Source organism: Amphiprion ocellaris, chromosome 19, assembly GCF_022539595.1.
Source record: "Amphiprion ocellaris isolate individual 3 ecotype Okinawa chromosome 19, ASM2253959v1, whole genome shotgun sequence".
Classification (NCBI taxonomy): domain Eukaryota; kingdom Metazoa; phylum Chordata; class Actinopteri; family Pomacentridae; genus Amphiprion; species Amphiprion ocellaris.
In genome coordinates, this window is record NC_072784.1 from 12,203,031 (window position 1) to 12,271,052 (window position 68,022).

Genomic DNA, 68,022 nt, shown 5'->3' on the forward strand with positions numbered 1-68,022 from the left:
CATAGTACCACTAATCAGGGCTGCAATGTACAATCTAGATAATAATAAAAAAAAAAAAAGGAATGCTTCACACTTATAGGAATTATAAATGAAAATCTGAGTTTTTGTGATAGCTCAGGCAATGTGAACAACAGTCAAGGTCAACCTCAAAAGATGGTATTTAAACTGTTTGGGAGAAAACTTCAAGAGGAAACTCAAAAAGAGCCCGATTAAACCGAACTGCCTGATTTGCTAAAGATCATGAAAAAACATGATGACATTTTTTGATCATTTTTTTGAGACCAAAATAAACTTGTTTGGCTTAGATGGCATCCGGAATGTTTGGTGTGAACCTTGCCAGCGCTACCACAGTGAATGCATAGTCCTGACAGTGAAGCACGGACGTGGTAGTGTGATGATTTGGGGCTACATAAGTGCAAAATAAAAAGCGCAAAAAAAATTCTCAACAAGAACAAACAAAAATGAAGAAAACTAGTACCAGACCAACAACCCTGGCTAACTAAATTCCAACTTTGCTAAATATGATGAAAAGAAGCCCGATGAGATCAAGATAAATTTGTTCATCTTAGGTGAGGTCTAGTACATTTGGTGTGAACCTGTCCAGGTTTGCCACAGTGAATGCATAGTCCTGACACTGAAGCATAGAGGTGGTAGTGTGACGATGAGGCCGCATGAGTGCAAGAAGTGTTGGGGAGATGACATTAATAGATGCACCATGAATTTGTCTGATGAGATGGCTTCCAGTCTGCAGAAGCTTGACAACTATCCAAAGCACAAAATCTCAAGCAGCAGCTTCTCAACCAGAAAATAAAACAAAAACAAAACGAGGACCAGACCGTATATATTGCCTGACTTCATTCCAACATTGCTAAATATGATGAAAAGAAGCCTGATGAGACTGAGATAAAATTCTTTATCTTAGGTGACGTCTATTAGATTTGATGTAACGCTGTCCTGGGCTACCACAGGGAATGCATAGTCCTGACAGTGAAGCACAGCAGTGGGAGTGACCAAAGGATGGAATCCAGCAATTTGGTATCTTCCATGCTTGCGGAGGGTTGAGTCTGATATTAAAATTGAAACAGTGGACACGCAAATCTTAGTTCTGACTTTATTGCCCTGCGTTCCTACTATTCTGCCTGTATTTTAATACAGTAAATCTAAACCGTTGGTTTCCAATTTGGCATTACAGCAAATTCCCTACTGTTCAACTTAGAGCCGCTGCAATTGCTGTAAGGTGACAATTTAGAATCATTTGACATTCAGATAATATTTCACAGGGATGTGCCCAATTTTTATACTGACAGAGGAAAAATGCTATTAATGATGACGATGATTATATTGGCAGCTTTTCCGTAAACTACAGTGAGGTCACACAAGGTCGTGACTCGCCCTCACCTAGCGTCTGCAGGTTATTATCAGAACATTTCAGGAAGCACATATGCATCGCTGATATATGTCAAATATAGATGAGATCCTGCAGCTTCCTGACACTTAAGCAGTCCCCTATAGGCTCTGTGCTCCTGAGGCATGATTTAATTATTTGCATCTCTCAGTAATATTTAATCACACACACACACACACACACACACACACACACACACACACACACACACACACACACACACACACACACACACACACACACACACAGGAGTGGCCAAAGGGTTTGCACTTTGCATTAGGGATCATTTATTCATCCACTGAGGCCATAGAGGCATAGAGGTGCACAGCAGCATCAAAGTTGGCAGAATTAACCACATTTGCAAGATGTTCTGCGCTAAAAGCAAACGGCGTCACATCACCGGAACTTTTCGTTATTAATTATCCCGCCTCGTGTTTGCCGCAGATGCCGTCAGTCAGCAGATGGTGACACAAAGATGGCAGATTTAGAAGTTAAAGCTCTTATCATTAGACCATAAGTCTGACTCACTTTCTCCCCCCTTCAGACACCCCTTCTTTTGCCCCTCACCCCCTGCGGCATCAGCTCAAGGAACATGGTCATTACCTTTTTTTTTTCTTCTTTTTTCTCCCCCCCCAGTTCCTATGGCAACACCACCCTGCAGCCCATATGTGGGGGTAGCAGCGTGTGCATTCGCCATCACGTGTGGGTGTGTGCCGAGGTTTGTTTAGATAATGTCACCGAGAGATCGATTTTTTTTTTTTTTTTTTTAGTTTGTTTTTTTTAGAAATGCTCACACATTTCAGCACACTTCAATTTTCTTGGAATCGATTTCTTTCTCAGGTTCATTAGTAAGTCTGATTAGGTGAAGTGGACATTCTGAGACGCCTAACATCGGGAAGTTTGAAGCCTTCACACTCTCTATATTCCGTGATGAGAAAAAAGAGATGAGCATGAGAGAGTGAAGGGGGATGTTATTCTGTCTTTGGTGGTCTGCTGTCTGGCATGTAGGGACTAGAGCCAGAGAAGCAATGTGAGATAAGGCTTTGAATATACCTCCTCCTCTTTTTTTTTTTTTTTTTACTCCTTAGGGAACAGAGCTGACTGACAGACCCTCCCCATCATCGCCTCCTCCTCCTCCACTGTGGGCAAAATTGTGCAGCGCCTACCACCAACTTGAGCCAATTAACACTTCTCTGTGCACACTCCGAGTTTATTAATACCTAAGTTAGCCTTGGACGCCAATTATCCTGCGTTTAAGAGGATGTGGTTGAGGGGGAGGGGGTTGTAATGATGCTGCGAAACTGTGCACGGGTTCACGGTCAATGCGAGTGATTTCCAGTGGAAATCGATGCCGCCGTCCCCGTGAAGAGGGTCATTAGGGAAAAGCATATTAAAGCTCCAGTTCCGTTGTTTTTCTTTTGTTTATTGCGCGCTTGATTAGCCCCGTGATGTTGCTCTCACTCACTGCGCTTCTCTTTCCGAACGCAGGCTTAATCAGAAGCAACCTGCTCCCTTCCTTTTCATTTTGATCCGGGCTCCCCTGTGCCCGGCTGCCTCCTTGCCTCCACTCCATGTGTCGCTGCACCCAGATGCAGGATTGACCTGAGAGTGATCCTTCCGTTAAACACAGAGATTCTCCGGCGGGACTCGACATCCCTCACGAGAATTAGATTTAACCTGAGCCGTATTACGCTCCATTTAAAACTTCGCTCATCGGAGGCTCATTAGATGATTTAATTTCGAATAGTTTATGATCTCCTTAATGCAGGCTCATTCTCTGTAACAGTGAGTCACTACCTGCTTTTTCTTTTTCTTCTCGGTGCATGAAAACTGCAGCACAGAATCCACCTGTTCTGCTAAAAGATCACGCTGCCGCCGCCTTTCTACCTGTTTTATTGCAGACATCTGTTCTTTCTGAATATGATTAAGCTCTTTGCACAAAACAGCACATGCAAAAGCAAAAACCTGTGAATACTAAGCATCAATTTACATATTGTTTGTAATGACTCATGCAAAAGGGACCCAGGTTTGAATTAAATAGTGCCACCTTTTTAACAAGTGTAAAACCACAACCTCCTTGAGATTAGGGTTGTTGTTAATATTCGGCTTTTAGCGGCACACAAATAAAAAACAAGTGTCCACGTCCATTACAAAGTGAATAGGAAGGAGGATAATTAATTTCTTTTAAGTCTGAAGCTTTGTTGTTCTCGGGCAAATTTCCTCCTTTTATGCACCACGTTTTTGCTCAAATCAAACATTAACACCTTCTTCTTGTTCTTTACTATCTCCTACAGAACATGGCAGAAGTGTGTAATATCCTGAAAATTCAATAATCTTACAGTAACTGCAGTAGTTCTAAGCTGAAAAGCAAGACATTTGCTCTTGTGTAGAATTAAAGACAGATTTGCTATATTAATAATCCCTCAGTAGAAACACCTTTCATTGCTGAGAATCTTGAATTTTTTCAATTCTTCATATGTCCACCTTTATTTTTCAATCCTCCTCAAACTCCTCTTTGCTAGAAGGGTTGTGTTGCTCTGCCTTTCTCTGCAAAATACCTCAAATTGATTGGATTCAAGTCAAGTGGCATTTTCACTTTTACAACTTTCTTTAGGAACTCTTTTGTGATTTTGGCAGCTGGACTATTCCTCTTCTTCAAGTTTTTGCAGACTGCAAGTCATCTTGTCAGACAGTATTTTGGTTTATCCATCTATAAATATCTTCCCAACACCTTTTGCACTCATGCAGCTCAATATCATCACATTCCCACCTCTGTGCTTCACTGTCAGGACTATGCATTCACTGTGGTAGTCCTTCAGGTTCACACCAAACATGCTGGACTGCATCTGAGCTGAATACGTTTATCTTTGTCTCACCTGACCTAGCAATGTGCTCGCAGCATTTCTCTGGCTTGTTTTCATGTACTTGAGCAAATTTTCATCTTGCAAGTTTGTGTGGAAGTGCACACATGGGATTCTTTTTTTCGAAATCGTCCAGTGCACTTGATGTGATGAAGTGTCCTTTCACTGTGTGAGCTTTACGGAAGCTCTGATTTCTGTTCATAATCCCTGTGCCAAATCTGAAGCCACTGCTGTCTGTTTATCAGAATTAAATTTTGAAAGTAGTTCATCGTCTGTGCAGTCATTTTAGGAGGCTGATTAGTGGTACTATAGCTCCTTGTGTGCCTCTTGATTACTGCTTGATCTGTGTTTCAACTGGTTTTGGTCGATCTTCCTGCATCCTTTTCCATCTTCATGAAGTCTCACCATCAGTTTTCTTCAGTTCCTCTGTCAATTCTTTTCCATGTGGAGCCGCGATGCAGACATGATGACAAACACATTCTATAGGTCCAAACCTGAGAAAGTTCTGCTCTTCACAGCTCATTTTACAACCATGTTCATGCAGTTAGGCTGATTGAAAATCACAGTTTTGTTTTAGCAATTACAGATTTCCTGTTTCAGTGATCACAGGTGTCCTTTTCCTTCATGTTGCATCGAGTTTCTATTTTGAAGCCTGATTTTTCAATATAGTCTTTCAAACGTATTTTCTTTTGTTTGTTCATACAAGAAAACACTTTACTTTTCAACTGCAACCATTGGGAGGTGATACAGTTTTAAATCATTTGACATTTAGGAGTCTTCTCACTACTTTTGCGGACTGTAATTGCATCCATTTTGACCTGACAGCGTGTGATTGTGTGAGTTAAATGGCACCGCTGGCTCATAGTGTCTGAGAAAGAGAAACTTCTGACAGCGCAGACAGATAAAAAGCCATCAGCAGAGGAAAAAGGACAGAACCGCTGGAGTGAGAACACGCTGACATCCTGACAGGCCGAGTTCAGGACCGGGCGGTAAAAGAGACACGGTGACACCTCACATCACCCCGAAACTGCAAAACGCCTCCAGGGTTATAGCTGACAGCGCAGTATTATTAAGAAACCCAACGGTGGTCACACTGATGGCTTATGCTCAAGCCGAGAATATGTGGAAAAGCATTTGCTAGTGTGAAATGATGGATGGTTTGAAACGCGTTAATTGAGTTAAGTGTTTATGTGTGGGTGGGAAACTTTTTTTGACTTCACAGCGTCGTGGGTAATGGAAAGAATGAGGCAATTTTGCCGGCTGTTGTTTATGTGCCAGCGCATAATGGTTTTATTTAATATTTAATGAGTTTGAGGACAGTTGGTTCACATTTATTATGGGGTGATGCGAGGAGAAGATGCTCCGAGTTTGTCCACCAGTTGCGATGGACCCTCGACGTGTTATCGTGCAGCATCTTCTGAAATGTTTGCCGCTTTCCATTGTGTGAGTGTGAGTGCACCGGAGGGAGAAAAGAGTGTTTACATCCACCTGTGTGAGATATGAGATGGCGTCTCCGTTGCTCAACTTCATTGTTATCGTCTCGTCCGTTGAATACAGCGCATCCTATTAGAAGCAGATTGAATGGGTCTCAGAAAGGCCACTTCATCCTTGAGGGACCTGCATAGAAAGCAGATCTTTTGTGTATCTTGCCCCCCTTCTTAATCGAAAATACTGAGGGAATTAAAACCGCCTGTCTCCTAGTGTGCACTATAAGAGACCTCGACGGTGATATTCTCTGTTTCCCCCCCTCAAAGCGGAGCCTCATAAGAGAGCTGTCTCGGCTGTGTTTAAGTGCTGAATGCCAGCGCTGGTTTAATCACCATTATTTCTGTCATGATTTCATGGCTGTTCATTATTTTCTGTGAGGACTCTGTTGTAAAAAGGTCGGCGCTGACGGCTCTCGAAAAGCAAATGTACAGTTATGGCAGAAAAGATGTGGGAACGCAGCCAACCTGCACAAGTGTACACATGTTGATTGGGGTGAAGGGTTTACATGCTAATGTGTTGTTCCTGCAGCATTAGCCTATTAATATCCTCTCCGTGCACTTGTTACAATTAACTACATCCCAACCTTTGCCGGTGCAGCCTTACTTGTAATAATTATGGTTCCTTGTCGTGGAGTCGAGGCCCACAGCCGTGCACGTCTTCCTTCTCCAGGATTACCGCGTGAAGATGCTTTTCGACGACAGATTGTGGACACATGGATTGTGCTCCATGCTAACTCTTTAGCATATGCCTCAGTGGCAGTGGGCGACTCGTGCTGCTCATAGTGTGACAACTTTAATTGGATCTCAGGCAAGAGGGTGAGTAATTTCAATTGACATGCAGCCAAGTCAAGAGAGGAGACGTTTCTGTGAGCGAAAGCAGCGAGACTGAACACAGGAGATTCAGATTAATATAATGTATTTGGAAGTGTTCAGTGCTTTTTTCAAATCCTGCAGTCTCCTGCATCATTCATATGTGGCAGCTCTGCATTAGCAGTGTACGTTCACATGCAAAAATCAGTGCAAATGTTGAGTTGTAGGCGTGTTATAGATATGCATATCAGTAATTTGCTTCAAAATAGCTGCAAGTGAATTTAAATGTCTTTCCCATGCACACAATTTAATCAATGGTAATCACTAATTACACATTGCACATGACATATTATTAGTCAGACAGACATTGTTTTATGAATTACAGTCCCTGTGTCGCCAAATATGAAATACTGTGCAAGTTTTGTTGATCAAAAAACAACTTGTGCTCCGTAGAGGCCCTTTATTATCGAAGTTATGATAACAAACATGCAATTCGAGCTATGGAAAGTTTAAAGTAACATCGATTAGACACAAAAAACAAACAGCTGTCTCTGATGATAACCAATGTTTTGTCAGTCCATCATCAACCCCAACCTCCTCCTATAAGAGGACTTTTTGGCTCTATTACTACATCATCTCACCTGCTAATTTGCTCCTGACATTATTCTTGTTATTTTGGCCACTAGGGGGCACTGACATAATGACCCTGAGTCAATAATGAACAGATTGCAGGAATCACCTGTGGGATTGGACCTCATTGCTCAAAATGTCATGCAGCCTTTTGCACCTCTGCAACTGCAGACAAACTTGGATGTTGCAGTCTGTTGTTTGACATTTGAGGCAGCGTGAACTGTATATAAAAGATGGACGTAGACACTGTGATGTCACCTTTTGGTTTGTGGACTATCATTGTGAAGCCTTGAGTTTGGCATTTTGGTCTTTAGAAGGTGGAAGTAAAAACTGGGAGTGGATCTGACATGTAAACCTGTAAAATAGTAATGACCTGTCATTTTCAAGATAGCCCCGTCCCGAAACTTAACGTGTTTTATTGTCTATTTTCATCTAAATTAGACCCTAATTCACTAAATTAACATCATGTTGTATTGAAAAAGTCTTGAAACTTGCAATTGAGACTATTGATTCATTACGAAAATGTTTACTGAGGTAGAAAACCAAGTGAGAAGTAGCTCATTTTCTCATAAACTTCTATACAATCGGATTTATTTTGCAACCAGAGGGTTTTCCCCCTGCTGGCTATTAGTTAAACTGCAGGCTTCACTTTACAGACTCTCCATCAGCTGTACTTCATTTAGAAAGTGTTGCCAATATCTTGATAAAATATCACCACTCGCTGTGATAACTTTTTTCTGATTTTGAAGCTTGCAGTTCAGTGTTTTTGCTCTATTTTCGAAATGAGCCTCTCAAGAAGTGAAACATCTTCAAGAACCCCCCAGAAAGTAGTTTTTTACCAAAATTCTAATGGTTACCATGACCTGAGAATATTCACAGAGTAGATATTGCATTTCCACGGACAGTTTTACTGTTTGGAGATTGTTTTAGGACTTTATAAAAAAATCTTCATACATCATTTATATGTTAAATAAACAGTGTAGAACGTACCTTGCCATTAGCTACCAGGTTCTAAGAGTTCCTCCCTCTACTCAGCCACACTTTCCATGTTTGGAAAGCTCTGGGCTTCAGCCTAGAAGTACACTGCTGACTTTGTTTTCTGTTGCTTTGTTTTGTTACTGTCATTTTTTGTGTTACTTTTGTCTCGCTGTCCCATGTATGTCAGAATCACAATCAGAAAAACCTTTATTACCAAGTGAGTACACACAAGAGGAACTTGACGGTGTACAGAGAGCAGCGCCTAGCAACAACAGACAGTAAAAGAATAAATAAACAAATCTAATTCTGAGAATTCTAAAAAAGAAATGCGGAAAGTATAAGAAGTACTGTGTAAAAGTAAGTGTAAACAAAGTACTGTGTAAAAAAAGATATAAAAATTCTTAAACCAGGGAAACATGTGACTACTTTTTTATGTTTCTTTTCTTGTTTGTGTCAATTTGTTGTTCAGTTCCCGCCATCACAGTATTAAAGTTGCATAATTTGACACAGAATTTTAGTTTTTAGCTGTATTTTGGACAAGCTGGACACTACAGTTAGAATTTTGCTCTATTTTTTACACAAATTTATCAGAGCTTAGTTGCTGTAAAACGTGTTTAAATACTGTATTTTTGAAACCTTTCACGTGTTGACTCTGCAATAGAGAGTAGAGCTGTTCTTCGCCGTTAGAGTCTAATTATCTAATGAGTTTTATTTATTCATGGTGTTTTTCTGAGACACTTTTGTGGGAATCCGCCGCTCTGCTGCACATCAGTGTCCGATGTGTGCTCTCTGAATGGGCACATGTGTGAATGCATGGGTGTGTTTGTAAGGATCCGTCCTCCTCGGCTCTCCTAACAAGCCCTGAAATAATAATGAGAACATCGGTTGCTCCTGAGTGGGAGACGAGGACGAGGAGCAGGGACGCCGACAGGAGGAACTGAAGGGAAACTGAACCAAAATGCAGAGCCGGACACAATGAAATCTAACATGTGAGACTTTCTCCAACTTTCGGCTCCGTTTCTGTCTGAAATAGAAAGAAAGGTGTTTTTTCTTTGCAATCTGGAGTCTTGCAAAGTGTCTCAGATCACAACAGCAGCTCTGCGTGTCCTCACATCCCCTTTTGTGTGAAATCCCTCCGGCTGCATTGTGCACAGGTTCTGTCAAGGTTGCATTTATGCTCCGCTTTAAACACTTTCTGAGGGAATGAAAGAACTTTTTCTGAATCTCTCCCTAAACTCTCTGCTAGTTAACAGAAGCGGTCGAGGTGAGCCTGAATGCTTTCTGATTACAGCTGAGGTCATGTTCTGTGTTTTAAAGCCAGAATGAGCTCAGCCTCTCTCATCTATATAAAGCCACAATAAATGCCAAGCTGTACTCTGTTAAATGTGACTGTGAGCTCAGCGCTGTGGAGGGTTTTTTTTGTCTCGTTTAACAGTTGGAAAAATGACCCTGTCAGTTACTAAACTCCTCCTGCTGTAGGTTTATTTAATGCTTTCATCTATAATCTTTCCTCAGAGATTGCTTCAGTTCTGAATTAATAACTGAGCTTTGAAACTGAAAGATTTGAAGGGAAACAACTCTGCAACCTTGATTTTTATGTCCCTTTTTTGTTATTTTGTTTCATTTTTGTCTTGTCGTTTTGTATCGTTTTCTTTCATTTTTGTTTTGTTTTTGCCGTTTTGTGTCTCGTTTATTCTTTTGAATCTTGCCCATGTCCATTTACATCTCATTTTTGTCGTTTTATCTCATTTTCATTCTTTTTTTTAATCGTTTCCATTGTCTTTTTTTGTCGTTTTGGGTCAGAGTTTAATGTTATATAATGCTTGTCATTTTTTGACATTTTGTATCTCTTTTCTTATTTTATGGCTTCTTTCTGTTGTTTTGTGTCTCGTTTAGTCTTTTGTTTCATGCTTGTGTCATTTTGTGTCTTTATTGTTTTGTGTCTTCCTTCTGTTTTGTTTTATTTTTGTCTCATTTGTGTTGTTTTATATCATGTTTTTATCCTTTTGCATCTTGAGTCGTTTTGTGCCCATTTTTGTCTCATTTAATGTCGTTTTTGTCTTTGTACGTTGTTTGTGTAGTTTTATATCTCGTTTTCATCCCCTTGTGTCTTTTTTCTGTTGTTTTGTGACTCATTTTATTCTTTGACATCCTTGCGTTTGTGATTCCTTTATGTTGTTTTATGTCTGTTTCATCCTTTTGTTTCTTCTTTTTGTCATTCTGTGTCTCATTTATTCTTTTGTATCTTGCTTGTGACATTTTGTGTCCCATTTCTGATTCGCTTGTGTCGTTTTATATCTTGTTTTAATCCTTTTGTGTCTTGTTTTTGTTATGTCTGTTTTTTTACCCTACTACTGTCATTTTGTGGCCTTTTTTGTGAATCATTTTGTGTCTCGTTTGTGTAGTTTTATATCTCCTTTTTATCCCTTTGCATCTTATTTTTGTTGTTTTGTGACTTGTATTTCTTTTCTATCCTGCTTGTGTGATTTTGTGGCCTTTTTGTGTCATTTTGTCTTGTTTTTGTCATTTTGTGGCTTGTTTTTTTGTATGTGTATTGTTTCTGCTGTCTTGTCTCCTTTGTCTTTTGTATCTCGCTTGTGTTATTTTGTGCCCTTTTTTGGTCATTTTGTGTCCTGTTTTTGTCTATTTGAGTCCCGATTGTGTGATGTTGTCTTTAATTTTTACTCTTTTGTGTCTTTTTTTTGTCTTTTTGTGTCTTGTTTCTGTTGTTTTAGGTCTCATTTTTCTTTGGTATCTTGCTTGTGTCATTTTGTGTCTATTTTTGTGTAGGTTGTGTCATTTTATAGCTTGTTTACATCCTGTTTTGTCTTGCTTGTCGTTTTGTGTCTAGTTTGTGTTATTTGGTGTACATTTTGTCTCTTTATTTTGTTTTGTCTCGTTTTTGTCGTTTTGTGACTTCTGTTTCCTTCTTTTGTATCTTGCTTGTATTATTTTGTGCCCTTTTTGTGATGTTTTGTGTCTTGTTTTTGTTGTTTTACATCAGATCTTTCTTTTCCATCTTGCTTACATAGTTTTGTCTTGTGTTTTGTTGTTTTGGTTAAAACTGCGCCTGCTTTTGTTTATTAACGTTTTAATGTAATGCTTCCATCTTGTGCATGAATGATGAGCAAATGTGATGAGAGAAAAGTTTGATTAGATTTCAGTTTAAAAATTAAAAAGTAAAGTTTCCTCAGAGATCAGTTCACTTCTGAATTAATAATTGAGTTAAACATAGGATTAGAAGAGAAAAACTCCAATAATCTGGATATCCTGAAACCGATTCTGTTCATTAAATACCAAAAGTGCTGAAATATGGGAGTTAATTAAGAGATGACAAAGTTAATATGCTCATTTCAATGTTTTAATTGCATGCTGCAATTTCAAGTATTTGGTACAAAATAATTCATGCAGCATCAGTGATTTCAAAAGTGCAAAACTCGTCCAAAAAATCACCTCACAGATCAAAGCATGCCAAACAGGAGAACCAGAACACTCCATAAAGCTGAGAAGGAGTTCTGTTGGGAAAAAGAACGTCAAGATTTCAGTATTTAGAGTGTATTTACCAAACAGGAAAAAATACTTTGTATAGAGAATACCCACATATCCATCACGTCCACGGAGAACACTGGCAGGCGTGCAGCTATAAGAATTCACAATCATGCTTTTGGAACTAATTTTTAAAACATTATCATTTACAAAAAGAAAACAAAAGCAACCCAAAAATGAGGTAACAGCTTGTAAACATTGTCAGCACTTTGTTCAAGTTGGCAATATGAAATTCACTCCAAAATATTCAACAGATCGGCCCACGTGTAAACAACTGCCCGGATTTTACGCACGAACTTTACGCACACACACTGGTCGCTGGACTACTCTCCTGCAGTCGTTTTTTTAATTTTTAATTTTTTTTTTTGGAAGGAAATGTGAAGTTTTTGCATATCTTTCCTCAGGAGGACACACACAGAGCGTCTTGGATGAGTACATGCAGGTGCAGCTCCTCGGTACCTGATCGCCGGTGCGCTAGCTGAGCCCGATCATGACCGTTTCCACGTCTTTGGAGGGTCTCCGGTCCTTCACCAGGAAGTTAATCATGCTCTCCGACTTGATCATCAGGTTGCAGCCGAGGAAAAATATCCCGAACATGACGGTGAGCGACAGCACGCACAACACCGCGATCTGCACCACCCGCATCAAGAACAGTTTGCGCTCGTCCTGCAGCAGCACCAGGGAGCCGCCGCCGTCGCCGGTCACCACGTTTTCGGTGCCGTTCCCGGTGGCCAGAGTCCCGGCGAGGCTCCCGTTAAACAGCGCGCCCTGCGTCACGTCGAAGAGAGAAACGTTCATGTTTGGTTTGCGGGTTAACAGAAGCAAAACTCCAGCTGGAAGGCGCAAAGTCTCTCCGCAAAACCTGGACTCCGAGCGAAACTTTACGTCATGTGACTGTTCAGTTAAAGAAACGACGAGATTGGAACAAAAACGCTTCTCAAATATACAACCAAACCTCGAGGTGTGCCACAGCTTTGGTGCGTAAAGACTCCATCCGCATCCCCGGAGCTGTAACCGAAGCGGTGCCAAACAAAAACTAAGTTTCTTCAACTCGAAGTCCACGTTTTTACCTGATTTATAGAGACTCTTCAAGGCGGTGCGTAAAAGTGCCAAACGCCGTTTCCCTCCGGTGTAATAAGAGACACTCCCCGTGCGCCTCTGCTCGCCTGCGAGCGCTTCTTTTGTGCCAAGTCTCTGGTGCGTTTTAAAGTGATGATGAGTTCCCCGTGGAGCTGCCACTCCCACCGGGGAGGCGGTCAGGTGGCCTCGGGTGAAGAGATGATGCATGTGGAGGAAAAAAATGAACCAGAAACAAGAAAACATCTGAAAATGAACAAGTCTTACTGTGGCATCAGTCCACTGACTGTCTTACAGTTAACTAAAGTGCAATGAGATCACTTTCTACTGCATTTTTATTCTCATTCTTTTCTCCCCCTTTTCAGGAAACAAGTTGGCTCCCAAAAATCTTTCAACGTGTACATTTCAGAATGCATTGTCATTCTACAATTGTGCTAAATAACACATTTCAATTGTGGCTGTTGGTACAGTTTGTTCCTGTTTTCTTATGGCTAGCATGTGAATTCATACTTTTTTTCAGTAATTTTTATTTGTTAACTAATTTAACAAAACAGGGAAACTTTGTAACATAATTTTAAAAAATTCTAAATTTTCAATCCATTAACAGACATAATTTTTCTTTGAAAAAATTGTAAAATGTTTGCAAAGTAAAAATATTTTTGCTAATTTTATTACAGTAAAAAAAGTAACTTCACAGTCAAATGTAATAAAAGACTAAAATACTATTGTTACTGATATTTTTGGCCAGATATTGGTATCGGAATGAAATATCGGTCAATATCATTATCGGGGTTTTTTTGCCTATCATGAAAACCAATAAAATAATGCCTGGATTTCGCCAGCATTTACCAGCGCGCAAATGATCACATCATCAAAATGCATCGTGAAGCGTCTAAACAAGTCGTGTGGCTGCAGGAACAACCTTGCTGTGCCTAACAATATATCTGTGGATTTGAATTATTTCCACGCCCACATATATCAGTATCGGTTGATATCGGAATCGGGAATTGTGAGTTGGACAATATCGACATATTGGCTATTGGCTCTATCTATCCGTCTCTGTCTGTCTGTCTAAGAAATGTAAAATCACTAAACTTTTATGATCATTATTACAAAAATCTGTAGTTAATTTTAGATCTGATTGTGTATTTTACACGTAACTTGATGTAAAAAATCATAATTTTCCTGTAATTTTACATTAGACGTGACTATGTGAAGTGCTTTGAGTTGATATATGCTGCAAATTGAATTGACATATAAATTCAGTCTATTTTTGGAATTTTATTTATATTTTTGTGCCACTAGTGCTCAAAAATCCTGTAAAATTACAGATTTGTTACAATGGTGTAAATATTCAAGTTGATTTCAACACAAAATTGCAGGAATCTAACTGCAATGTTTTCAAAAAGTAGAGCATGATGACTAGATATCTTCCAGACATGGAGAGATGTTTGATATTTCTGAAGCGTCTAGTTTCTTGTAATTAACTGTCACGAGATGCATTCTCCTTGTAATCCTTTTAAAATGTATCAGAAATGCTGCAGTGATTCTCCCGCTTTCTGCTGGTTCCCAATAATCCTCCAACATGCGAGTGTTTTTCAGAAAACTACTAATTCCTGAAAATGAGTTTTCAAGCATAAAAGCGGCTAAATGAGTCATGATATTTTGAAACCACTCATGTGCACATCAATAAAAGCCTGAAAGCCTCAATATTGATTCATTAATGCTGAAGGCTTCTTATGAAAGTGTTGCTGCAAACTCTCAGATTAATCAGGAGTTTAATGAGTTTTGGGTCGTCCTCTCCACTGAAAACAAACTTTAATGTTATCACAGAGGGAACCGTACCTCAGAAATGAAGACATGAATTAATAAAATATGACTGAACCAAAGCAAACAAGAATCAGAAATAGTTTTTGCGTCTCCAGGCTGCGGCTGAAATGAAGCAGCAGGCGGATCTCTGGTTTTATTGGAGTGTGTTGCTCAAAGATCACTTTGTCTTTCAGGCGTTAATTCTTTGCAGATGCCAGCTCACCGGGGTGGAAGCAAAACCCCCTGCAACCTGATCTGTAAAGAAAAATGAGCCTCTGGAGAGCTTCTGTGGAAATATTCCTGCTGAAGAATTCATTAGAAGATGCTTCTACATAGATGATACTGATGTCCTCCACCGCTCGAGCGTTCAAGCATTATGTCGGCTTTCATTTCTGAAGTGATGGGCTGCGTTTAAAGAGGAAATTAATACCCTACAATTAGCCTTAATTTTCCTATTTTTTGATTATTTCTTGAAATATTGTCGGTTCAAGAGTGTAGATCGACCAGAATCCTGAAGGAAAAGCACCTGCTGACATCAAAGAAACAGCAGCGAGTCTGAAATTCACTCAAAAAAGTTCTTTCTCTTCACATAAGAAGTGGCTGGTCATAAATAAATCCTTGTAATTTGGAATAACTCCTTTATTATGAGGCTACACCACAAATAAAAAGAAAAAAATGTAAAAAATTGGAAAATTCTAGCTTCCTGGGCCCAAAAACTAATGTCAAATAACAGTCAAATGTCAAAAGTCATAATAACCATTTCCCCACCAGCCTTTCACACTGTTGAGGGGTAATCTTGCCCCATTCTTCTTCTAAATTCTTTGGTTTACGCTTTGAAACAGACCTTTTGATAATCCACCACAGACTTTCAATGGGGCTCATGTCCATGGATTGAGCTGGCCACTCTAAGACCTGGATACTGAGCTGCCACATTCTACTGGCCCTGGATGTGTTCAAGGGGCATTATCTTGTTCAACCATCCAGTTTTGTCCTCGACGGAACAGTGCACATGCAGAAGGGAGCATGTGGGTTTGGAGAATGGCACAATACTGGGCAGAGTTCAATGTGCCAAAACAGACAGTGAATGACCAACACCAGCAGCATTCATGCATCCCCAAACCATGATACTGCCTCCACCATGCTTGACAGTAGGTACTGTTCATGCTGGAGATAATGCTTCTCCTGGCCTTCTGCATACCCTCACATTAGCAGGAGGAAGATAAAGCTGGAAACTGGACTCATCTGACCACAGAATCTTCTTCCAGCTACTGGCTGTCCAGTTCTTGTGCACTTGTGCCCAATGACGCCAGGCTAACCTCTGTCTCTCATTGGTCAGAGGCTTCTTGACAGCCTTGTAGGATCTTAACCCATGATCGAAAAGTTGGTCATGTACAGTGCAGGTGGAACACTGGACACCAGTTTGGTTTGACCACTGCTGTTGAAGCTCCTGTGATGTCATTCGGTGGTTTTCCTGCACACGAAGATCAGGATGCAGTCATTTCTTGCTGAAGAAAGATATGGTGGATGCCCAGATCATGGTTTGTCTTCCAAGCTGTTGGTTGGTCTGTATTTCTGCAGAATGTATCCAACTGCTGGAGGACTGCATCTGCACTTCCTGGCTATCTGGTGGCAGCTTTACCCTTCCTGGCTGATAATCTGTATCTTCAGACGTGTTTCCTGCATGAGGTTCCTTGTTTTAGGCATTTTTGTCTGACAAACTTCCAAATGTGCTGGCTTTATATAGACATGAAGCAAGGCAACAAAAATTGTGTCTTTTAATAAAAAACATGACCTTCATTAGTGGATCACTGGTACCAAAATAACCCAATACTCAAAATTTCTTTTGCATTTTTATGGACCCAATCAATTTTAAGCTTTTAATGGCTTTTTTTAGGATTTTTTTAGTATTTTGGCTGCAACTGTAATAAAAGAAATTGCACTTTAAGACATAAGAGTAATTCTTAATACAATATTTCAAAGTCCATCACTGTATGTTTACATTTAAAAAAATCAGGAAAACATAAAAAATTTAAATACTGCGGTAAAACCAATAATTCAGCACATGTTAAATGTAATATGGAATTTGCCATGTAAATTAACATTAAAATTTTGTATATTTGGTAGATTTCTGTTGTCAAAATGAATTAATGAATATGAAAAAAAAGTAAAGTCACAGAATATGAAATATGAAATGACCACGAAATATTCTTGAGTAGTGGTATAATACAAATAATTAGGCTTAATATTGTAGAAACATGAAAATTTTAGTTGAATTTTATTACATATTTTTGCATTTTAAAAATCTAGAATAGAATAGAATTATTGGTTTGAGACTTTTTACTATTTCTAGATTTTTAATGTTACAGGTAACTTTAGGTAAAATTTTAATTTATCTGTTATTTTACATTAGACATGACGGTAAAATCCCTTGAGATGACATATGTTGTGAACTCATGCTAAATTCAATGTGTTGTTGTACTTTCGTGCCAACAATGTGTAAATTAGTTATATTCCAGAAGCTGGAGCAACAAAGAGTACTGCAAAATAACCCAAAAAGTAACTGTCTCTTAAAAATACAGTAATATTCTATAAGTAAAATATATTTTCTAGCCTTAAATTTAACTATTGTGCACGTGTGGTTTATAAAGAAATTAAAGTAATTTTAGTGATATTTTTGTGTCAATAATTTGTAAAAAGTCAATAAACTAAAAATGTTGTGTGTAAATACTGAAGCATATTAAATTAATCTCTAAAACGAGGTAAAAATCCCAAATTAGGAACCAATAAAGTATCTCAGCTGATTGGGAGTTAATGTAATATTTATTATCTAATTACAAAATAGATGATTAAAATGATTTAGGCTGCTGTAGCTCCTTTAATTTAAGTATTTTACATGTAATTTTACTTGAAAATCTATTTTTTCTGTTACTTCACATTAGACATGACTGTGTAAAAAGCCTTTACTAAATTCAGTCTATTTTTGCACTTTTATTGATATTTTTGTGTTATTAATGTGTAAAAATTGGTAATATTCCAGCAGTTGAAGGAACAAAAACTACTGTAAAATAATACAAAATAACCATCTTTTAAAAATACAGCAATGTTCCATAGCTTAACTATAGTTTCTAGCCTTAATTTTAAATATTGTGCATTTATTTTTGGCTTTTTAAATTGTTTATAAAGGAGTTAAAGCAATTTTATTTATATTTTTGTCAATAATATGTAAAAAGTCAGTGAAATAAAAATGTAAAATTTCAGAGCAGTGTTTTTTACAGTGTAAATATTTAAGCATATTTCCCAGAATCACACAAAACTAATACGTAATAGGTTTTTTAGTTGTTGTTTTTTTTAATTATATGATAACTACATCTTTTATATATTATTATATTGGATGAATGGATGCTTCCTGAAACATATTTATGAAAATATAATAATGTATATAAAAATAATGCAGGTGTTTTTTGAGAAATTAACCTGAAAAGTGTTTAAAAAGAGGTAGAAATCCTGAATTAGAAACTAATAAAGTATCTCAGCTGACTGGGAGTTGATTTAATATTTATTATCTAATTACACCCCAGAGGATTAAAAGGATCAAAGCTGCTGCAGCTCCTTTAAACTGCTCATAAAAGCCAATTACATCTATAAACACAGTTGAATATGAGAGCAGAGACACAGCTTCTTCACTTATGTTAATGCCTCACATTTGCTTCCGCAGCAGGTTAATAAAAACCGTCTCTAACATTCTGAAACACTCTCCAAGACTTGGTGTTTGTGGGATTAATCTGCTGTTTGTCTAAAAAAAGACAAAGGCTGTGGAATTCAATTTCAGCCGCCTGCATGTGTACAAACACTGATTACTCCTCTCTGATCGTTTATTTGTGTCTGATAATGGAGCTTCCTGTGTACATGAAGATCAAATCATGTCATTAGCCTCCTGGTTTTATCTGCTGCCTGTAAATCAACGAGTTGATTCTGTTCCATAATTATGGAAAGCAGCTCGACGTTAATCTCTCTGTCAATATGTAAATCCTGGGCTACAGTCAAAGCTGAATGATGCTGGTGCTGCTTTGAGCTACAAAGAGTTTACAAATGAGGAAAAAGTCAAGTCCAACAAGAAGAAACTTCAATTAATATCTTAGTCTTCTGAACTGCTGCACAAAAAAGAGGAAAACTTGAAGCATTAATTGTAGAAAAAATACATCAAAAAACAAAACTACAAAAAATGTAATACAGCAGCAAATATCTGCATTTTTCAGTGGATTTAAATTCAGTAAAATACTTTAACTCTACAGTAACACTGTAAGAAACAAAAACAAGTGACTATTTGTAAAAATAATAATAATAATAATAATAATAATAATAATAATAATAATAATAATAAATAAATAAATAAATAAAAAGCAGAGTTTTATTTTTAAAAAGCCTGTTTATCGTTTTTACTTTCAACATGGAAATTAATACTTTTGTCTGTGATTTATTGATACTATCTGTAATTCAACAAAACGGAGGGGGAAATAATGCGTTTTTTAATCCTGAATATTCTTCTTTCTATAAAATTGCTGTGTGTATGTGTGTGTGTTTGTGTGTGTGTATATACATTATATATATATATATATATATATATATATATATATATATATATATATATATATATATATATATATATATATATATATATATATATATATATATATATATATATATATATATATATATAAATAAAAATATAAAATCTTTTGTTCAAAAAAATGAAAATTTCTGTAAAATAACTATTTTTTTCTGATGTGAATACAGTTTTGGACAGTTCTCTTCAAGTTAACATTTAAACTAATATTATTTTTTTTCTGTGATTTTGTAGTTTAACAAAATATGTAAACATCAAAACAAAACAGTACTATTTTTTAACATAAAAACAACACTGTATATATAATAGTACAGTAAAAAATGTAATTTTATGGTCAACCACTGTAACAGGACAAATTATCAACTTTTAAAAAAATTTTCTGTAATTTTACCAGTTATCTGTAATTTAATTAAACAGGTAAAATTCTCTGTAAAACATTTAAAAATGTTCTTCAATACGTGATAGACATGATCTTTCGTAGCAGAAAATGTATGCATTTTGTTGATTTAAAAGCAGTTTTTTAAAAAATCTGTGGAATTTTACAGTCAAACATGGCTACAGAGTGAATTTTCACTTGTGAAAATAGAGAGTAAATTAATGCATTTTTATGTAATTTTACAGAACGGGGGCAATTTGTACACAGAATTTTTTTTAGTCATGAATCGTTTTTCAAAAATTCTCTATAAAATATTTAAAAACATTCTTAATTTAAAGTGTGATGATCAAACCCTCTTGAAAAACCAGTTTTGCCCTTTTGAAGCTTCACAAACTGATGAACCTGTTGCTGATTTTTTAACTTTCAGTCTCAGTTCTGCACATTTTCACATCGTGTTGGTGGGTTATTGTTGGTCCTAACCACACGTGGAGACGTATTCATATGAGGATGCATACATGGATGCGAGTGTCTGACTTGTTACTAAGCAACAGTAGACCTGTGAGCCCAGTGACAGATGGTTGGTGAAGTTATTTTGGTTTGGAGGGAGGAAGATGGAGGGAGGTGGCGGCTGGTCGGAGGAGAGGAGGGGGAACGTTTCCACTTAACATGAGGGAATTGGCAGCCTAGCAACACAAACTAAGTGAAGACATCCCTAGCAACAAAGAACTGATGTTTGACCGCAATCCACCTCCCTGCTGCTCCCGAACATCAGCTCCGTTTTAAAGGCCCAGAGGAGCCGACATTCCTCAAAACATCCTTTTTTCTCAATTAACAGATTCCTCTAAGATGTCCAGTTATTAGCTGATCAAAGCTCCCAGGAGGCGGTGAGGTTTCCTGGGTGGGCTGCTGCAGAATCAGTGCAATTAAATACCAGGAAACTCCAGGGAGTGCATAAAATAAGTGCTGCAAAACTATTGTATTATATTTTATTATAATGATAAACAGCTAATAAATAAAGAAATGGTAATATTACATCTGCTGGAGCATCACAAACTACATTCCTTGAGATAAAATATGTTGTAAATTGGCACCATTTAAAAGAGTAGTTTTTTAAAATTTACTTCTGCAGAAATATGAAATCACCTATAAATATGGTTGAATAATGGAATAAAACAGATAATCAGGCTTCATGCAAATCAAGAGTAAAAAAAACATTAATCATTGAAAGACACTGTTAATCAATTGTAAAAAATGTTGTAGAAAAAAAAACCCAAAACAGTAATTTTCTATAATTAAAATATAGTTTCTAATCTTAATTTCAAATATTGTGTTTGTTTTTGTTTTTATAAAGGATATTTACTTGGATAAAAATATTAAATTATCTATAAATATGATTGAATAGCAGAATAGATCAAATGATCAGGCATAATAAGGCAGAAAAGTGCCATTTTTATCTTCTGTATATTTGTAAGGTCTTTATTGTAAAAAACAAATAAAAATATTAGAAAAAATGTAAAATCATTGTTAAAAAATCTTGTAACTCATGCTGTTTTGAGGCTACACGGCTAAATAAATGTACATTTGTAAACATGTAAATTCAGTTTCTGTGTTCATGTGTCAAAGATAAAAAACAAAATCAACTATAAATATGGTTGAATAATGGAATAAAACAAATAATCCAGTAGAAAAATGCCATTTAGTTGGAATTTACTACATTTAATAAATCATGGTTGCATATCAAGTGTAATGAGTAAAGAAAAAAAACCCTGTTATTTTCTATAATTAAAATATAATTTCTAGCCTTCATTTTAAATATTAGATGTGTTTTTATTCACACACACACACACACACACACACACACACACACACACACACACACACACATACATATCTATATATATATATATATATATATATATATATATATATATATATATATATATATATATATATATATATATATATATATATATATATATATATATATGGTTTTTCATAAAGGTTATTTACTTGTGCAAAAATCTGAATTTACCTGTAAATATGGTTAAATAGTGGTACAATACAAACAATCCGGCTTAATACTGCAGAAAAATGCCATTTTTAGTTATTACATATATTTATATTAAATACATGTTATCATGCACATAAAGTGTAATACAAGTTTAACATGTAAATTTACAGAAAAATCTAAAAAAAATCTGAAAGATAATGTTTTTATATATGAAAAGCAATAAAGTGACTGTTAATACGCCATTATGATTGTATTTACAATAATCAATCGTTGATTTCTTATTTTTAGATATTAAACATGGATAAACCAGGAGGAAAATGGGACTTCTAATCATGTAGGTGCAAATACAGTCATTAATTACTGCAGGAACACAGCACCATCACTCTTTAAGGTTATTTGAAGGAAGATATTAACTATAGTTCTTGCATTTACAGGTGGGTTTTACTTTCTAAATGTGTGTCCTGCACCTACAGCAGCTGGTTCACTTGAACAGCTGGTAAAAATCTATTTATTTGAGACACATATTACAGATTTAAAGAATCTAACTGAAGGATTCCTGCTTTGTCTCCATCTGTTATTCTTATTTCCATCTAGACACATATCTGCATTTTCTCCACCTTTGTTCACCACGTTCTGCTGGTCCTTTGTTCCTTCTGCTGCCTATCCGTCTCTTCTTTAGCTCAGATAAATGCTGGGATGTTGGTGTAAACACTCAGTTGTTGGCTTATTATGCCGCTCATGATTCTGGGTGTTTGGTGTCAACAGTTTATTGTCGGGTCAAAGGGCTTGTTAGCGTTCGTCAGCAGCCAACTGCTGCTGGTTTATTTATCTTCCTGCTTTTAAATGATCAAACCTTCTAGATCCCTGTTTTGATGTTGGAAGTAACACAATACACTGATTTTACCATATGTTAATGTGAACACTGCATATATTTTTAATAAGTTAATAGTCTATCCATCCATCCATCCATCCATCCATCCATCCATCCATCCATCCATTCATCCATCTATCCATCCATCCATCCATCCATCCATCCATCCATTCATCCATCCATCCATCCATTCATCCATCTATCCATCCATCCATCCATCCATCCATCCATCCATCCATCCATCCATTCATCCATCCATCCATCCATCCATCCATCCATTCATCCATCTTTCCATCCATCCATCCATCCATCCATTCATCCATCCATCCATCCATCCATCCATCCATCCATCTATCCATCCATCCATCCATCCATCCATCCATCCATCCATCCATCATCCATCCATCCATCCATCCATCCATCCATCCATCCATTCATCCATCCATCCATCCATCTATTAAATTCTATCCATCCATCCACAAATTCTGATGATTATTTTCAGTGGGAATTGTTTTTCTTCAGAATGTTCTTCTGACAGGAAGTAAAAGAGACATCATCTCATGTCATATTAAGACTAACAAATGCAACCTCTTACGTGAAATTACTTCTTTTTTTTTTTTTTTTTACCTGAAACACGATCCCATGTTCAATGAGTCGGGTCAATGGTTGGAACTCAATCAAGCCAGATCGTTTCTCCAGCCTTACAGATCGGGTCTGTGATAGTAGTGCAGTTGGACTCTGAGTTTTGTGCAGTCGCTACAAGACTGTTGAGTTTGCAACAGTGTGACTCAGGTGACATTTGCATGAAAACATTGCACAAAGATGGGAGATGCTGCATGAATCACATGTTCTCTTGCAAGCACAGAGACTTGCTTGTAACTAGAGCGTCCGAAGTGATTGCGTTGAAAATGGGAGCAGGGTTCTTTCTGTGGAGCCAAGATTAAATCAGCCCTGAACAAACATTTTAGCCAACAAACACTGGATCGCCTGAAAGTGAGCAATTCTAGCATAAAAGCGACATAAATTGCAATTGCAAAAACCTGGCCGCAGCGTATCACTGGTCTCTTGGTGAAACCTGTAGAACGTTACGAGTTTCACAAGTGCAACCCACGTGAAGCAACTTTCTACAGATATCCTCTGGATCTACAAGCCACGTCAGGCTGTATCACAGCCATGTTTGGGGGCTATCTACTGTGCGATGTGAATCACACTCACATTTTGGACACCCAGGGCGATTGCAAGGGTTACAAGAAGTTTGGATACAACTTTGGTCTCGATCACATGGAAACATCATTCGTATCATTGACCACCCTCACCAGCCTTTCAACAAGTTACATGAACTCTAGAGGACTGATAGCTCACCATGCAGATCGTTCCCTGGTCAGTTGAAGAGGAAAACTCGTAGAACATTGAATCACAGACTCCTGTTTACCTCACTACATGTACAGCGGCGGTGCCGGGATCCACAGTATCGACAATTATAAACATCGGCTGCTCGTCTATATTCAGTCTGTCAGAAACAGATTGAAAAGGGCAACTGCAACCATTAACTCTGTGATGAACACGTGCATCAAAGCGGTAACCCCGGATATGAACCTAGAACCGTGTGATGCATACAGGAATATCAGCCATGCGTTAGGAGACACACTTAAGCAATCGCTTTCACAAAGCATCGTATCACGAGGACTAGATCTCAGCTCCGATGGCCGCCACATCATAATATCAGTACCAAGTGTCATGTTGATAGATGCTGGCATTGCTTGTTCTGAAGGAAGACTTAAAATAACGAGAAGCGAACTACATGAAAGAACCTTAGTTGATCTGGCCGGCCTTATCTACAAGACTACACTCATGTTACAGAAAGACACTCCGGACACTTTCGCCTATTCAAGGAACACTTTGTATCCTGAGTCCGTTCTTTTGTATCATGTCCTACTCTTGCGCTGATGTAAATGCCATGGAAAGATGGATAGTTACGTTCAATGAGAAGAAATGGCTTAAGCCCATGACACCCAAGCTGGGTAAGAGGACACACTGAATTGCCAGTGATAACAAGGAGGTGACATACCACTGCATGGGTTCTAAGAATTTCTACAGAGATCTGCTTTCTAACAATTTTATTTCACATTTCAGTTGTCTAGGAGTAGTTTAACTTTTTATGGTTTAATTTCTAATGAGTCCAACCACCTCAACTCACCTTCTGTCCCTCAGTGACCAAGCAGTGACATTAAAGTTATTTTTTGACCCCCCCTTTTTTTTTTAACATTTCTAAAGTAAAATATCATAAATATGCATAAAATTTAAATCTTTTCAGAATCAGAACCAGCTTTAATGGCCAAGCACGTACACAACATGCAAGGAATTTGGTTTCAGCTGTTGGTGTACCTTAGGAATATGGAAGAGAATAATAAAAATAAAGAAAATATAGAAAGAGGAATAGTGAGGAAAAATAGTAGTAATAAAATGAAATATAACACAATATATACAGAAATTTACAGCTAGAAAGGAATATATAAACACAGTAGTGTAAAAATTATAATTTTGGGGGGAAAATGTAAATCTTTGACATAAAACCTAATTAAAAATCAGCTGAAAATTCATCATAAATTGACAGATTTTTTAAAAAAATTTAAATTTAACAGATAAAATTAAAATTAGTTGTGTGAAATATTTCCAAAAGTGACAATAAACAGGAAAAAACCATCGGTTGTATAAGTTTACATTGATTTGTTCGTTAAATGAGGGATATCTTGTGCAGACGTTTTCACAACATAAAAATGTTGAATATCAGTATATTATATTTAAATTATGGGAAATTACTATGTTTTCATGAGATGTTTCATATCTTTTCCTTATTTTGTTTTTATTTATTTAGATTTTGCAGTCAAGTCACATATCTGATGTCTACAAGTTGTAATTGAGCTTTACTAATCTGTGATTCTTTTTCCCTCCAAGCTTTGCACATGGTTTAATTTCTAATGAGTCCAACCACTTCAGCTCATATTCGGTCCCTCAGTGACCCAGCAGTGAGGTTAAAGTTATTTTATTTTTTCATTTTCTGATTTTATTTTCACCAGCAAACCTTGTGCAGCCTTTATTTTCCATCTCCTCCGTCCCTCCTGTGTCCTCGGATCAGCGTCTGGTTATTTATCTTCACTTTTCTCCACATATAAGCCGTCGTCCCCCGAGAGGTAAACCTGAGCTGCACATCAGATAGCGAGGCGTCACAACAAAAGTCCACATTTCATCAGCCGGCTGACCTGAGAAAAACTCACATTTCCCCTCAGTTTAAGCCGACTGAGCTTTACCCAACACTGATTTTTGTCTGACAGTGTTCTGATATGGGCTTAAAGGGCTCCGGATGGATCTGGAACCGGGTCAGGACCCTCCAGCCTTCTTGTTCTCTCTTAATTGGCTGCCATCTGACCCACAATGCCATTTATCAGAGGGAGCCAATGGACCCAAATCACTTTTTCAGTGTCTTACCTGCAGCCTAATGTTAGCAGAACAGTCGACTATTATGGCTTTTCTACTTATTTCTCTATTTATGTCATTTTCCTCTTCTTGCTGCATTTCTCGGATGGCAGTAACTAAGCAACCAGCCACAGAATAAGAGCATTGCACGGAGATAAAGATTCAATAAATGACCGCAGATAAGAAGCTGCAGCTTTTAGTCCATTTTCTGCCTCGTTTTCTTTTCATGTTTTGCCTCTTGTTTTAGAAGCTGCATCATTCAGTGGAATAGAAACGAGGCTGACTGCTGCTGACACTTATCACATTCATAAATTCACTGAGACTCTTTCCAGGGAATTCATTACACAGCAGTAGCTTCTGGCAAAGTCAGTCCCTTTAGACCTTAAAAAGCCACAAATGCAGCAGATCACAATCACTTACTGACTTTCTATTACTATGTATATCCTTTTATTTATATATATATATATATATATATATATACCCATTTTCAATATTTCTTCCACATTTGACTGTCTAATATAGCAAATATTTGTGGTGATTTACTCATTTTTAGCCACTTTTAAAGGATTTTATGGTGATATTATTGCTACCTGCTGTTCTCTGTTCAGTCCAGTAGGGGGCAGAGCAACATGTAAATTACTTCATACATTACAGCAGTGATGGAAAGTAACTATTTCTTCAATTAATGTCAGAAAATACTCTATAGAGGAACTTTACTTGAGTATTTCCATTTTATGCTACTTTATGTATCGAATTTACTGCATTTGCTGCTCCTCTACATTTATCTGACAACTTTAATGTGAATATTTTACATTAATGATATAACAAGCTATTTAAGTATAGCACATTTTTAAGATTAGATGTGTTTTTTTTGAATGAAATTAAAACTAATATTAATGGACAAATTAAACAGCATATTTACTGGTAATATAATATGATATTTATTCATAATATGTTTAAATAACCATAGTTTGAAAAAAATACATTTACAATTTTTTTCAGAGTTTTACAAATAATAATTTTTTATTTAGTAGATGTGTTATACAGAAGTAGATACACGTAATAAAACAAGTATTGATTCTGTAAATTTATTTGGATTTATTTGTAAAATGAGAGATATTTTAGAATTAAAGAGTTAATAATTTGACATTTTCACAAGGTAGTTATTATTATTATGATTTATAATAATAACAATAACAACAATAATAATAATAATAATAATAATAATAATAATAATAATAATTATTATTATTATTATTATTATTATTATTATTATTATTATTATTATTATTATTGTTATTGTTATTGTTATTGTTATTGTTATTATTATTATTATTATTATTATTATTTTTATTTTTATTTTTATTTTTATTTTTATTTTTTTAAATTGCATTTGACATCTAAATTCAAGGTCTATTTTTTGTAAAATTATTGATTTTTTTGTGTATTTTCTAAATATGGACATCTGCATAATGTAAACAAAAAGATCTGTAAAGCATTAAGAAAAGCCTCTGTAATTTTATTTATTTGTTTATTGTTTTTCCAGTGTCTAGGTGTTTCTTAAACTACAAACAAATATCATTCCGGTCGTTGAGGTGAGTTTTTATTTTTTTTTATTTTGAGCCTCTTGCAGAACAAAGTTGTGTAAAACTTCAGTGGCTCTTTGCGGAATCTTTCACCATCATCCTGCCGCTTGTTTCAGTTTTTTTTCTCCTCCTCAGACCAGTTCAAACACGCAGCAGCTCTCCGCTCTGACTGGATGAAGGTTGGAGTCTCTCTGACCAACAGGCGGAAAAAGACGACGAGAAGAAACCAGCAGCGAACACAGAGTCTCCTCCGCTCCTCTGCAGACATGAAAGCTTCCATAGAAACCATAATTCTGCTGTTTTTATTCTCTAACGCCTGCGGTAAGAGGATTTTCTCTCATTTCTTTTATTTCTTTTATTTCTTTCTGGACTTTTCTTAAACTTTCACCCGTTGAAGCGACCTGCTGTCCGACTTTTAGCGCACACCTGGAGGCGACACGTTCTGTCAACATCTGCAGCTTTAATCTGCAGAAATCTGAACTTTAACACGATGTTTGTTAGAAGTAAATCACATCTGGATGAACTGGATGGAGCCTCGCTGCGTAGGTTTCCTTATAAGGCAGGAAAAATAGTGTGGATGGAGTTTCCAGAGAGAGATCACAGACTGACACTGTTCTGTTACTTTAACTGCTGTACATTAAATGAGCTTTAATTGGTTTTTACTTTCCATCAGTTAACTCTAAACTGAGCTGAATACATCAACTCTGGAAAACTTCTGTCTGGTCCATGTCTGATCTGATCATGTTTTTATACATTTTCTGTCAGAATTCTCAGATCTAACTCAGATTTTAGGGCTAAGCGAACCCAATAAAAGCAGTTATTTTGACAGAAATTAGCAAAATGAGTCCCTCTTTTAATAGAAATTGTAATTTTTTAATTGCTTTTCCACCAGTACTCATATAAATATGAATTATTATATGGTTTCTGCATCATTCTATACCTTGTTTGGCCATTTATTCATTCTTTTATCAAAAAAATGCAGCTCATATGGCTTTAATATTACAAGTTTTCTATTATTTTGATTCATTTTTTAGCTCTATTAGATATAATCAAATTGAGACTAACACTGTTTCAGTTCCTCAGTGCTCCACTTCAATGGGCCACACCCAGCAGCCTCTTAAGATAACAAATAAAAAGCCATTTATCTGTAGAGTTTTGCAGAATAAAACGTTCTGCAGTTTGCAACAGGAAAACAACAATGTTTGTGAAAGACTTGTCTTTTCTGCTTTTTCTTTTGTGAAACCATCTGGTTAACTAGCACCACTATGCTGGTGTGCTGTAAAAAAAAAAATAAATTTTTTTTTTGGTGTTTTTAAAAAAAAAAAAAAAAAAAAAAAAAAAATATATATATATATATATATATATATATATATATATATATATATCAGTTATTTCACATATTTTTTCCATGTTTTTGTTTAATTACAAATAATAACTAATAAAATCACTGAAAAATGTTATCATTTACATATAATCTTAATAAATGATCATTTGTTTGTGTATGTTTTACAGTAAAATTACACTGTTTACTGCGTTTAAATCACTACAAAAATGTCATTATTTAACAGATATTTGCTGGTATTTGAAAGAAAAAATATGTATATTAAGTACTGAAAAATATTTGTGTTAGTAAAATATTCAAAAAAAAAGAAAAACAGCCCAAAACTGTAAACAAAGTCCACACCACAAATCTATTTTAAAAAATAACTTAACTTCTTCATTTACAATGTTTGACCATAAAATTATGCAGTTTTACTATATTGAAATCCACAAAACAATGTGTTATTTTACAGATATTTGCAGTTGTTTAAAAAAATGTATATTAAGAGTTTAAAAATGTTTTTTATATCTGCTATTTGACAGCTTTACCAGCCTAGTAAAATCATCGAAAAATGTTGACTTAAAAAAAAGAAAAAGATAGACACACAAGTAATGTCCACAGTAAAAAAAATTAAATATATTTTTTAAATGCTAACTTGTTCCTTTACAATGTCTGACTGTAGAAATACACTTAAAAGTTTTTTTTTAAAAACTTCATTCAAATCATAGAATGATGTTAATTTCCAGATATTTGTAGTTATTTGAATAGAAAATTAAGTATATATGGGATTAAATAAATGGTCATTAAAGTTTTACACTGTTATTTTGCAGATTTTTCCCCGTTTTGTTACAACATATTACAGATAATATCTACTGAAATCACAGACAAACTGATAATTTATGTGTAGATAAAAAATGTGCACCTTGAAAATTTAAATTTTTAATGAATCGTTCCTTTTTAAAGTTAGAAAATAAAATTACACTTTTTAAAATTGTGGTATTTAACTCAGCAAAAAGTCAGTATTTTGCAGCTATTTGTCAAATAAAAATCATATACATTAAGGAAAAAGAATTACAGATAATATGTAGTAAAATCATAGAAAAAAAAGCCATATCAATTTATATGCTGACTTATAAAAAGCCCAGGATAATAATAATGTCCACATCAAAAACCTATTAATTTTCTGTAACTGTAAAATTACAGTCTGACTGTCTTTAAATCTATCCATTATGTTTCAGTTTTTTAAATTATTTCAAGTTTTTTATTATTTGTTTTTGACTTTCTTGCCACAAGATTTTCACTTTTTTTTTTAACAGATTTTATCTATATAGTCTACCTTTCCTCAGCTGTAGGTGTAAAGAAACATGTGTTGCGTTTCAACATCTGTCCTGGTGTCATTTCTGCAGGTTCCAACATCTGCACGTCTCGAGGCGTCACCACTTGTCAGCAGTGTCTGGCTGTAGATCCCAGCTGTGCCTGGTGCTCTCAGGAGGTAGAAACTCATTTATGAAGCAAGTCAGAACAAAAACCTCATTTCCCAACTTCATTCTCTGACGTTTGCTCACAGTCGATGCTTCAACGTGCTTATAGACTGTTTCCTCAGAGATATCTTCTTCTTCTGTGGTGTTGCTGTAGTAAAATGTGCTGTGGTTGTTTCAGGAATACGGACGGGGAGGATCCGGCGCCTCTCGCTGCGACCTGAAACAGAACCTGCTGAATGAAGGATGCAGTCAAGATGCCGTGGAGTTTCCCATCAGCACTCTGACCATCCAGAATGACGATCCTCTCAGCAGCAAGGCGTCTGGTGCAGGAGACGTCGTCACTCAGGTCCGGCCTCAGAAACTCCACATGACGCTGAGACCAGGTACGTTCACAACCAATCATAGACCATCCATAAAACAGACCATAAGAACAGACACATGCATGAGGAGCCAGATGCCACAGCTGGACTCATTCCTGCAGGGTTTCTTTGCTCCTGTCACATTTTTACTCACTGTGGTCCATTTTTCACTGCAATATAAAATCCTGCACAACCATGAAGAAGGAGAAAGAATTATAATATGACAATCAGTAAAGCTTTTATCTATCATGCCATAAATCATCAAAAAGGGGTAAAAAAAAAAAAGAATTTCTTCGATTGTGTATTTTACAAAAATTGGAAAAATCTGGAATCAACGTGTACAATATTTTTCCAAGTGTCCACAGGTGTTACCAATACTGGGAAAAAAATGGTGACATTTTACTATTTAGATTTTTAATTAGTTTCCATACTTACCTTCAATGTGCTCTGTGTGAACACTGCCTGCAGTTCAGTCGAAAACTCTCCGAATTTTTGTCATGTGACTGTTGGTCACAGCTGACTAAGTTATAGGTTTTCATTTGTGTTAAGAAGCAAATAATTTTTTATTTTTTTACAGAATCTGGTTCAAGCACACAGTTTATTTTTATTTTTTTTACAAATTTAAATAGACATGCAGAATAAAGTGATTTTGATTCCATTTTTTTTTTTTTTTTTTGAGCTTAGATTTGGCCACATTTTCCAAAAAAATCATAACCAAATAGGAGAAAGCCTAATTTATTTAATTATTTATTTTACAAAAAATGATAAAAGCTGGGATCGACATGTGCAACATTTATCCTAGGTGCAGAAAAGGTGTTACCGACACTGGAAAAAAATCCCAGAAACTTCAGAATTTTTTGTTTTTGTTAGAATATAATTAGAGCAAACAGTTAATTTTTCTGCGATTTTTTTTTTTTTTCAAAAATGAGGCATGTAGAATGAAGTCATTTTAATCTAACATGATTTCAAGCTTAGATGTGGTTAAGTTTTGCACAGGTGGGTAGTTCAAGGACTCAAAAAATTGAAACTCCAATCATTGTTTCTGCTTTTACAGTTACTTCCTCTGATAAATAGCAATTTTTAAAATAAATATCATGCTTTTCAAACCTGCCAACAGTTTTTAAGATTCATATGGTTCGTGTTTGAAATTTTTCTCTTTAACAGTTCAACTCAAAGGTCACAGAATTGTTGTTAAATAGCTGTATGTTGCAGCTGAGTCACTAATGGCTTCACAGCTGCGATGAAGTGTTAAGAATTTCTTGTTTTTGACAGAATCTGGCTCAAGCAAAGGATTTATTTTGGGCATTTATTTCAAAACGACACACCTAATATCATGATTTCAAGCTTAGATTTGGTAAAGTTTTTTATAGATGAGTACTTCATGGACCCATAACGAGCTGAAAATCCAGAGATTTTTTCTGGCTTCACAGTTTCTGTCCCTGATAAATGGCGTAATTTTGTTAATTTCTTAAATATAACATGTCTTTCAAGTTTCAGATGTTTCATGTTCACTATTTTTCACCTGAAAAACAAATGCAACATCATGGGACACCTATTGAGTTGAATTTGCTGTGAAATTCATCAGTTTTCTCCCCTGTTTTCTGTCTCAGGTGATGCCAAGCGTTTCACTGTGTCAGTGAAGCAGGTGGAGGATTACCCTGTAGACCTTTACTATCTCATGGATCTCTCGTATTCGATGAGGGACGACTTGGTTCGCCTGCGGACGTTAGGCAATGAGCTCGCTGTCACCATGGGCCGAACCACGAGCAACCTGCGCATGGGGTTTGGAGCATTTGTGGACAAAACTGTGTCCCCTTACATGTACATGCATCCTCCAGAGGCCGTCACAAACCCGTGCTGGGGGTAGGTATACAAAGCATACGGTTGGTGTGTACTTTAAGGAGGAGGAAGTCTATCCAAGAGTGTTTCACAAGTTAAAATTTCACCCTTTTTTCATTACAAACAGCATCGGTCAACAATGCCAGGCACAGTTCGGGTTCAAACACGTGTTGTCACTGACGGAGAAGGTGAATCGATTCACCGAGGAGGTGGAGAAGCAGCGGGTGTCCAGGAACAGGGACGCTCCGGAGGGGGGATTTGATGCCATCATGCAGGCCGTGGTGTGCAAGGTAGAAATAAAAATACATGAAAGAACATGAGCCAGGGGCAACTTTAAAACTGTATTTTAAGACTTTTACTATGCAAACAATGCCAATAAGAGACTGAGGAGGTCACAAACTGATGTACTTTGGCTTCTTATATTACAGTAAATGCAACTGATTATCTAAAGTGCATTCAAAATAGCCAAGTGGCAGAGATTCTACATTAGGAAAACATCCAAAGGTTATTTATGATTTCAATATGTAAAATTCTGTCCATGTGGGATAATGATTTATGAAATTACAGCAACTTAGGTTACAATAAAATGTGTTTTTATTGTTTCTGTGCTGCCTGTTGCCATATGTTGGTAGTTTATTTACTAATTAGAGATGTTCTATAACGCCTCCATACATACAATAATATCGCTGCTGCAAACATTCTGCTCTAAAATGGAAAAATCGAATGTAAGTGCTTATTATAACAGAAAAATGGTTTGACTTTAAGATCTAATTTTTTACAGTAAATTGAGACTGAGCTCAGGCTTCAGCTGCACAACAAATGCTAACAAAAGCAGCCAGTCAACTGTAAGTTTCTTATTGATCTTTTCAACATGTCAGAAATTATTTAAAATTATGAGCAATTAATAAAGTTACTGCTGTGTTGTGTTTAAATGTAAACAACTGTTGTCTGATACTGCAGGTTTTTAGTTAACTTAAAGGAAAGATTCCTACAAACAATTGGAAGCAACAACTACTGTCTCCATGTCAGGGAGAATTCATGATAGCAAGTGATTCAGTTCTCATGTGGGTCCTGCTGCTGTCTGATGCTGAAAACATTTAATAAACTCTGAGGAAATAGTCCTAAACAACTGGAAGCAACAACTTAAACTACGACTATCTCCATGTCGGTAGTTTACCTTAACAATCAATTGGGTTGCTCATGTGCTTCCTCCTGGACTCAACTCACCTCAGAGGAAAGACTCTATCTAGGATGTTTTTAGATGAATGTTGGTGCTGAAATGTTGAAAAACCTTCCCTTAATTGCTTCAAATAACTTGAATTACCATTGCTTCTGTGTGTCTGTTTGTTTCTGACCCAGTAAGACTGAAAAAATGACAGGAAAATTGACTACTTTGTGCATTTAGACATGAAGTCGATGCTTTCGGTTGCCGTCAGATTAACAGAAAAGTGTCCAGGTGCTGCTTTCACGTATATACATACATACATATCCATTAGTTTTTCTTTTACTTTCTTTGTCATTAGGATAAGATTGGCTGGCGTCCGGACGCTTCACACCTTCTGGTTTTTACCACCGATGCCAAAACTCACATCGCTCTGGATGGACGCATCGCTGGCATCGTCCAACCCAACGATGGAAAATGTCATCTGGACAATGACAACAATTACAATGAAACTACAGTGCTGGTAGAGTGACGTTAAAATAGAGACATCGATAGTAAAACTTTTAAGAGCTGCCGGAGAAACCATGTACTTCCTGTTTCTTCCAGGACTATCCATCCTTGGGGCTCATGACGGAGAAAATGTCCGAAAACAACATAAATTTGATTTTTGCTGTGACCAGCTTTGTGGTGCCGCTTTACAAGGTAAACAAAGAGCTTGTGGCCATGCATGAGTTAGATTGTTTCAAATGAGAAACTGGGTCATCCTTTTGCCACCATGTCTGTCTTCCCAGGAGTACAGTAAGCTAATTCCAGGCACAACTGTGGGAACGCTGTCCGATGACTCCGGGAATGTTATCGAGCTAATCGAGCAGGCCTATGCGGTAAGAGCTGTCTGGGAAAGGAAGCAGAATATGCACATTTACAGTGATGGAAAATAGTATTTGGATACCCTTAAGATTTTACACAATCTCAAATATTAGCATGAAATATTTGTGGAAAAATCATTTTTGTGTTTCAAAAGGTGTGGCTGCATTAGACAGACAAACAAATGCTGTTTCTTGACTGTTTCAATATGCCAGTTCTCAATATTGTTGTATCAAAATCAACAAACACCAGAGAATGTGTTCAAAACTGAACAAAAAATAAATAAACCATCACATCATCAAATTAATATTTAGTAGTCCTGCCATTAGCACACAGCAGAGCTCTAATCCTGTTCTCCATGAGCCTTTCAAACTATTGAGGCGTATATCTTGTCCCATTCTTCTTGAATTACTGCTCTTCTTGTTCTTCTTCTAAACTCTTTGGTTTACGCTTTGAAACAGACCTATTGATAATCCACCACAGACTTTCAATGGGGCTCATGTCCGGGGATTAAGCTGGCCACTCTAAGAACTGGATACTGAGCTCCTGCAGCCAAGTTCTGCTGCCCCTGGATGTGTTCAAGGGGCATTAACTTGTTCAAACATGCACTTTTGACCTCAATGGAACAGTGCACATGCAAAAGTGAGCATGTGGGTTTGGAGAATGGCACAATATTCGGCAGAGTTCAATGTGCCAAAACAGACAGTGAGATGACCAACACCAGCAGCACTCATGCATCCCCAAACCATGATACTGCCTCCACCATGCTTGACAGTAGGTACTGTACATGCTGGAGATAATGCTTCTCCTGGCCTTCTGCATACCCTCACATTAGCAGGAGGAAAATAAAGCTGGAAACTGGACTCATCTGACCACAGAATCTTCTTCCAGTTCCTGGCTGTCCAGTTCTTGTGGGCTTGAGCCCAACAACATCAGGCTAACCTCTGTGTCTCATTGATCAGGGGCTTCTTGACAGCCTTGTAGGACCTTAAGCCATGATCTAAAAGTCAGCCACATACAGTGCAGGTGGAACACTGGACATCAGTTTGGTTTGACCACTGCTGCTGAAGCTCCTGTGATGTCATTCTGTGGTTTTTCCTGCACATGTGGATCAGGATGCGGTCATTTCTTGCTGAAGAAAGATATGGTGGATGCCCAGATCATGGTTTGTCTTCCAAGCTGTTGGTTGGTCTGTATTTCTGAAGAATGTATCCAACTGCTGAAGGACTGCATCTGTACTTCCTGGCTATCTGGTGGCAGCTTTACCCTTCCTGGCTGATAATCTGTATCTTCAGACATGTTTCCTGCATGCGGTTCCTTGTTTTAGCTTTTTTTTTTTTTTTTTTTTTATCTCTGAAGAACTTTCAAATGTGCTGGCTTTAAATAGACACAAAGCACGGCAACAAAAATTGTCTCTTTTAATAAAAACCACGACCTTCAGTAGTGGATCACTAGTACCAAACCGAACCAATACTCAAAATTTCTTATGCATTTAAATGGAACCGATGAATTTTAAGTTTTTAATATCTTTTTTAGGATTTGTTTAGTATTTTGGCTGTGACTGTACTAAAAGAAATTGCACTTGAAGACCTAAGAGTGGTTTTTAATGCAGTATTTCACAAATGCATGGGGTGTCTGAAAACTTTTTTCCACCACTCTAAGTTGTCTATCCATCTCAGAAAATGTGTAAACTACATTAAGAAGCTATCATGCTGCTACACTTTGCACTTAAGCATAGACTTTTACATATTTTTTAAGCTTTGAAATGTCTTTTTCCTGACTTCTTGAGAGTATAGACGGTTAGAGAATGTCTTTTAATGGACTCTCTGCAATGTCTTTTTGCAGACCTTTGTACTTTTTGCAAATTTCTCAGTATTTCTGTCTTGAACTGCATTACAATGACATAAAAACTTCTAAATCTAATTAAAATGACTTTATTTTGAGCAGAAAATTCGCTCTAAAGTACAGCTGGAGCTACTTGGAGTCCCAGAAGAGCTGAACCTCGCCTTCAACGCCACTTGCCTGAATGGAGAAATCATCCCTGGAATAAAATCATGTTCTGGCCTCAAGATCGGAGACACAGTAAGTACTGATAAGTTTTTATCTTGGGCTGATACCAATGTTGATTATCGGTAATCAAGAAAGCCTGATATTTTAAACCAATATACATAACAGCATGTGACAGTAGAGAACCTGCCATTTACAACTAGGCTTCTTTATTAATAAAGGTGACTAACTAAATATGTACAATACAAATAGGAGTGATTAAATTAGGATGCACTCCTGCTGTTTTTCGCTATTTTCTTAATCTTTCTATCACTTTTATAGCCCACTAAGATCCATATCTTGAAGCAATAATTATTTTTATTGATTCTGTTTCAGGTTCATCTGTGGCTACCTTCTAGCTTAGCAGCTAGCCGTTAGCGTAACTTTAGCCACTGTGAGAGGAGCTAATTTCCTGGTCTGTGGTGACGTCTTGCCTTTTCTGTGTAATTTTTGCAGTTTTTCTGCTTGAGAGACGTTGCTGAGACCATAGAGTGACAACAGACAGAGAGAGGAGGCTGTAGGAATCACTTATAATTAAGAATAATGAATGAAATTACCACTGTGCATGTATTTAATAGCCTCTGAGGAAATAGTTCTTAATAGCTGGAAGCGACAAGTTAAACTTCAGTTCCTGATAACATTTTGAGGTCTGTGTTTGCACCTCAGACAATAATGGGTCAATAAAAATTCTATTAATCGGTCTATTCCTAGTTAAGATGTTGATATGTGCAGATTTTCACGTGTTTTCTGTCCTTCAGGTGTCCTTCAGTGTGGAGGCCCAGTTGCGCGGCTGCCCTAAAGAGAAAAGTCGCAGCTTCACCATCAAACCTCTCGGCTTCAAGGATTCCCTGGAGGTCACGGTGGACTTTGCGTGTAGCTGCGCCTGCGAGGCGATGGCTGAAGAGAACAGTCCGCTCTGCAACAACGGCAACGGCACCTACGAGTGCGGCGTTTGTCAGTGTCACGAAGGTCATCTGGGCCCTCGATGCGAGTGCTCCGTGGAGGACTACAGTCCGTCAGATGAAAGCAACTGCAGGCCCAAACCGGACAGCCCAGTCTGCAGCGGTAGAGGCGACTGCTTGTGTGGACAGTGTTCCTGCCACTCCAATGAGTTCGGTCAGGTCTGGGGAAAGTTCTGCGAATGCGACGACTTCAACTGCCTTCGCTTCAAAGGGGCTCTGTGCTCCGGTGAGTAGATGCAACTCTTTCTATCGTGATGAATCAGTGGACCAGGTAGTGATGTAACACTAAACAGCTCCTCCGAAAGGCAATCAGTGTTCACCGGAGGAACAAATCCCTCAGAAATTCAAAAGGTGCAAAAGTTAAAAAGCTTTCATTAGTGGCTCATGATTAAAAACACGACCAGCGTGTATTGACTGCACACTGGGCTGCTTCAGGAGCAAAATATCCCATAGAAGTTTCAGTCACACAAAGCTCCTTCATGGCATCATTACTCACTGAATAAACACAATGTCCCAGATGGAAGGAAATGTAAACTTTTTGCAAGTAAATTATCTTGAAACTATTTTATTTTTAACCCTCAGGACCCCAAAATCCACCATTGGGTTATATAAAAAAAATCACTAAAATTACATTATTTATCAGAGCAGGAAACTGTGAAAACACATAAAATCATCAGACTTTTTGACAGTCCTTGAACTACTCATTTGTAAAGTTCTGTCCAATTAGAAAAATTAACCAAACTTAAGCTTAAAATTGTATTATTCCACCAAAATTGCTATATTCTATATGTCTCATTTTAAAAATCATTAAAAATAAACATTAACTACATTCTGTAAAAAAGAAAAAAATCTGCTCTCTGCAGCACTACAAAGAAGCTATAATTGACTCAGCTGAGAAAAACAGTCTTGTGGCAAAAATTCTGAGACTTTTTGGTTGAACTGCAGGCTGTGTTTAGAGTGAGCAGATAGGAGACAAATATGGAAACAAATAGAAAATATAAGAAGTAAAGTATCTCCAGTATGTAGAGTCCCTATTTTGATTTCCAGTACTGATAAAACCTATAGGAACATTTAAAAAAATGTTGTACATGTGGATTCAAGGTTTTTGTCAATTTTTGGAGAATTAATAGTCAAAGAAATTCTATTTTTGCTATTCTGTTTTTAATAATTTATGGCGTTATAAGTTTGCCAAAATGCTCAGAAGACATTTCTAAGTTCTCTCTGCTTCTAGTTATGGTTTGTTCTGTTTCCAGAGAGGTGCAGGACTTTATATTGCAGTGAAAAATGATCCCACAGTGAGTTAAAAATGCGAAGGCATCAAGGAACACTGCATGGGGTTCAGAGGATTAAGTCTTTTTGGCTTCTCTTCAGCTAGAGGAACCAAAATTACAACTAAACGCATTTTCTTAAGTGGTAGAAGAACTATCAAAACTATGTTGTTTTATCACAAAAGGATATCACCAAACGGAAACAAGGAAATGTGTCACGGTGTTGTAATAATTCGATTCTTGGTCAGGATGAAGTTGCCCTTCCCTTCCTTTTCCCTCCTCTGAATCAGTCTCTAAACACATCTGAGTCAGTTTACATTTTTTATCTGTTGCTTAGCTGAAATCTGAAAGTCAGTGTCTTTTTAGAACAAGACTAATATCCCAATTTTAGGACTTGCTTGTAGCGGAGATGTAAATAATTATATAAGTTGAGATAAACAGCAGAGCGTACAGATGCTCGGTCCACCGTCGGCCTGTAAACTGGCTCTGTGTGACTCCATTAAAGGCCAGACAGAGAACACACCGAGTTACCGCCGTTTGATTGGTGATCTTACAGCTCTCGGCGGCGCTGCATGAAGCGCCATCACTCCCTATTACAAGCCTGCACAGCTCGGCGCACAGTTACTCAACTGCAGTGATGAAACTTTAATAGCCTTTGTCATTGGGTAATTCAATGTAACAGCAGTTCGACTCTGTGATTGTAAAGAGGGAGGCTGAGCAATAACAGAGAAGGAGGCTGAGCAATAACAGAGAGGGAAGCTGCTCTTTTATCTCTAAGCTATGCATACTGGCTCCAGTGGAAAAGAAGGAAGTTTACTGTGACCTGAACTCCACCAGCTGGGGTTGCAGCTCGCTTTATGCTTTCTGTGGTTACAGAGCAGCTTTGGCAACGAAATCAACAATGATGTTGTTAAGGTGTCTCCTCCTGGAATGGGAGGGGAAAAGCTAAACATGACATGAATCCTCTGCTTAAAACAGGCCTCCTGGAGATGATAAAATGTGTAGAGGGAGAGTTTGGGGTTGATTTATGCCCATTTCACTCCTCCAGACAATCGGAGGAGGAATCTGCTCTGGGATGGTCCAGATTATTTGGTAAAAAGAGGAATTTACAGACTTAAACTTCCTGAATCTACCCAAATCATCCATGTTTGATCTTTAGGAGCGTAAATCTGCCATATTGGAGGCTAACATTAGCTACAGATGCTAAGATCTCACCTGTAGTTCTCGCCTAACAATAGACAACCTGTATTCCAATGACCATGATCTTCTGAACTGCTTTCTCTTACTGCAAAATGTTGTTAACAAGTTTAACCACAATCTCAATTTATTTCAGTTTGCAAAATGGCAAACTGGAATATATTGGATTGAATATTAGAGTAATTTAGCCGCACATGGCGGAACTGGAAATCTTGCACATGCAAGTTGAGAGGTTTGAGTCACTAGGTTTGTTGCATATAAAACTACAGTCTGACTCTACGTTTTTGAGGTTGTTTGAAGTGGAAATGTTTGGCCATGACTGCGTATTTTACTACTAATCTATTGTCTAGCATTTATAGAACACCTTATGGACACATCTCAATGCAACAGTCAGAAAAAACATTTTCAAGATGTTATCAAGGACTCCTGTAATGTGATATATTAACATAAGTGGCTGCAGTGTTCTGAGGATGTTTTGGGGATGTTCTTGAGAGATCACATTATGACATTCCTGTAATATGATGTATTAAAGATAGAACATTTGACCTTGTTGTTGCTGAAAGACATTACAGAACAGTCTTCTATAAGATGTACCCACAAGGATGACAATAGAAGGATGTTCTCAATGCAACATGCAGAAAACATTTTCAAGATGTTATCGAGGCCTCAGACCGTTCATAAGATGTTTCTGTAATGTGATATATTAACAAAAGTGGAAGATTCTGACTGTGATGTCCTGAGGATGTTGTTGAGGATGTTGTTGAGGGAACACATAGAACAGTCTTCTATAAAGTGTTCTCCCTGATAACAAAGAAGGAACATTTTCAAACCAAAAACACCAAAAAGCTAAAAACACTTGATTTTCACCAGAAAACGTGTTTAACTTCCAGTTTAACTACTGTGCTGTGGACTTATCATTGAAAAGGGGAAGTTTTCTCTGAATCTGATGCGTTTGTATCAACAAGGAAGAACTTTCTCAAGGCGTCTTTCTCCAGGGAGGTTGTTTTGGTGAGACATCTGTTCACTCAGACTAACACAAAGTGGTGTAAAACAGTCCTCAGAGCTCAATTTGGGACTGTTACTGTCTTGGCACCGGACTAATGTTGTCTTTAAAGAACCAGCGTCCCTCAGCACCACCTCAGTCGGAGCTACCATGACCTGGAGAACCTCTGCGATGTTCCCTGCCAGGGTTTCTTGCTTCCCTGCAGAGTCAGGGGGCAGGAGGCAGCAAGCACAGCCTCAGGGCTCGTAAATATGAGTGAACAGAGAACAGGAAGGTTTGCATTCCTGTGCTGGCGGAGAGCCTAAATGCTTTCCTCTCCAGAGTGTGTCTGTCCACACTTGACTCAATTCTATTCCCTGTTTTTTTTCCTCCCCAGCGTTCCGTCTGTATCCCTGTTCTTGTCCTTTTACTGCCGACCCCCAACCTGAACTAAAGCTGCAGCATGTGATTAATGGACAGGATTACTGTGCAGCCTTACAGACCGAGGAACATGATGTAAACTGAAAAACTCCTTTTTATGTGCATGAATCAACTTCACAATTAATTAGAACAGGAACGCGACTCGCTGATGTCAGGTTTTAGTGCTCTGAAGTACAAAGTGACTATATGCAGTCATGTAACATTTTAAACCAACGAAACGCCACACACTTGGAAAAGTAAAGGCACCAACCCTCATAGTTCTTTAAAGGACCCCCAGAGGTGTTTAAAAAAAAAAAAAACAGAAAAATTCCCAGCTGGTTCAGTCATTTTTCAAAATAAAGCGTTCTTTGAGCATTTTAAGTCAAATTATTCCGTGCAGGTTGAAGAAAAAACACACGAACAGAATTATTGGTTGTTTATTAATGTTCCTGTTTACTACAATAACAGACGAGTAAAATATTAAAAACGTCCCCCTGAGAGAAGCACAAAGTAACACAAAATCCATCACTGAGGGGGAACATAGAAACCTTAAACCTTAAATTAGCTTATATCTACAAACAACAAATCAGTGGCTGAATATTAAGAATGTAAATCTCAGGATTTACTGAAAATAGTTTCAGCTTTAATTTCTTGCTTTCACCTGCCACTAAATAACTAACCCAAACTAAAAGAAATGAAAACATTAGGTAGAATTTAGCAGAACTTTGGCAGAACGTGTTTGCAACAAAAACATTCTAGCTGGGAATATGGGCAATTCTCACTGTTTTCCAATGATTAATTGATGATGAAAATAATTGCTTTAGCTCTAATTTCTTGCTTTCACCCAACAAAAAATAACTAACCCTTACTAAAAGGGAAAAAAAATCTAGCTGGAAACATTAGGTAGAACTTTGCAGAACTTTCAGGGAACTTTTTTTTTGAATAAAAACCTTCTATCTGGGGTGATGGGCATTTCTCACCTTTTTCTGATAATGAATTGACTAATCGATAATGGAAATATTTAGTTGCAGCTTTAATTTATTGATTTCACCTGCCACCAAATAAGTAATCTGAATCCTAACTGGAAGGAAAAAATCTAGCTGAAAACATTAGTAGAACTTTGCAGATCTTTTGCAGAACATTTTTACAGCAAAAAAATAAATAAAAATCTAGCTGAGATGATGAACATTTGTCTTTGTTTTCTGATGATTACTTGATATTGAAAATATCTAGTTGCAGCTTTTATTCCTTGCTTTCACCTGCCACTAAATAATTAGCCCTAAATGAAAAAATCTAGCTGAAAACAACAACACTTGAAAACATTAGAGAGAACTTTGCAGAACTTTCTGAGAATGTTTTTGGAACAAAAACTATCTAGCTGGTTTGATGGGCATTTCTCACTGTTTTGTGATGATTAATTGATGATTAAAATAGTTAGTTGGGGCTTTAATTTCATGCTTTCAGTGCCACCAAACAACTAAAAGGAAACATTAGTAGATATTTGCAGAACTCTGCAGAGATTTTGCGTAATGTTTTAGCAACAAAAATAATTTAAAAAATGGTATGATAGGCAACTGTCATTGTTTTCTGATGATTAGTTGATTATTTGATGATGAAAACAGTTAGTTGCAGCTTTAATTAGATGCTCTCATCCGAAACCAAATAACTCCAGTGAACTATAAATAGACTTTCTCTGTCAGCTATTTTCTTGTTGACAGATTAACAAACATTGCTAAGACTGTTAAATTTTAACACCAGCGGCTAAGAACACAATCTGACAGAGAACGTGCAGTGATGAGGGAATAGTTTCCTCACATTTACAGCTGATTTGTTCTAAGTTGTGGCATCAGAGACCCTTCATGACTCCCCATCTGATCCAGCTGAGCCGTGACTCACTCTGTTTGCTCTTTAGTCATCCAGAGACAAATCCTGTTTGGTTTCCTGCCGTCTCCGGGGTTCTGCTATTGTTTCTGTCGGTAAATCCAGGCATGTGTCACGGTAACACTGTTCCTCCAGTGACCTGCCCGAGCGCTTTCAGGAAGGGATGTGTTTTAGTGCGATCAGAAACAATTAGACTCACAACTGAACATTTATATCTTTGCCAGAACAGCGATTATCAGCAGAAATTCATGCTAAGGAATTCAAAAACAATCAGTTACCCAAACTTACTCAGATCCTTGTTTTTGAAAACTGAGAGGAAATGTTTCACTTCAACACTGATTATGTTCCATGATAACAAAGGAACGTTCAAAAACTGTTTTCTAGATGATTTTTAGAAAATATTCCCATAATGGGATGTATTACCTGAGGTGGAACATTTTGTCTGAACTGTTTTTGAACATTCTTCAACTAAATGTTCTCACAATGTTCCATGATAACAAAAGAAGAATGTTAAAACAACACCCAAAAACTGTTCTCTAGAAATTATCAAGGCCTCAGATAACAGAACATTTTTTTTATAGAGAACGTTTTATAAGGTTCTTGTGATGTGACAACAAATGTGAAACATTCTGCCTGTAATGTTCTGAAAATGTTTTGGGTATGTTGTTGAGGTAACACATTATAGAACGCTCTTCTATAAAACACCATCCCAATGTTACAAGATAACAAAGGAACAATGTTCTCACACCAACAATTAGAACATATTTTATGTAAAACGTTTTATAACATTCCTATTATTTGGTGTATTCAAGGTAGAACATTTGTTGTTGACTGAACCCTTTATGGAACATTGTTCTATCCACAGTGATGACAATAGAAGGATGTTCTCAAACCAACATTCAAAAAACTGTTTTCCAGATGTTATCAAAACCTCAGATGACAGAACATTCTTTGTAAGTTGTTCCTGTACTGTGATATATTAACAAAGGTGAAAAATTCTTCCTGAAATGTTCTGAGGATGTTTGGGGATATTCTCGAGGGAACACATTGTAGAATGTTCTTCTATAAAACATTCACATTGTTAGTTGTTTTGTTTTAGAATAAATTAGTCAGTCAACAAATGTTCTCATGTAAAATTACAGATAAGTCCTGAAAAAGCAAATCAGTTCCACCTTCAGACTCAACTACTAATGACATGACTGCAGAACCTGCAAACTCCTCTGCAGGAACATGAGTCGAAGCTTGCAACATGTTTTTATAAACCCACGTTCTAGGGAACAAACTCACAGACATAGCACACCTACAACAATAAAACAGTCATACCACACAAACACACACAAACACAAACACACACAGTCGTGTTTCCTTTACTTCAGATGGTATTATAGCGACTTACACTAATTTCCTGGAGGCTCACCCTCCTTATCCTGTGTAAACACACTTATTAAGTAATGCAAGTACACACTCACACACACTCACACACACACAGTGATTCATTTTGTTGTGCAACTCCTGTTTCACAGTGTTGTTTGCTCAGCCTCACCCAACTGATTATGAACACTAGAAACATATTGCAATGAGTATTATTTTACAGCTTCCATAAAAATGTGTTTTGATATAATCAAACTGCATTTTCTGTTCTGTTTTGAGGAAACCAGATTACATCTTGCATGCATGCATTGGTGTGTGTGTTTTGAGTATCATGAAGGTTTAAAAAAAATCCTGAAAATTTACAAATATTTCTTGAATCTGCATACTTTCAACATTTATTTTTCACCCTGTTCATCCAGAAAACGGAAGAGAAGCTCCTAACATGTTACAAAAAAAGTCGTATTTCACCTCAAACAATGATGTTTTCCTAAACGGAACCAAACAACAAGTGAAAATGAAATTCAAGTCTCAGAACAATGGTCCTAAAATAACTATGAAACCAAAGCTGGCTCATAGAGGATCCAGGAAATCTTTGGATTTGTTGAGTTTTCATGAATATTTTTGTGGGATCAAAACTTTAAGTTAGGTTAATCTCTATAATAAATAATACTGTAGGGTTTTAGCTTTAATATTTCTATTAGTTTGGTTAAGTTCTGTAATTTATAACACCGTAAGGTTTTATTACATTATAAAATAACTAGTGAAATAGTATTTTCTATCATTTTTGTAAGATTTTAATCCCTATTTTGTCAGTTACTCTGAAAATATCATGCCGTAAACAACATTATAGTCTTAACCTCAGTATCTATACTTATGTTACTTTCATGCCAATCATAATTTTTTTTTTTTTTTTTTAACTGGGGATACATGTATAATTGTGTGTTTTCTTTTTTTTTTTTTATACCAACACTGTGGGCTGTCCAGTTCTTGTGTGTTTGGGTCCAACAACACCAGGCTAACCTCTGTGTCTCATTGATCAGGGGCTTCTTGACAGCCTTGCAGGACCTAATATTCGACCACGTACAGTGCAAGTGGAACACTGGACACCAGTTTGGTTTGACCACTGCTGCTGAAGCTCCTGTGATGTCATTCTGTGGTTTTCCTTTCACATGTGGATCAGGATGTGGTCATTTCTTGCTGAAGAAAGATATGATGGATGCCCAGATCATGGTTTGTCTTCCAAGCTGTTGGTTGGTCTGTATTTCTGCAGAATGTATCCAACTGCTGGAGGACTGCATCTGGAAATATGCTTCCCAAATGGGAGGCACATCAAATCTGTGGCATGATTGAAGTATTTTGTCTTGTTTATCTTGTAAAGAACTATATTTCTTTAAAAGTTCAGCTGTATAGGAACGTACTTTTTGTACACATGGTTGTATATCAACATGTAGTACTTGAACTACACATATTGATTATTTCTTTCGTACGATTAACCTGCTCTGTTCTTGTCGATTCTCTCAGATCATGGAAAGTGTAACTGCGGCTTCTGCCAGTGTGACGCCGGCTGGAAAGGAGAAAACTGTAACTGCACCACCCGAACCGACACCTGCATGTCCCACATCGGTCTGCTGTGCAGCGGCCGAGGCAGCTGTGAATGTGGCGTTTGTCAGTGCACTCAGCCCGGAGCCTACGGAGCTACCTGCGAGAAATGTCCCACCTGTCCCGACTCCTGCACCATCAAGAAGTGAGTCTGAAATCTACGCAAAATATTTCAAAACTTTGAGGATAAAAACACCAGGTTGTCCTTAGATGAAAGGTTGAGGAGTTAAGTTGTAGGTAAGGTTGACATTTTGACCTGAGGGTGGCTCATGCAGTGTGAAAAAAGGGAAAAGGTTCATCCTCTGGGAACCATGAATATGTAGAATAACCCAGCAGACTTCTGTGTTTACCAGTGTTCACTACCAACTGTTTTACAGCACTATCACCTGCAGCAAATGAGAAAAACTCCTGGAATCTAGCATAACAGCTGCAAATATTAGCATAATCTGGGCATAGTTCTCTTATAATACACTTTTAGAACTTTTAGACTCAATATGATGCTTTTTTTGGTTTCTCTTTTACTTTAATAGCTGCTTTTTGTGCTTGTACAATAGCAAACTCCTAAATAAAACTCTGATTACTTGTTGTTTAAAGTCCAGGAGTTTCTTCTGTTATTCATCTACATCACCATGTCACACATTTACTTAATTCCTGTCTAGATAGGTTCTAAAAAAACGCACCAATTAGCAGCGTTCTTGCAGTCTAATGTAAATTTTTTTTCCCCACTACACTGTAAAAAAATAACTAGTCTGTTTAACTTAAAATGTTTTGTAACACTACGATAAACTTATGCGTTAGGCAGGCTGATATATTTTAATTATTTGCATATCAGTGCATGTCAGAATTGTATATTGTACATCTGAGTTTCTTAAACTTTGGAATAAATAGTTGGTGTCATAAAGGTGAAGCAGGCAAAATATTTCCAACAACTTTATACTTTAAGGGTTTTTATTTTTAGTGAAAATAACAGCATGTTTCAAGTTTTACAAACCTAAATCCTAGTTGAGAAAACAAAAACAGACTCATAAAATGTATAATTTGAGTTGTAAAAAGAGTTCAAATGGAGCATTTCAGACAGACGATGAGAAAAGGTGCTGCACCAACGTACAGTATAAGGAAATTAATTTGTTTTTGGAATTTTAAAGCATGTAAACATATTTTAGTAGACCCCCAAATAAAATTAGAAACCTTGAAATGAGCATTATATAGGCTCTTTAACCCCCATCAACTACACTTTTACTCTACAGGAATGCTTTTTTCAATGCCTCTATTTGTGTTTATCAAAACTTCACTGATTCTTTTATCTACGGCAGATATTCTACCATGTTCTAATGTAAATAATAAAGATTTTTAGTCTTTTTTTATGCAGAAAAATAAGTTAAAACCTTATCTCTGTCTTGCTACTTGAGGTCCGTTAGCCATGATTCACTGCAAAACATTTTAGCATAGTGATTAGAAGTAGGAAACTGCAATAAGATCAGAGCTTTTACTGTAAAAAAAAAAAAAAAAATTTAAATTACCCCATACAACTTCCCATTATCTTTACCACACAAAAGGCCCAATTTCTGGTGAAAAAAATATGAGAAAATGTAGAAGTAGCTTTTTTCAGTTTTGACAAAACACAATAGCACATTGTGATATATGACCCCACTTAAGCTACAACATAAACACTTTGCTGAACACAAATATGTGCCTTAGTGGATTATACTGACTTTTTAATGGTACTTAAAGAACAAAAATTGAATTTATCCTCCTGGAGATATGAATATACAAAGGAAATGTTGATTATTTTGACCTAATGGTGAGTTTGAATTTAAAAAGGTGACCAAAATCATGAATATAAATCTATATGCCCATTCTAGAATGTTATGGTGACCAAGCCAGTAGTTAGATAAGCGATCAATCAACTACCAAACCTCTCAGGCATCTAAATTGCTGGTCTTTGGAGATGTTCAACAGCAAAGTGTCAGTGTTGCTCTTTCAACATTCCAGGGCGATAACACGAACTTCTCCCACACATATTTCTAATTAATTCGGGTCAAACTCTTCTAAACACTGAGGAGATGTCACCGTTTTTCACGTTTAATCATCAAGAGATTCTGTGTCTGTGTTTGCAGGGAGTGTGTTGAGTGTCAGCACTTTAAGAGAGGACAATACAGCGACGACAACAGCTGCAACAGAATCTGCAGAGACGAAATTCAACTCACAGAGGAGCTGGGTGAGAAACTCCTACATCCCTAGTTCCCTTCCTGCACACTGTGAGCTGCTTGGTTAATGATTCACTGTTGTTTTTCTGATCCTGATAAGAGCAGAGTACGTTTAAAAAAAAAAAAGCCCTGCAGGCTCCACTCATACATTGTGTTCAGTGATTATTCATTAATTTACACTACCAGTCAAAAGTTTGGACACACCTTCTCATTCAATGATTTTTGTTTAATTATTTTATTTCTTTTGACTGGTAGTGTATATTATACTGTTTTAACCCCCTGAACTCCGAGCAGTTTCTGTGTGTTTTTTACTCACTGTGGGCTCATTTTTTTTACTGCAATATAAAGTCCTGCTCCTCTATGGAAACAGTGCAACCATGGCTAGAAGCACAGAGAACTAAAACATGTCTTTTGTGCATCATGACGCAGTTATAATATCATAACTCTTGCAAAAATGCAAAAAAATCTATTAAACTTCTTTGATTATTTATTTTACAAAAAATGAAAAATACCTGGAATCTACATGTGCAACATTTTTCCAAATGCCAACAGATGTTACCAACACTGAAAAAATAAATCATGACTACATATTACAGATAATTTTCTATTTACATTTTAAACTAATTTCCATACTCGTCCTCTAACTGCGCTGTGTAAACACTGCCTGCAGTTCAGCTGAAAAGTCTCTGAATTTTTGTCGTGTGACTGTTGGTCACAACTGTCTTGGCTTTTTAGTTGCACCAAAGTGTCCAGAATTTTTTGTTTTTTGCAGAATTTGTTTTAAGCTCACAGTTTGTTTTTGGCAACTTTTTAAAATGAGACGTGAATAATATCACAATTTTATGTTCAGATTTGGTGAAATTTTCTCAACTGAGCAGCGCATCACCGATGAGCAGTTCAAGGACCATCTGACACTCGAAAATTCCAGAATTTTTTTGTTTTTGCATTTTCTGGGGTGTAATTTTGGCTTTAAAAAAAAAAGATAACATGCCTTTCTAAACTGGAAGTCTAATGGAAATGCAATGATTTTTGCCGTCTGTGGTTGAGATAAATGAAGGGATTTAAATTGGCTTTTTTTTTTTTTTTTTTAAAGAAGACACGCCTTTCGAACCCGGAACTTGACTGGTTTTGTGTTTCAGAGGGTTTCATATAAATTATTGTGTGTTAAAACCATTTTATTGACTTTGTTTCTTCTTCTTCTTCCCACCACAGTTTTCCATGACACAAACGCAGTGAACTGCTCGTACAAAGACGAGAACGACTGCATCGTGCACTTCCAGTATTTCGAGGACGACAGCGGCAAATCCATCCTGTTTGTGATGAAAGAACCAGGTACTGTGAGAGTCTGGCTGCATTATTAGGACAGAAGTGTGCGTTTTGTTTGCTTCTGGGAGGCTACAGGCATTTAGAAACGTGTTATTATCTAAAGAACACATCATGAGCTAGTTAACCACAGCTTCACTCTGTCTGCCACACCACAGACACATAGTGATGATGCTTCAGATGATTGTGAAATGGAACATCTGACATTGCTTCACTTTCTGAGTGCACTCCCCCCACAGAAGCGCTTCATCTCTGTCCTCCCTCGTCTCCCAGAATGCCCCGAGGGCCCGGATATCCTGGTGGTACTGCTGGCGGTGGCCGGAGCCATTCTGCTGCTGGGCCTCATCGGCCTGCTCATCTGGAAGCTGCTGATCACCATCCATGACCGCAGGGAGTTCGCCAAGTTCGAGGAGGAGCGAGCCAAAGCCAAATGGGACACGGTGAGAAATAATTACCACCAGCAGCCTCTCTAGCAGAAATCTAGAGGCCTAATCATCAGTCAGACACTAGGGAGGTTTATATGAGCTGCTGAAAAGTTCACCTTCAGTCCCAAAGCAGGAATAAAACACTGAAATGTAATTCTGTGCACAATTACGGGCTTATTTTATTAGAAAATGTCCTCCAGAGAAGCTTCAATGCAAATAATTCCACCTTTTAAGTCAAGCTGAGTCACTGTTTTACCAAGTGCTTTTCAGTTTAAAAGATTTATTAACCTAACAAGTGTAAATATTGGGGTCTGAGACCCTATGATGTTATTTATGATGTGATTGTATCAGAATAATTTACATATTAGGGATTAAAACACAACAAAAATTATATAAAATACTACTTTACCTGGCTCTATGATATATACCTCTATAATACATGCAAAACTCAGACCCTACAGTTTTGTTAATTACATACATTAATATAACTAATGTATTGATAAATTGAAGACCTTAAGGTATTTTAAATAATGGAAATACAACTCATGTCTTGACAGGTTTATTTTAATAGAAAATGTTCATACAGAAAAAGAATTAAATGCAAATAATTCCATCTTGTAAATTAAACAATAATAAGTGGTTTCTGGTTTAAAAAAAAAAAAAAAAAAAAAAAATAATAATAATAATAATAATAAAATTTTAAAAAGAAAAGAAAAATTCATCATTATTATAAACACCGACAGTGTTATTTATTATGTAATTTTTATCAGAATAATTTACATATTGGGGATTAAAACCCAACAAACATGATATTAAATACTACTTAGCTGACCTTAATATATGTAAAACTGAGACCCTATTGTGTTATTAATCATGGAGATTAATCTAACTAATGAATTAATACATCTAAGACCTTAAAGTGATATAAGTAATGGAATTATGACTTATGTTATGACTGGCTTATTTCAATAGAAAATGTCTTGACAGCTCTGATGGAGTTAAAATTCATGCAAATAAGCTTCATAAATGCAAATAATTCCATCTTGTAAGTCAAATAATAAAACAACAGTGTGTCTGGTAAAAAAAAAAAAAGATTAATATTGGTGTTATGAATTAACTTAAAATGTGTAAAAATTGGGGTTTAGGACCCCATAATGTTATTTGTGATGTGATTTGATCAGAATAATTAACATATTAAGGACTGAAACCCAAATAGCATAGTACAAAAACTATATAAAATACTACTACTAATAAAAGATATCTTTACAGCTCTGTTGGAGTCGAGATTCATGCTGAGAATTAAGTCAACTTTATTTATGTAGCACATTTCAAACAACCAGAGGTTGACCAAAGAACAAAACATCAACACAAGGCAAACCTAGTAAAATCTAATTTCTAAATGGAATAAAACAGGCAAATAGGATAGCAACTTGTAGAATATATTCCTACAAAATAAATATTAAATATCAAAACCATTAAGAATAGAAAAAAAGCCATTGAAAACATGCACATTTTGAGGTTTTTCTTGAAAATATCAATGAAGGAGAATGTTTGACATTTGATGGAGCTGCTTTAACACAAACAAATCCACCGTATGAACCTTGAATCTGTAAAACAGCTGTCAGATCCTGTGTTCATAAACTTACCGCTGCATAAATTCATGCATCACTATCAGTTTGAAGAAGCTATTGTGGTTCCTGCAGATGTTTATTAAAGTCAGAGAAAAAAAACTGTGGGCAGCAAACAGAACTTCACAAGGTCAACTAATATTTCTGCAAAATGTTCAATTACATTCACTGTCATCTGCAAAACAGTATCGTTTCAGGCAATAATCTAACACGTTTACATAGCTGCAAGGCTTCATCACTCAAGCTGGGTCACCTGCTTGGTGCTGTGTGATGTTCAAAGACCCCAAACCACCTGATAAACCCAGAAAACATCACAGATGATTAGTTCAAGTGCATCAACATGATCTATTATATGTTAAAAGAAGTGTAGGACGATAATAAGGAGAAGTAAAAGAAGCAATATATGTGAAATTTGTGATGTTGCAAAGTTCTGCTGACCAAAAACACACATACCGAGGCTTTAAACTTTCTGCATTTTCGATTTTGGATCAGTCTCTGTGCAAAAAAATGTGAAGAAAAGCCTAAAACACTGGAAACTGCTGCACTGACTTACTGTAAAACGCAACTTTACTGCCTGGAGTAACCTCCATCTATAGGTATGAGTGACTCAGCACTAAATATACAGTGATACAAATCAGTGATCACCAGCAGAACTTGGAGAATGAACTCAAATTTCTGACACTGTGTTCATTTAATGCAGCCAAGAGAGGAGTTTTCCTGAACAAACAGAAATACACTGACAATAAATAGGAGCTGACAGCAGACTGCAGATCTGTTTACAGGGACATTTTTAACATATTTTCCTCAGTACGCTGAGGAGGGGACAGTTGGTATTTGCTCAGTATTTAGGGGGGCACGACCTCCCTGAAGGATGCCTGGTGACGCCCTGCTGGAGCGACAACAACAGGAGATGGCTGCCCTCTAAAGGGGAAACTCTAAACTGTGTGTTTTAATTTCTCAGGGCAACAATCCTCTGTACAAAGGAGCCACGTCCACCTTCACCAACGTCGCGTATCGAGGAAACTAGGGGTGAAACAGAACCAGGAGAAACTCAGGGCTCGACGACAGAGACGGAATGTAGCAGAAATAGAGATGCTGTACAGTCAGGTGACCAGATACTGTGGCTGAAAACTAGTTAGTGCTGTCAATAATGTCACGTAGTGATTGTATATGCTGTAAAATACTGTTAATAGAAGTCACAGGGAGTTTATCTGCCCTGTTTCTACACTGTATGGCGTCCTCTGTAAGTACCGTACACTGAAAACATCTTAAAACAGTCAAATCAACTCACCTTTTCAGGTTGACTTGATGTAAATACATGAGTTTTGCTCATTTCTGGAACTGAAAATGTCTTGTTTTTATTTTTTGAGACCACTTTTGAACCAAAAAAGATCATTTAAGTTTGACTTAAAATAATGAGTTGAATGAACAGTTGAAAATTTACTCAATGCATTAAGTTAAGTTGATTTAAAACAAAACTAGCAGATAAACAGACTTTCCATGATGCATTGTTAGACAGTTAAAACTTCCTCTTTTATTGCAGTTTGATGTGTTGGAAACATGCTGTGTATCTTGGTTAAGTTAAGTTATATTTGTTTCTTTTCAGAATAATCCAAAAACTTTAGCACCGAATTTTTAAAATTGTCAAAAAAAAAGCAACTTTCTAACCAGTGTCTCTGTGACTAGTTGGTTCAACTTAATATTTTAAATTTATTTAACTTGTTTTAGCAAGTTCAGTCAATTTGATTTGGTCAATATTTCTATTTCTATTTAGACTAATTAATCAACTGAAGTGCATTTCATTTACATTTTTAACGCAGCAAGGGAGGAACATGAATGATTTACAACGTGCATTTAGAGAGTAATTCTATAATGGAAACAGTCATACTGCTGGTTTACTGTTAGAGGAACTGCGGTTAAGAGTCTTTTGCTTCAGTGGTATTTTAGAGGACGCTTTTCAACCTCAGCAATTTCGTGTGAAAGATTTTTTGTTTTTGTTGTAGATTAGTGTAAAAAATTTAGACGGTTTTGACTTCTTTTTTCGATAATTCCCAAAATGTTAACCTAAAATGAGGCGGTACTGCAGATTTTTCATGAATTATCAACACACTCTTAAAGGGCTTTAATGCACGTGACCACTTTCCTATTTTTTCATGCACGGTTGCAGCAGCAGTGATGGTTTATACAAGAATGCAGCACTTTGTTTAGCAGTAGACTGTAAAATAAATAAATAAATAAAAACTGCAGCCTCTGTTGGTTTACAGTGACGTGCAGGTTCTATTTTTAGATCAACTCCATAGATATTACGACATGCTGAATTTTTTATTCTTGTTTAAAAACTTGTTGGGATTTTTTCTTGTTCATGTTTTGTGAATTCAAAGTACTGATCTGTCCAGCTACTGTTTTATTCACTCACTGTTTTGTTCTATATCTTTGTATTGGAGTAGACTTTATTGCACAGCTCTGCAAATGACCTGAATAACTTAAAGACGCTTCTCTGAATGTGTTGCTTTGTGGTTGTACGGTTGTGATCCTCTCTCAGGATGTGGCCTGCCAAGTGAGTGCATAGTTTCTTTGACACCTTTTGATGATGACGCTGGTAGACAAGTCGGATAAAGAATCATTATTTCACCACATTTCTGACATTAAATAGAAACAGCAGAACTCTTTCCGTCTTTACCCTGTGAGACGTTCAAACGGCACATTTAAGTGTGGAAATTTAAGTGTCAGAGAAGCTTCTGGCCTCTAATTTCCAAACATAAATGCTGAAAATCAAAAGAGAGATAAGTCAGTATGCTGATAATCTTTTGGTGTTGCACATTTTCAAGCAAGCAGGTCAAGAATTAGTTCTGTTGTGACGTGTGTGCTCTGTGTTTGCGAAAAAACTAATAAAATTAAGTGTGCAGATGTGAGAATATCTTTTAATCTGTTACTGTTTATCTGGATCACGCAACTGAATTTCACCTCTTTTTTCTGGGGTTATATGGTTTGTGGTTGCTAAACTTCCCTTCACACAGATCTCTGTCACCAAATTCAGCTTTAAACAACATACCATCTGCAACCTGCTGCTGTTTTTTTGTCATTTATACATCAACTATGCCTGCATTTTAGCATTTTCTACATTGTTATTGTCCTTGCTAAATCCCTCTTTCTCTGTTACAATCTGTAATGTGACAGGTTCGATCATGTTGCATTTCTTCATTTTCTTCTGCATAACATCACATTTCATCAGTTTCTAAATGATGTGTCTTTGCCTGCACTGCCAGGAGCTTCTCTTTGTTATTATGACTACTTTTTGTTCTCTAATAGCATTTTAAGGTTGCTATTGCCCAACTATTGTACAATTTCTAGGTACTTTACTTGAATGTTTCCATTTTATTCTACTTTCTTCTTCCGCTTTACTACATTTAAGAGGAAATATTACACTTTTTGCTCCACTATGACTCTGACAGCTTTTAAGAAGATTTTTTTATTTTTTTTTACAAAACAAGCTTTTAAAGTACAAGATTAAACCAACATGTGACTATTCTCAGTCATCCAGGTCATGGTAATCATAGGGGCTTCCGCATAAATCAACTGGACTTCTCTTGTAGGTTCTTGAAGATGTTTCCTCTTCATCCAAGAGACTTCTTCAGTTCTAACTGACTAAAGGGAAGTTACAGATTTTATAGCCACATGGCTGATGGTCCATTAATGACCAGGACTCACAGCCTCCAGGTGTGAATTGTTGTGAAATCAAAAGGTCCACCAACCATGACAGCAATCATGCTGGATGGGGCCACCAGTTTACACAACAAAGGATGTGACTCTACCAAGTCTAGAGTGACTCAGTGTTAAGGATGGCAAAACCTTCTGGGGAGAGACCTGATCACTGCATTATAGGTGTTTCATAAGTGGTGTCTCAACCTCCTCCTCTGTTCAGAGATGTCTGTTACCAGTTTGACATGTGCCAAAGCAGCACATTTTGCTGCCAACACTTAAGTGTGATTTTTCATGCAGACTTTTACTTGTATTGGAGTATTTTTACATTGAAGTGTGGGTGCTTTTACTTCATTAAAGTATCTTCCAGCACAGCTCCCGCTGCACACAGAAATGCTTTGGAAAGTCTAAAATAAATACGACGTCGTGACTTCATTAGCTTTAACACCATCCATTATAAAAGTTACACTTTGGAGCTATTTGTGACTTGTCTGTAAATCTCTCGCTACAGATAAAAACTTACTAAGTAGCTACTGCTGGAGGCCACGAACAAAGGAATGACTAATGCTGAGGTGAATCCTAGCTAATGTCACAAAAATCAAGCAGCAAATGCACGACCTGTTAAAATGTCAGTCACGTGTGTTGAGCAGAAGTTGTAGGAAATTGACACCTAAATCCAAACTGACATTTTAACCGGTCGTGCATTTGCTGCTTGATTTTTGTGACATTAACTAGAATGTTATGTAAGTCTGTTCCAAACTGTTGTGCACAGACTCAGTCACTACACTTTGTAGCATTTTTCTCAGATACAGTCTGAGTGACAACAAGAAATAGTCCAAGCATCTGTCTCCCTCTAGTGTATAAACACTGATCAAACGCTACAACGCACGTGTCAGGATAGAAGGTTGTGTTAGAAAAGAAAGGCTGTTTTAAAAACACAAATTAAGGAACTGATGAAATATTGTGATAAATAAATGCAGTGAGAAGCAGGATAAGTCAAAACTCACAATAGCAAAATGTGACAGAATATAAAGAATGATTTTAAAAAGACAACAGACAGATATAATGGAGCAAATTGTGTACAACTTTGACAAATAAATACATTAAAAATCGTTTTTAAAAAACTGTAATTATTAATAATAATATCGTTAGATGATAAAGGACAAATAAAATAGGCAAAAATGTAAAAATAAATAGACAGATCCATTTAAACTTGCTAAAAAATAACAACAATGACAATAATTGTTATTGCTGTGAAGGGATAAAAGACAACAATAGACAAAAATGTATACAGAAATAAATAATACAGTAAAACAAGGTAATAATAATCATCACCACCACCATCATCATCATCCTTATGGTGAAGTAATATGATATATTAATTTAAGAAAAATTAAAAATAGTCAATTAAATAATGTATAATAAAAATAATAACAATCAATAATAATGAAAAAAATATTAATTGATGATTATTTTAATAGTAATAAAACAGAAAAAAAAGACTAAAATAGATTAAAGTGCATGAATAAAAAGACAAGTACATAAGAAAATTTGATTAAAAACTAGATACTATTTTTGTTATTAATAAATTATTTTAAAGTCAGACAAAATTGCAGGCGTTTTCATAACTTATATTTTATATTCAAGAGCATGTGTGCATTAATATTATGAAAATACGTACTGTGTACGGATCTGGTAATTGGATTTTCCGTTCTGAAACGGGTATTGAAAAACAAAAAACGAGTGGTTATTTGATTTTCGTTTTAAAATACAATAATTAAAATTGAAATACAAGGCGTTTTTCCTTTTCATGATCAAAAAGGGGTATACGATTTTTGAAAAAATGCTTTGATTTTCGTTTTATATTTAGAATAACAAGAAAGTAAAATCAGTAAGAGACAGAAACGAAAAAAGGTCCGTTTTTTCATTTTCTGAGACCGGAAGTAGTCATCAGCAAGCGTGGAGTCAAACAGCGTACAATGCATAGACTATATATACATTTTTCTTTCGTTAGTTTTCATGGTCAAAATGAGAGATCAGGTGGCCGATCTTAAAATAAATCAATATTGATTTTTTTATTGAGCGTTAAAGTTTTGCGAAGCCAGGGGGCGGGACTACTTGATTGACAGTCTGGTCTGGAATGATTGACAGGTCCTATGGAGGAGGCAGCAGAGACTCTGCTCTCCTCCTTTGGATTAATTCTGATATAATAACTGTTGGTTTATTTATCGGTGCAGCAGCACAACATTTTCCACAGATAGTTTTCTTGCCCGTTGGCTTGTTTTAACCAGTTTTCTACCTTCGGCTGATTCTACCAGCAGACACTGAAAGGACTCTGATAGTTTGGTAAGTAAGTGTTTATTTTCGTATCGGTGCCGCTTTTAATGCACTTTATATGCAGCTTTAGTGTCAGATGTAATGTGTGCCATGCACTCCAGATGTTGGTGGAGTTTATTTCAGTGTGTGTTGACCAGAGAAGAAAGTTAGCATAGTAAACATTAGTTTTAATGTTAGCGATGCTAACCGAGCTAGCTGCTCAGTCCTAGCCTGATTAAAGCTAACGTAGCATCAAGCTAATGTGTTGAGTTTCATGTAAACAGCTGAAGTGTGTTGTGTTCCTGTAATGTGGTTCATTAAGTTCATAAAACTGTGGCTGGTTGACATTAATGTAACGTTCAGGAAACTTAAATGTGATTAAAACAGTAACGTTAATGTTCTAGTTGTCAGTAATCAGCTTTAATTTGACACTAAAACAGACTGATAGTTTTAAATGACATCAGTTTCATTAATTTGTTGAAAATTGTCTCATTTGTTGTTGTGATGTTGCTGCTGATTCATTAAAAGCAGATGATCCATGTTGAAGATACGTTTAGTTCTAGTATCAGAAGTACAAGAAGGAAAATGGAAGTTTAGTTCTGCTACATCAAAGATTTCAGGATTAAAATAACTAAATGAGTCTTTATGCCTCAAACTTTATTTTTACAATAAAGAAATAATGAAATAATCACAGATAATAAAAATATAAATAGCAGAGAAAACCTGAGAGAATAATTTCCTGAAAAGTCTGTGAAGGAAAAGCAGCTTTTTATCCTGAAAGATCAGAATCAGCTCCAACATCTGCATCTGACAGCATCAAGTCAACCAGAAAGAAAAGAAAAAAGAAAATGACTTCTTTCTGATCACATCTGTTCCGCTGCTCACAGTCTGCTGCTGCTCACATTCTTCACATTTATAGTCCACTTTTAAAAGTTCAGCAGACAGGTGCTCTGCTTTGGAGTGTGACGATGTCGTCGGTGATGTGGAGAGTGAAGTTTCCGTTTCACCCACAGCGTGCTTTAGGGCAGCCGGGTCGGACTTGATGTTTGAAATACTGACCGACAGCTCAGATTTAACTGTCTGTAGTTCCGTTTTGATGGGTGTTAAACTTTCACTCAAAGCCGCCAGGAGCTGGGTCTTTAAAATAACCGCCGTCTCGTTACAGAGTGAAAGTAGCAGTTCCTCCTTAAGGTCAGAGATTGCAGCATCTGAGGGCCTCTTCAAAAGAAGACGTAGTTGATGAAGGCGTTCTGGAGCAGGACCAGAAAGACCACGACCAAGCAGCCTTGAGATCTTAGGCAGCGTCTCCCTCAGGTGGGTGTCAACGGTGTTCACGGTCAGGTCTGTGGTAATCCCGTCAAAAAACAAAACAGAAAAAAATCTAGATTATAAATCAACATGTAACCAAAGCACTCTGTGTATAACGCCATAGTATAGGATGTAGTTCAGAAAATGTCAAAGTATAGTATACTTTTCAAGAATAACATAGTATGGCCTGTAGTTCATAGTATAGCATGTCGGCAAAAAAACCCAACTGATTATTATGTGGTTCAAAAAGTGCAAAATGATAGGATGTTGCCTAAAATTGTCATGTATGATATGTGGTTCAAAAAATGTCATAGTGCAGTATATTGTCAAAATAGTATGTTTTTCAAGAAAACATCAGAGTATAATATGTCGTCTAAAAAATGCCATAGAATAATATTTCATTGCACAAGTAAAAGTATAGTAATTTTTAAAACTGTTCAAATTCTTATATGTTGCTAAAAAACAAAAAAAAAACTAAAACAAAAAAAGTCATAGTAATATGTCAATTTAAAAAGCCTATAGTATAGCGTGTCGCCCAACAAACGTCATAGTATAGCCTTTGGTCCAAAAAACGTTGTTTTGTCCTGGCTGTCTGAAGTAGGTGAGGAGCAACACAAAAACAGTCCAAACGCTGGTTTCCAGAGGGTTAGACGAGAATTTATTTGAAAGAGTAAGTTTACAACAACACAACATGTGAGGGGGTTAAAAACAAATGGGTGTTAGTAAAATAAAAATAAATAAACAGAACTAAAAGTGAACTTCATGTTGACATTGATGGGCATTCCAACCAGGAACAAAGTAAAAGATAATCAATACAAAAAAAAACTCTTCCTGTTCACCTCTTAAAACCCAAAAACACACCGCAGTAGCACCCTAAACTAAAACTACCAATGGGTTTCCTGTTTTCCTTTCTGAACAATTCAAAGGTCCCTCTCTATCTCCCCACACATCCACCAACCACTGGAACACATCTCCAAAGTTCTGCCGGGCCAGCTCAGCTTCCATTCAGAAGAAGTTCCACCAGATGAAGGAGCCTTTTGAGAGGCAGCTGGCATCGTGATTGGACTGTACTTTGGTCTGTTCCAATCCAGCTTCAGCTCCAGAGACGGCAGGCGGGACGAGTCAACGGAGGCCGGGTGGACGAAGGCATGCAGCTGAGTACAATCCAGAAAACAACAGAGGAGGAGTGCAGCAGCCCAGAGCCAGAACAAACAGAGTAGCATCGTATGTCTCTTAGAAAACATCATAGTATAGCCTTTGGTATGAAAAAACACCATCATATACATCGTATATTGTACAAATAAGTCAAAGGAAAGAGACATACATTGTAGAATTGTAGTAATTGTGGGCTGACTGATTTACTGATTATCAGTATTTTATTTTTTACCGATTTACAGTAATAAATCCATTTAAAAATGGCGCTACTTTGGCTCTGAACCTTAATCTACCTGTGGTCGCTCTGTCTTCTGGAGGGATTTGATTGGTTATACGTCACGAATAAAACTCCTTTAACTTAACATCTGTAAACAAAACAAAAAAGTATCAACAAAGTTTTCTGTTAAAGTTTGTGTTCTTGTAAGTTTAACTCCAAGATTATAAATACTTTCATTTACTGCAAATGAATATCCAAATGAATATACTCCAAATGTCTCACTAATAATCATTATGAGCCTTAAAAACCCACAAAACACCCCTTTATACTCGACCACACTTAGTACAGTCTGGTTCCCCCTTCTATAAATCTGCTTGGAATCTTCCACTTCCTGTTTGTCAAAGTGGCCTTCTACCTGGACAGGTTTTGTTGGAGCTCATGCAACAAACATTTTGGGTAACTGCACTTTAATGTGGATGGATGACACTGAATTAGAGTCTGTTTTAATGAGACTGAGTTAAGATGTGTAGCTCTGTCATTAAATAGTAAATTATTTCTCAGAATTCACAGAGAAAAGTCTGAAATGTTTGCTAGGTTAGTGTCCCACATGTTCTTTGGCTCAGCTAAAGCTAACTCTCTCCAACTTCTGGATCTCTTGAGTTGCTTGCTGTTAAAATATCTTGCTAGATTTGCTGAAGCTCAAAAAGTCTAAGATGTTTTTTCAAAATAAGCTCATTCTCACGTCTTATCTGAACTGTCCTCTTTTGTTTGGACTTTCCCTAAACTTAGAAGTTAATGACAGAGCAGCACATCCAGACTCAGTCTCATTTATGTAGAGATTAAACTTCAGTGTCATTCATTGATGTTAAAGTGCAGTTTTTCAAATGTTTGTTGCACATGCTCCCGACCAAACCAGTTCAGGTGGAAGATGATGTGAAGAGAAAGCTCCAGAGGATGAATATCACACATTTACGTTGGAAATAAATGTCCTTTAATTAGACATTGTTATGCAAATGATGTTCAAATCTTTGTTGAGCGTTTTGTTGATGTTTGTTTCTAAATGTTTTTTGACACTCGGCCCCAAAGATTAAAACCTTCTACGGCTCACAAGCTGCAACAATTCACACATTATCAACTATCTTTCTGACTAAACTAAGATAAAAAGTGAAAAACTGCCTGATTCCTGCATCATGAATGTAAATCTTTTTGGTTTTTCTGACATTAAACTCAATATATTTGGATTTGATATTTTATAAACCAAAACAAGAATTGAAATACTGGAGAAAACAATCAACAGATTAATGGACAAAGAAAATGTGTTTTCCAACATATATGGCTGAATTACTCCAACATTACAAGATACATACAATTTAATTCAATTTTATTCATATAACGCCGATTACAGGTCAAATTGTCTCAAGATGCTTTATTTTTATATTTTTTTTTGTCATATCTAAAATATGACAAAGTAAGAAATGAAAACCTCTTGACTAATCCAATTTATTATTTGGTTTTTAAGAGACTAATGGGCAACTAAAATAACTTTCTAAACTAAAATTAAGAAACATGAGGTCAAATAGAAGGAACAGTTTTAAATACTGTAGTCCCACGATGACAAGAATAAAATTTCTCAACAAAAACTAAATCTGCTGGTGGATTCCATTAAAATCCTAATAAATGATAACAAAGTGTGATACTAAAGGTTTGTGGTGCTAAAAATCTCCAAATAAAGATATCAAGTTGAACATCTGGATGGAGGTTGATAAAAGTTGACCTCCCTTCATTTCTCTGGAGCGACTCCATGGATTTTATGGATGGTGGTTAAAGACCTGCTGTTCTAGTCGTCTTCCTTCTAGTCGCTGTAAAAAGTCACTCCATCCTGGCCGACTTCAACACCTCTTCATGACAACTTGTTCTGCCTCCGACCTCGTGGAAACTCCAAAAACTCAGGAAAACCCGTGGAGACTCGAAGAACTCGTGGAGACTCGAAGAACTCGTTGGGCGGGGGAAGGTGTGGTGGGTGGTGAGGGGAGGTGGGGGAGTAGAGGGGGGAGGCCACCACCCACCTCCCCACCCACTCTCCGCCCTGACTCCACCCAGACTCCGCCTTGGCTCCACCCGTGTGGCCACTTCACGAACTACGATGCCAAAGGGACGACGAATTTATTTCTTTTTATCTGATCTGTAGCTCAGTGAGTTAAGGATTTGCCTGTGGAGCTGCAGGTCGCTGGTTCAAGACCAGACACTTCTTAAATTTTTATCAAAATACTGACAAAGACAAAGAAAGAAAGGTGCCGGTGGTGGGTCTTGAACCTGCGACCCTCCGCTTGGTAGTCCTCTTCTTATCCTCCTGAGCTACTCGCTCAGATACTAATTCTTCTTTTTTTTGCGCATTTATCATCTATTTTTTGACGTTTTCGAGTTTTTTTTTTAACTCGAGTCTCGACTCGACCGTTTTTCTCAGGAGGCTGGACTTCAGCCTTTGTGCTGGAGGGTGGAACCCTCAGTTCCAAGACTTTCCAAAGCCTCCACACCTCCCGAGTCCTCAGGACCTGAGCTTTCACACAGTCTGAGGGCTGAAATTTTCTAAGTCCCACAGTAGTTCTCTGTTAGTTTGAACCTTCAGACAGTCCAAGGACTGATATCTTCGAAGTTCCTGAGTAGTTCTCTGTTAGTTTGAACCTTCGGACAGTCTGAGGGCTGAAGTTTTAAAAGTTTCTCAGTACTTCTCTGTTAGTTTGAACCTTCAGACGGTCTGAGGACTGAAAACCTAAAACTTCTTGAGTAGTTCTCTGTTAGTTTGAACCTTCGGACAGTCTGAGGGCTGAAATTTTAAAAGTTTCTCAGTACTTCTCCATTAGTTTGAACTTTCTGGTTAACAGAAGCCTTAAAACTTGTGACCATGAGTCTTGATTTCACATTTAGACCATCCATCTGAGTTCTTCTCAGACCTTCACCTGCGGGTTTTTTAGAAATCCTGAACAAACTTTGATTCTCTTCACTGAACAGTAAAGTTTGTGGAGATCAGAAGGTAACATTAGTTTGATCGATGCCTTCAACTACTAGTAGACTTTATCTGGAAAGCAGTTTTCTGAAATGAGTTCTTAGTAAATCTGTCCACAATCAAACCAAGAACATAGAAAGAGGAAATGTTTGAAGAAACAACTTGATGTTTTCATTTCAGACTAGAAAACACTGACTTTTATCTGTTTTTGCTCTTTTTGATCGTTTTATTGTCTCTTCTGTTTAATTTGATCTTCTAAAGTCTAACTGGTGTCTTTTCAAATGTTTTGTCTTTAGTTTGATTCTTCTTAAATGTTTAGTTTTGCTCTTTTCTCATCTTTTATTCTTTTCTAATGTCTGATTTGATTTCGAAATGTTTTGTCTTTTTAATGTTTAATTGTTTTTTCGAATGTTTTATCGGCTTGTTTGAAAATTTTCCTTTTCTTTCCCAATGTTTAATTTTTCGATTAAATCTTTAAGGTTTTTCTTTTTAAATGTTTTGCCACCTTTTAATGTTTAATTTTCTTTTTAAATGCTTCATTGTATTTTCTGTTTAATTCCTATTTAAAGTTTTATTGTCTTTAAGATTTAATTTTCTAATTAAACATTTATTTTTTTAATTAATTATTCTTTTTAAAGGTTTAATAATCTAATTAAATGTTTTTTAAATGTTTAATATTCTTCTGGTTTATTTGTATTTTTTAAATGTTTAATTATCTAAAATATTTCATCTTTAATGTTTAATATTTTGTTTAATAAATTTTGTTTAATTTCATAATTACATGTTTTGTATCTTCTGTTTAATTATCTAATTAAATATTTTGTCTGTTTAATATCATTTAATTGTATTTGATATTTTTCTTTTAAAAAGTTTTATTGGAGTAAATGTTTTTTTTCCTTTGATTTAATTGCTTTTTTTTAGTGTAGTTCATTTCTTTAATTTTTTTTCTGTCAAGATTTTAATCCCAACCTTAAAAATGAAACAAACCCTTAAATCACAATGAAAATACTTGTTGTCACAATCATGAGTTAGTCAATTATTCAGTTTATCAATTCAACTTTATTTGTTTAGCACCTTTCACACAGATGACAAAATTAAACAAGCAAAGAGAAAAAAACTATGCTAAAACTATGATTAAAACTCAAAAACATATTTTTAAAAAAAAAAGATTTAACATCGTAATTAAATCTGTTGTGTCCAGGGGATGGATGGAGTTTATTGAAGTCTTCTTGGGCTCACATGGGAAATCATTTAAAATATAAACTTGATATTCAGTCTAAGGAAACTGCAGAGTGACAGAAGAACCAACAATATCTCCTGTTTTCTCCTTTAATGAGTCGACTCTTCTTGTGCTTTCAGACCAAAGAACTACAGACTCTTCACAACCTGCTCAAACTCTTGGTACAGGACCTCACCACACGGGTCAAGAAGGTTTCCGTCTCATTTCTACTCTGAAGCTCACCTTCTCCTGCTCAAACTGCTGACAAATGTTTCTGCTGCTCTAAAGTCTGGTCTCCAGAACTTCCTAAAAACTCTCAAAGTCTCTTCTGCTGCAGGTTGCTTTGTAGAACTGTTGCAGAAAACCTCACTAAACCACATAGAGGGGCCTCAAGATAGTCGTCCAAATGAAACCGTACAAAAACCAAACTAGCACAACCCAAACACTAAAGTCTCCTGCAGCCTACCAGAGAACCTCTGAGAACAGAGAATCAGGACAGGAACTCTTACCTTCTGGACAACCAACGTTGGTTCACAAACAAGAATACAGAATGTATCTGACCAAAAACCTCTAAAGACTCACTACAGCCAAGATAAAGACACAACTCAGCTGCAGCAAATCCACTAATCACTGCACACAGTAGCACCATGTGCTAACTGTGGCTAAAGAACCACATTTACCAAGACAACTATCCAGTACAAAGCCCTAAAACACACCAAGAAACACATTAAAGACGATTTTACTGCTGGAAGCTGCAAGCAAACACCTAAAGAACAAACTAAAGCAATGAAGCCAAACCCGGTTCAGTGGTGAAGAGAAGCAGAAGAAATGTTTGACTGCAGCTAAATAAAGCAGGAAGACACTGAGCTGCTCAGGTGTTCCTGATAACACCAAGCAGCCACCTGGACAGCCAATAAGAACACAGCTTACTGGAAGTCCAGAGGGCTGGGTTAGTGAAGGAAATTTAGTTTAAAGTTGAAGCAGAAAGTTAACAAAGAAAGTTGAAAAACCACCTTCCGATACCTGAAATCTCTGAGTTTTCACACAAAGAACACCTGAACATGTCAAACTGGCTTCATAGTAGAACCATCATTGTAAAAACATCATAGTATGGTGTGTTGCTCAAAAAACATTAGGACCCGGCTGTCTAGGGTCGCCGAGGAGCAACACAAAAACAGGACAAACGCTGGTTTCCAGGGGGTTAGGAGGATATTTATTTGAAAGAGTAAGTTTACAACAACACAACATGTGAGCAGAAAAATCGCAAAGTCTGTCTTTAGTTCAGCTGAAAATATTAGTTTTTGTCTTTTTTATTGACCAAACTTTTCAGGAAGTAGATGAAGAATAATTAAAGCTCTCATGTAGAAGTCCAACTTGTTTTGGATCCTTGTGGAAAATTTAATCTTAGAGTTTGTAAAGCTGTTGAGTTTTTAGAGTCACATGGATTGTTTTGACATTTAATAACCGAGTCCTTAAATAAAATTACAGTTGTGGATTTCTGTCATTTAGTCTTGACTAAACAAATAACAGCAGCATAAATCTCAAACGTCATTATGAGGAGTCTACATTGAGGTTTCTCACTTGATAATGATCAAAACATGAAATTTAGGTTGATTTAAAGGAATATTTCACCTTAAATCTTTGAATGTTGACCTAAAAGGTTGGTTTCGGGAAGTATTCCACCTACAAGGTCCTCAAACATCCACCTTAAAGGAACGTTCCACCAAAAATCCTTGGACATGCAGCTAAAATGTTGGTTTAACCGAGTATTCCATCCAAAATCCTAGACCAAAAAATCTTGGTGTAAAGGAGTATTCCACCTTAAATGTAGACCTAAAGGATGGTTTGGAGTAATATTCTACTCTAAAATCTTCCAACGTAGACCTAAAAGGTTTATCTGATGGTATATTCTACCCAACATCCTGGAACATTTACCTAAAAGGTTGGTTTAATGGTATATCCCTAGAAAAACCCTTGAACAGTCGGCTTAATGGTATATTCCACCCAAAATACTTGTTACATATACCAAGAATTCAGTGTAAAGGAAATGTAGACCTAAAAGGATTGTTTAAAGGAATATTTAAATGATTATTTTCATTATTTAATAATCTGTTATCAGTCAGAACCCTGGCAAACTTATTTTCATCAGTTTTTTTAGTGGAAGTCACAAATAAAGGAGCTCTTGGTTTTTCCCAGCGTTAGTGAGTCCAAAGCTGCTGTTTCAACACAGAACGTTCACATGCATCCACAAACCTCTCAGCACTCAAACACCCACAGACAGGAGGCCGGCTGGGCCGAGGCTCGGCGGCGTCCTCAGACCCACGAGTCGGGGAGTCGCTGAACTTGTTGGTCCGGTTTGAAGGCCTCCGTGTGGTCCAGTAGAAGTCCATGTAGTCGGTGTTGGCTTTGAACCGCAGCGACTGGCCGCCATCAGGTGGACCGGCTCGTCCTCGTAGGGCTCCTCCTGTAGCCTTGAGGGGACCACAGGAACATTCAGTAGCTGTTGGAGTTCTTCCTGTCAGGCTCGTGGTAGAACGGCTCTGAAGAATCTTTTACTTGTCTTATCTGGAACAATCTAACAGCCTAAACTGTTAACAGCGGTGTAAAGAAGCAAACACACAGGCATAGATTAGGACTCCAACTAGATTTATTTTAGAAAACAAATCAACTTAGAGGCATTTGTTCACACATGTGGCTGAATAGGAGGCCGTTAAATTAGATTTGAGGTCTTCACTCTGTAGGTTGTTTGTTTGGTGAGACTCTTGGATCTCCATCAGCTGACGTGGATGTTTGATGGTCTTCCTCTCTAGTGCCAGATGATTCATCCATAAATTAAGCAGCTACAGACTGAAATGAAGCTCATGCTGCCGTTATTGAATTCCTGTTCCAGATCAAATGTTCAGAGCTCACCTTGAATGCAGCCGTCTGCTGTCTGATAGTTTTTCCTCATTGTAGTCTTCAATAAAGTCTTTTTCCTCATGTCAGGGGTCTGACCCTAAATATTATAATAATGATGTCAATTTAAATAATATTTTAGTGCGGAGTCATAAACTTTAATCAGCTGAACTTACATAATAAATATCCCTGAACATTCATATTATTGAGGTAAATTTACATAAATCATGATATTCTAGAGTCTTAACTGGAATATTTCTAACATTAATCTTTTTGTATTGTGCTGATAAACAACAATAACTCAATTTTCAGATAATATTTGTTGTCAG

General features: G+C 36.7%; 2 protein-coding genes and 1 long non-coding RNA gene across 3 annotated transcripts; 1 reads left to right on the forward strand and 2 right to left on the reverse strand.

Annotated features, from left to right (window-relative positions):
- Window positions 1-11,518: 11,518 nt before the first annotated feature.
- On the reverse strand, window positions 11,519-13,010 carry LOC111584897 (uncharacterized). Its single transcript, XM_055005297.1, has one exon. The coding sequence runs from the start codon at window positions 13,002-13,004 to the stop codon at window positions 12,192-12,194; it is 813 nt and encodes a 270-aa protein (XP_054861272.1). The 5' UTR covers window positions 13,005-13,010; the 3' UTR covers window positions 11,519-12,191.
- A 14,687-nt stretch (window positions 13,011-27,697) lies between these two features.
- LOC111584896 (integrin beta-3-like) lies at window positions 27,698-54,795 on the forward strand. Its single transcript, XM_035940949.2, has 15 exons — window positions 27,698-27,866; window positions 30,273-30,358; window positions 30,526-30,730; window positions 32,317-32,569; window positions 32,673-32,835; window positions 34,069-34,230; window positions 34,314-34,409; window positions 34,499-34,588; window positions 36,519-36,653; window positions 37,376-37,805; window positions 46,220-46,442; window positions 48,415-48,515; window positions 49,717-49,836; window positions 50,101-50,267; window positions 52,842-54,795. The coding sequence occupies exons 1-15, from the start codon at window positions 27,719-27,721 to the stop codon at window positions 52,905-52,907; spliced, it is 2,445 nt and encodes an 814-aa protein (XP_035796842.2). The 5' UTR covers window positions 27,698-27,718; the 3' UTR covers window positions 52,908-54,795.
- Window positions 54,796-65,988: 11,193 nt separating this feature from the next.
- LOC129347514 (uncharacterized) lies at window positions 65,989-67,784 on the reverse strand. The gene is made up of 2 exons (XR_008599646.1): window positions 67,709-67,784; window positions 65,989-67,269 (listed from the first exon to the last, which is right to left on the reverse strand). It is a non-coding gene; the product is annotated as an uncharacterized LOC129347514 (long non-coding RNA).
- Window positions 67,785-68,022: the final 238 nt, after the last annotated feature.

Coding starts and splice junctions, on each gene's coding strand:
- LOC111584896 (XM_035940949.2), top strand. CDS start 27,719: ATGAAGGTTGGAGTCTCTCTGACCAACAGGCGGAAAAAGACGACGAGA. Junction 34,231..34,313: donor ACAATGAAACTACAGTGCTG/GTAGAGTGACGT, acceptor TGTTTCTTCCAG/GACTATCCATCCTTGGGGCT. Junction 46,443..48,414: donor GACTCCTGCACCATCAAGAA/GTGAGTCTGAAA, acceptor CTGTGTTTGCAG/GGAGTGTGTTGAGTGTCAGC.
- LOC111584897 (XM_055005297.1), bottom strand. CDS start 13,004: ATGCATCATCTCTTCACCCGAGGCCACCTGACCGCCTCCCCGGTGGGA.